The sequence below is a fragment of the Vulpes vulpes genome, chromosome 1, assembly GCF_048418805.1.
Source record: "Vulpes vulpes isolate BD-2025 chromosome 1, VulVul3, whole genome shotgun sequence".
Classification (NCBI taxonomy): Eukaryota; Metazoa; Chordata; class Mammalia; order Carnivora; family Canidae; genus Vulpes; species Vulpes vulpes.
This window is the reverse complement of record NC_132780.1, coordinates 100,009,048-100,081,136: the sequence shown is the minus strand read 5'-3', so window position 1 is coordinate 100,081,136 and position 72,089 is coordinate 100,009,048.

The following is a 72,089-nucleotide window of genomic DNA, read 5'->3' as shown; positions in this document are numbered from 1 at the left end:
ATATATAAACCTATGACATTCCTTAGCTTAGAACATTTCTGATTGTTTAGTTTGAAAGTAAAATGAAGCAACATTTAGCATTCCAAGTGTACTTTCTACACTATATGGGCCTTCTGAAATCTATTCCTTGATATATGGATAATATACCGATATGATGTTTTTCCCTGGCTATACATTAGACTTATCTTGAGATTCATGGCAGGCCAGTTAAATCAGAATTATCTGAGGAGGGACACCTGGGTGGCTCCGCATAGAGCATCTACCTTTGGATCAGGGTGTGATCCTGGAGCCCCAGGATCAAGTCCCGCATGGGGCTCCCCGCAGGGAACCGGCTTCTGCCTCTGCCTGTGTCTCTGCCTCTCTCTGTGTCTCTCATGAATAAATAAATAAAATCTAAAACAATAAAATAAAAATTAAAAAAAATTATAAAAAATTATAAAAAAATAATTATCTGAGGAAAATTTTAGGCATAATATCTTCAAAGGTACCTGTGATGATTCTGATGAGAGCTATCACCATCCATGGATCTCTAGTTCATCAAGACAAACTTAACACACATTGTTAATATCATTTCCTTCTGAAATACCAATAACATTACAAAGTTGAAGGCAGCAGAGGAGATGGCAGCAAAGAACATTCGAAGTTTTGATATAGATAAGCAAGTAGTAACTTACTTAGCAGTCAGAAAAAAATGAAATTTAAGGCAGAAATGAGACGATGCAGCAGGCTAAGCCTTGTTTGAATTGTAGAAAGCCTATGACTTCTGCTAACTAAATTAGAGGTTCAGATGGAGCAAAATATAAGGATCAATTGAGAGTTTATTGGAACATGGGCTTCAGTTTTTCATGAAAATCTTTTATATTTAAAAATACTAGCACTTCAACATACTTAAAGTCTACAAGAAGTCACAGTTAAAGTTATAGACAATTTACAAAACCATTTACTTTAGGAAAAAACACAGTTAATGATTATAAATTATGAAGACTTTCTGCTCTTCACAATTCTATCATATAGGCATTTTTAACGTGAACATGAATTATTTTTGTAATTAAACTAATAATCTAAGAAGATTTAATCTTGTTAATGATTATCATTTTGAAACTAAGATTCTATTTTCTCTACTGAAATTTCAGGAATTATACTCTTAAAGTTTTTTTCTCTTCTACCAGATTATAATATAAAGATACATGTCATTATTTATTAATATAGTGAACATTTCTTACTTTTTTATGACTACCAAACATATGAGACTATGTCATGACATGCTATCCAGAATCCCCTTGCTATGTGCTAAATGTTTGCATTTGCCCAAAATTCATATATTGAACCCTCATCTCCAATATGATGGTATTTGGAAGTAAGACCTTGGTGAGTTAATCAGGATTAAATTAGGTCATGAGAATGAAGTCCCCATGATGGGATTAATGCCCTTAACAAAGTGAAGGAAATATAAGATACCTCTCTTTTTGTGTGCTCATATGAAGACACAACCAGGAGAAGGGCCTTCACCAAGAACCCAACCATGCTGGCATTCTCATCTCAGACCCCCAGCCTCCAGAGCTGTGAGGAAGAAGTGTTATTGTTTAAACTGCCCAGTCTAGGATATTTACTACCGTAGCTCTAACTCAGTAAGACATCCCTTTAATGAAAGGCTTGCGCCAGTTGGTAAAGGTGCTGCTGGCATATACCTTTTCCTGTTAGCCCCCTCAGGGATGACTTCAACTGCAGAAAGTTACATTGACCAAATCCACATCCCTTTTAGGGAGGTTACATCCTAGACTGATTGATGTGGGGTTATAAAAGCCTAGATATCTCAACTTACCTTTTGACAACTATGAAGAGCCAATGTACTCCTGGAACTCCTTGTGTAGTTTTGGGCTTACACCAGAGTTTCACTTTTCCATCTGCCAAATCATACTTTCTTTCCTTCTTTTCTATAGCAATTGATCCTAGGGACACTCCTGACCATTAACTCCAAGTATAGAATCCTATCTCAAAAGCCTTTTAAAAAGTGAAATGTGTTTTCCAGAATCTTTAGCTGCTGACTTATCATTCCTTTATTTAGGCCATCACAAATCAACATTTTATGGATCATTGGAACCCAATCAAAAAAAATTATCATTCATTGAATTTGTGTTTCTCAAAGTTAGTTAAAATTCCAAAGCAATAATATTTTGGTCATATGCTCTGTGGCTTAGATCTTAGCAAACTGTAAACTAATGGGTAATGAGTCTTCATTGAGATGAAGTTGGGAGACACACTATAAAACTCAAGATTCCTGAATTTAAGATGAAAAGGATGTCATTAATATAATGTCCCTTCTTCTCCTCTAGCTTTTCAGAAGCCAGGAAAGATGGAACTCATATAGCTCAAAAAATATTCCAGAGAGAACCTTTTATATTATATACTCAAAATTATATATCCTCAAAATTATATCAAATTTTTGTGAAATAAAAAGTTTTTACGCAGTGAAGAAAACAATAAAACAAAGAAGCAACCTACTGAATAGGAGAAGATATTTGCAAATGATATATCCAATAAGAAGCTAATATCCAAATATGCAAAGAACATACACAACTCAACATAATCATCATCATTCTTAGGTTAAAAAATGGGCAGAGGAACTGAATAGACATTATTCCAAAGAAGACATACAGATAACCAAGACACACATGAAGAGATACTCAGCATCACTAATCATCAGGGAAATGCAAATCAAAGCCCATGAAATATTGTCTTACAACTGTCAGAATGGCCGGAATTAAAAAGATAAGAAATGAGTGTTGGTGAAGATTTAGAGGAAAAGGAAGCCTATGCACTATTTCTGGGAATGTTAATTGGTTCAGCCACTATGGAAAATAGTATGGAGTTTCCTCAAAACATTAAAAAAAGAACCACCATATGATCCAGTAATCATACTGCTAGGTATTTATCCAAAGAAAATGAAAACACTAATTCAAAAATATATACATCCAATGTTCATTGCAGCATTATTTACACGAGACAAAATGGAGAAGCAACTTAAGTGTCCACTGATAAATGAATGAATAAAGAAGAGATGGTACACACACACACACACACACACACACACTCTGGAATATTAGTTGGCCATAAAAAGGAAAGTTGGCCATTTGCTACAGACCTAGGAGGCATTATGATAAGTGAAATGTCAGAAGGAGAAAGACAAATTCCGTATGATTTCACTTATATATGGAATCTTAAAAAAAGAAAACAGACAAAAAGAACAAACAAATAAAACAGATCCATAAATATAGAGAGGACAAAATGATGGTTGCCAGATGAAGTGGGGTGATAAGCATAATGGATAAAGGGAAGTGGAGATTCAGGCTTCCAATTATGGAATGAATAAGTCATGGGGACAGAAGGTAGCCTAGGGAATGTTGTCAATGGTACTGTTATAGCTTTACATCAGATAGATGGGGCTACGTATGTGGTGAGCATCACTTAATGTAGGGAGTTGTCAAACGGTGTATGGTAAATCTGAATCTGATGTAACATTGGGGGTCAATGATACTTCAATAAAAAATAATAGATTAAAAAACAATTCTTTCAAACTTTTGAAAAAGTTTTTTGGCTTGAAAGAATGGATGAGTTATCAAAGTGACACAATTGGTGTTAAACTTTTCTGTTTTAATGTACTCAATTACTGGGTGTTTAGCAGAGGGAGAGGAAGAAGCAGACTCCCTGCTGAGCAGAGAGTCCCCATAGGGCTTTCATCCCAGGGCCTGGCACCATGACCTAAGCTGAAGGCAGATGTTCAACCAATTGAGCCACCCAGACTTCCTCACATTTTTTCTTTATAGGTGACAAGATGGCCTTAATGTTCCCCTCAGTATGACTTAAATTTTGGATAGGGTTTTTCTTGACTCTAGGGCCCTGTCCTTCCTTTTCCTAGAGCAATTATATTAGAAAATGTGCAATCATATCTTTTTCATCCTCTCTCAAAACCTCTCTTGCTGGTTTTATAACCCAGGAATTATCTTTCTCAAGGACCTTAGATATTAAAAAATAGGGCCCCTATCCCCAGTCTCTGTGGGAAGATAGGAGACTAATTCAATGGGTACCAATTTAAAAGTACAGTTGGTCAAATGATAGAAAAACATTTCCAAGATCAAGAAAAATTCAATGTTCTCAAGGCATCCCATTGACTAACCTCAGAAGCAGAAGTAGGCAAAGAGAACTCATAGGTAAGGCTGGTCTGAGACATTTGAAAGGAAAAAGAAAAGGAAGAAAAGATTATTTATGGAAAAGATTGTATATGGAAAGCTAAAGTCACTAAGAATTCCTAATATTTTCAAACACTGCTAAGAGTATCCCAAGGAAAATGTGGTCTTGGAGCATGTATGTATAGTAGATGCAAAGTTTATAAGGACACACTTTCAACTGTCAATTTCCACACACTTTAAGAATATAGAATTGACTGTCATATCATATTTTCCACCACGTTATTGCTGCAGGAAGCAAATTTTATAGCTTCTTTAAAGTTGATCTTTTTGCCAAAGTTGCTGAATTCTAAGATTAGTCACAGTGATTGGTTGAACTATTGGATTTTCATGTACACAATCACATTATTGGTAAATAATTGTAGGCTCCATCCCATTTGAATCTTTGTAAGTCTTATTTCTTTTTAAAGGATCTGGTTTTCTAGGACAATTTTAAAGAAGCAGATAATCTGTGGTACAGTGGTAATCAGGGAAGCAATAATCTATTACAGGAAATCAGGTGGAGATAAGAATGCCAATAAAAACTTTTCCCTAAAGAATCTTTTGTCTTTTCTGGCTGTTCTCTCTATATATGCCTAGAGGCTTCTGTCTATCAAGGTTTTTCTCTTTTCCTTAGTCTTTTAGGTCTGTATACTCTTCCCTCACATTATATCTCCAGAGTTAGATAGGGAAAAATGTCAACAGCCTATAATAGTTTATCATCTAACCCCTTATTAAGATATACTATAAAATTATGTTAAAATAATATAATAAAGATATTTCACTCTCACTTTAAGTTGTCACTTCTGTCCTTGTCACCAAAAGGTGGGCAAGCTGAAAATCAAGCACTTTTCTTAAACCAAACCAAGCAGTCAGTCTTAGCAAAATATGAAGAAAGAAGGCAGAGCCAGAGAAATACAGCAACTAAGTTTGCTTATCTAGAAGAGAAGGCAATGGAATCATAATCTTATAAAAACACTTAAACAGAAATTTTGAAGACCTGCTGGAGGCTGAATGTGGACTAAGATAAGAACAAGAAATCCCTGGTGGGTTTCATTCTTGAGAGCATCCCTACACTTTCATGGAGTTTCCTTCAAAATCCTTCTCCATATGAAAACTGGATAAAGATTATGGCAAGGTTGGGGAGGGGAGAAGTAATTGCTGTGAAACATGTGCAAAGCTTTCTCCATAAAAACATTCCTTAAAGCAAAGATTTTTGCCTGACTGAAATTCTAAACATTATGTTAGCTGGAAGAAAGGAATCCCTCCCCACCCTAAACCCTTCTAGCCCATGTATGTTATCCAGGTAAAAGTGAGGAGAAAGTCAATAGAAATCAAGACCTCAAGGAAATAGATTGGGGATGCTGAATCTAAGAAGGGAATATGGACAACAGGAAAAATAAAATGACATATTCCTTAAGATTGAATAGCAACATTTGGGAAAGTCAAACAACCAAACACAAGTCCATAGAAACCTAATAGGAAGATTACAGTACATGCCCCTCTCATGCATTATCACCACACCAGAATAATATTTATGCTATCGTAAGAGTATAATAAAAGATTTTAGCAAAAAAGATTCAAAAAATAGACTTTCTGAAATACAGAACAAAGGGAAATCTCAAAGTCAAGGGTGCAGACAATCGACAATCAAAAAAAGAATTGAAGCCCAGATCCCAAACATATTAACATAAAACCTCATATTAAAATCCATTTAATGGGGCTGCCCCGGTGGCACAGCGGTTTAGTGCCGCCTGCAGCCCAGGTTATGATCCTGGAGACCCGGATCGAGTCCCACATCGGGCTCCCTGCATGGAGCCTGCTTCTCCCTCTGTCTGTGTCTCTGCCTCTCTCTTTCTCTCTCTCTCTGAATAAATAAATAAAAAATCTTAAAAAAAAATAAAACCCATTTAAATTCCTTGCAATAAAAAATTAAATTACATAGCAAGAGAGAAAATAGAAGAATGTAAAATGTTCAAGTGAAATAAACAATGTAGCAATAAAAGGGAAACCAAATAAAAAATATAAAAATACCCACAAAACATTTATAAATGTGGATATTAATTTACCGACAGCAATGATAACTTAAATGATCCAAACACATCATAACAAACACACCAATTAAACAGAGATGGTTCTTGTTGAATAATGAAATATCCTAAAGTGTTTTATTTTAAAAAACACTTTAAATTTACAGACTTAAATAGGTTCAAAGTAAAGGGAAGAAGATATAGCATGCTAACATTAATAGATAACCAGGGATAATATACCTAAAGACATCAGTCCTAAAAATGTTTGAATGTAACAACAGGTCATCAAAATACTCAAGACAAAAAGTCATAATTAAAAGGAGAAATAGACAAGCCCACTAGTATAATCAAGTAGGCAGAAATTTAATAAGCGTATTGATGACCTATATGGCACCACAAATTACTGACATAATTGACATTTATAGAATACTCCATTCAAAAGCAGCAAAACACACATTCTATTAAAGTTCACATGCAACATCCATCAAGACAGAACACATTTTGTGCCACAGGACACACCATACCTACTTAAAAGAGTAAAAATCTCAGGATATAATAGCATTAAAGTACAAATCAATAACACAAAGAAATTTTACCAAATATCTTGAAATTAAGCAATACACTTCCAAATAATTCATGAACCAAAAAGGAAATTTCAATAGAGTTTGGAAGCTATTTCAAACTATATGAAAATGCATATTATTAATATAATATGATAATGTATAAATATAATATGATATTAATATAGTATGATAATTAATATAATATGATAATGAACAAAAACATATTGAGAGGGAAATTTATAGCATTAAATGTATAGTCATGAAAAAAGAAAGTTATAAAAGCAAGAACCTACATTTTTAAAAGTAGACAAAGACCAAAAAACAAATTTAAATCAAATAGAATGGAGATGAGCAGAAATCCATTAAATTAAGAAAAACAATACAGAAAAATAAATGAAACCAAATATGGTTTAATAGGCTAATAACTGATAAACCTCTAACCAGGTTAACTAAGGCGGGGGTGGGGGGGAAGGAGACACAAATCAATCTCAGAATAAGTGGGAAGTTTGAGTTCAAGATGGTGATATAGGAAGATCCTGACCTTACCCCCTCCCTTGGACACAACAAATCTATGGTAACATATTGAATAATTTCCTTTGAAAAAGTCCTGAAGACTAGATGAGCAGTACCTCCACAAGGAAGGACCAGAGTCACAACAACATGGGACGGAACTACAGACATGCTCTTTTCAACAATCTCATGGGAAGGATCTAAAAAATATGAAACTTCTCTGAGAGGGACTCCCCAAATTAGGCATCCCCCTGGGGTCTGGGACCAGGGAGATAAACTCCCCAAAACATTAGGCTTTGAAAACCAATAAGGTACATCCAGAAGAACCACAGAATTGTGGGGCTCTTAAAGGGATCAAGCACAGTCTCACTCACCCTGGGAGCTAGCACAAAAGCAGTAGTTTGAAAAGAGTCGAGACCATATGTGGAAAAGAACCACTGACTAATCTCAAAGTAACTGCCCAAGAGACAGAAATCTGTTGGGACTCTCCCTGGGGACAGAAGTTCTAGCAGGTGACATTTTTGCAGTCTCACTCGACTTTGTAAGCACTGGCACTAGCAGATGACATTCTGTACCTCACTCTAACTTACTAGCACCTCTGGGTACATCTTATGTCTTGTGCCGAAGGTACACCACAGCCAGCCAGGTGACTGCATCCCCACTCCAGGCACAGACACACCACAGCCAAGTGAGCACCCACTCCATTGTGCCCTGGTTGCCACCCTACCACATCGCCTACACATGGGACACTCTCGAGTACCTGACTCTGGAGACCAGGCAAGATTGCGCTGTTAGCCCCTGGGACATCCTCTTACATGTCCACTACTTCAAGCAGAGGTAAGGGTTTCACCTCATACATAGAAACAAACACCAAGGATTAGTCAAAATGAGGAGGCACAGGAATGTGTTCCAAACAAAACCCCAGAAAAAGACCTTAATAAAATGGAAATAAGTGATCTACCTGGCAGAGAATTCAAAGTGATGGTCATAAAGATGCTTATCAACCTTGAGAGAAGAATGAAAGAACACAGGGAAAATGTTATCAAAGAGAGAGAAAATAAAATACCAGACAGTAGTCACAGAGCTGACAAATACAATAGTGGAACTAAAAGAGGCAGAATGGATCAGTGAGATGGAGGACAAAGCAATGAACTTCACCCAAGTACAGCAGCAAAAGGAAAAGGAATTTATTTTTGTATATACTTTTAAATATTTTATTTATTTGAGAGAGAGAGAGAGAGGGAGAAAGAGAGAGATAGCATGAGCAGCAGGGGGAGAGGGAGAGAGAAAATCTCAAGCAACTCCACACTGAACTTGGAGCCCAATGTGAGGTTCCATCCCAGCACCCTGAGGTCATGACCTGAGCTGAAACCTAGAGTCAGATGCTTAACTAGTTGTATCACCTCAACAATCCAGAAGTAGAAGGTATTTAAAAAGGGAAGATATCTTAAGGGATCTATGGGCCAGCATCACACAGAAAAACATCCACATTACAGGAATACCAGAAGGAAGAGAGACAGCAGCAGAAAATATATTTGAATAAATAATGGCTAAAAAAAATGTCTAAATCTGGGGAAGGATAAAGAATTATGAAATATGACAGAAATATGATAAGAGTAAGTGCTGTTGGAAAAATGGCACCAATAGACTTGGTTACTGCAGGTTTGCCACAAACCTTTAATTTTTTATGAAACACATTATCTGCAAGGAGCACTAAAGTGAAGTGCCATAAACTGAAGTGTGCTTGTAGATAAACTTGTAGAAACATACAATCTTCTAAAACTGAATCCTACAGAAACAAAATATCCAAACAGACCAATTACTAGTAAGGAGATTGAATCAGTAAATAAACTCCCAACAAACAAGTCTGGGACCAGACAGTATCACTTGTGAATTCTATCAAACATTTGAAGATTTAATATCTATCCTACTCAAACTCTTCTAAAAATTTGAGTAGGAGGGAATGCTTCCAAACTCATTTTATGAGGTCAGCATCATCCGGATATCAAAACCAGAGAAGGATATTGCTCACAAAAAAGAAAATTACAAGCCAATATTGCTGATAAGCATAGATACAAAATATCCTCAAAAGATATTAGCACAATGATTTCAAGAATACATTAAAAAAAGATCATATACTATGATTAAGTGGGATTTATTCAGGTGATTCAAAGAGTGTTCAATGTCTGCAAATCAGCTATATATACCACATTAACAAAATAAAAGCTAAAAATCATATGATCACTTTAATAGATGCAGAAAAGCTTTTGTTAAAATTCGACATCTTTTCACAATAAAAACCCTCAACAAAGTGGTTATAGAGCAAACATACCTTATTAATAAAGGCCATTTATGATAAGCCTGTAGCTAATATCATACTCAAAAGTGAAAGGCTAGAAGCTTTTCCTCTAAGATCAGGAACAAGACAAGGACACAAAAATATACAGTGGGTGGGTCGGGGGGAAGGCAGGCTCCTTAATAAATGGTGCTGGGAAAACTGACAGCTACATGCAAAAGGATAAAAATGGACCGCTATCCTATACCACAAGCACTAACTAAAAATGGATTAAAGACATGAATATAAGCCTGAAACCAGGGATCCCTGGGTGGCTCATGGGGATCCCTGGGTGGCTCAGCAGTTTGGCTCCTGCCTTCAGCCTGGGTTGTGATCCTGGAGACCTGGGATCGAGTCCCACATCAGGCTCCCTGCATGGAGCCTGCTTGTCCCTCTGCCTGTGTCTCTGCCTCTCTCTTTGTGTCTCTCATGAACAAACAAATAAAATCTTTAAAAAAAAAAAAAAAAGACCTGAAACCATAAAACATCTAGAAGGAAGTCTGGGCAATAAGCTCTTTAACTTGAGTTTTAGCAATGTTTTCATTTTTCCAAAGGCAAGGGCACCAGAAGCAAAAATGAACAAATGTGACTACATCACTAAATAGGTTCTGCACAGCAAGGGCAATCATCAATAAGATGAATAAGCCACCTACCAAATAGGAGGAGATATTTGCAAATCATATCTGATAAGGGGTTACTATACAAGATACATAAAGAATTTATACAACTCAAAAAAAAAAAAAAAAAAGAATTTATACAACTCAACAACAAACCAACCAGCCTGATTAAAAAATAAGCAGATAATCTGAATAATTTTTCCCAAAAGGACAGAGATGGCCAACAGTCACCTAAAAAATATTTAGCATCATTAATTATGGCAATGCAAATCAAAACCACAATGACATCACCTTGTACCGGTCAGAATTGCTATGATCAAAAAGACAAGAAATAAGTGTTGTTGAGAATGTAGAGAAAAGAAAACCCTAATGCAGTCTTGCAGGAATGTAAGTTGGTAAAACCACCATGGCAAACATATGGAGGTTCCTAAAAAAAATAAAAATACAACTACTATATGATTTAGTAATTCCACCTCCAGGGTCTATCCCCTCCCTCCCTCCAAAAAAACTAATTTAAAACCATGTATGGGGATCCCTGGGTGGCGCAGTGGTTTAGCGTCTGCCTTTGGCCCGGGGCGCGATCCTGGAGACCCGGGATCAAATCCCATGTCGGGCTCCCGGTGCATGGAGCCTGCTTCTCCCTCTGCCTGTGTCTCTGCCTCTCTCTCTCTCTCTCTCTCTCTCTGTGTGTGTGACTATCATAAATAAATAAAAATTAAAAAAAAATAAAACCATGTATGTAATCCCTGTATTTATTGCACTGTTATTTGCAATAGTCAAAATACAGAAACAATCTTAAGTGTAGACTGATGTCTGAATGAATAAAAAAAAAAGATTTATTTAGTGTGCATGTGTATACAAAGAAGATGTCTATGTGTGTATATATGTCTGTGTATACAAACTTCAAGTTATAAAATAGTCATGTGGATATAATGTACAGTGTGAGGAATATGGTCAATAATATTGTATTAACTTTGATGACAATGGGTCACCAGAGTTATTGATCAGTTCACAATGTATACAAATGTCAAAACACAATGTTGTACACATGAAACTAACAGAATATTATATTTCGATTATACTTCAATTAAAAAATGGAGCCATTCCTATTAGTTCAATGCGCATTAAAAGAAAGACATATAAATGTTATGAGCAACTCTAGGCCCATAAGTCTGATAGCATACATGAGATTTTTCAATTTCTTAAAGAATACAAACTATTAAATGCTATATTAAGAGAAATAACCTGAATAGATCTTTATTAAATATGCTCAGAAATTTAAACCCTTCCTCCCTTCAAAAAAAGTTCTGGACTCAAAGTTTTACAGGTGAAATCTACCAAACACTTAACAGACAAAAGCCTTTTTATCCAGAAAGTAGAAGAGAATACTTTCTAACTCATTTTACAAGATCAGACTTAGAATAGAACCATAGGAAGATGTAAGAAGAAAGGGAAACTATAATCCAACATTCCTCATGAACATTGACATGCTAACAAAATATTAGCAAATCAGACCCAAAAACATATAAAAATTATAATAGATCAAAACCAAGTTGCATTTTTTTCCACAAATGCAAGACTCATTCAACATTTGTGAAGCAATCATTGTAAATTATTTTATCAGATTGAGTAACAAAAGCCATGTAATAATCTATGAAGGAAAAAAATCATGAAAAATCTCAAAAAGACCCACAACACAAGAGTAAAGGGAACTTCATTAAATAAGGGGAATATGCAAAGGAAAATAAAACAAAACAACTTATAGTTAACAGCGAGAAATGAAACACTTTTCCCCTAACAATTTGGAATAAGGCAAGGAAGTGCTCCCTCAACACTGCTTTTCAACATAATATTGGAAATCCTAGCTAAAATAGTAGGATAAAAAAATTATGGAATATGTACCACTAGGAAAGAAATATATAAACTATATAGATTGAAAGCTTGTCCATGCAGAAAAGAAAAAAATAAAGTTTTGGAACTAAGCAGTAAGTTGGCAAAGGTCAATGGTTACAAGGAAAATATATGAAAGTCAATTCTTCTTTAATACGCCAGCAATGAACAAGAATCGGAAATTTTGTAAAGTATCATTTAAAATAACATCAAAAAATGGTAGAAATAAAAAAAAAATCCTTAAGCAGAAAACTACAAAACACCAAAGGAAGAAATAAAGAAAGTTCTAAATAAATGGACATTATTTTTTTGTCCCTGTATTAGAAGACACAGCATTACTGAGATGTCGCTTCTCAACTTGGGCTATAGATTCAATGCAACCATAGTCAAACTCCCAGGGAGCTATTTTGTAGATATTGAAAAGTTGATTCAACAATTGATGGGGATACGCAAAGGCCTACAACTAGTCAACACAATATTTAAGAACAAGGTTGGAGGACACCCAACACCCACTTTCAAGGCTTATTATCAAGCTGCAATGCCCGGGACAGCATAATACTGGTGAAAGAACATACAGAGATCAAATGGGACAGAATAGAGGACACAGAAACAGACCCAGCCCGATGCAGTCAGCTGAACTTTGACATAAGAGCACAGGTAACTGGATGGAGAAAAAAATAGCCTTTTCAAAAACGCAGGCTGATACAATTAGACACCCGTATGCAAAAGAAAAAGAGAACATAGAAATAGACCTTCTACCGTGTACAGAAATTATCCCAATTATATCAAAGTCTTAAATTTGAAAGGTAGAAATACAAAACATCTAGAATAAAACCTATGGAAAAAAACTAGATGACCTTGGGTCGGGTGATATTTTTAGATATAACAAAAAAAGCTTCATCCATGGAGAAGAAAAAAACCCACAAATTTGATTTATTAATATTACAAAATTGTTCTACAAAATTTACTGTTTAGAATATGGACAAGTCACAGGGTTGGGGGAAATTATTTGCAATTTTTTGTTATCTGAGAAAGAATTTGAAACCAAATACACAAAGAACTGAAGATTCAATAAAAGCATCCAAAAGTTCAATTCTATCTTCAGAATATCTGAACAGACACCACACCAAAGAAGATATCTGGGTGGCGTTTGACCATACAAAGCCATGCTCTTATTAGTCATTAGGGGACTACGTATTGAAACAAGATATATTATCCATGAGACATTGAGTTCTTAAAATTGTAGGTGAAAAGTAGTTTCCCACAAAGACTACGTCTCCTGCAATTTCATAAAAATATTTAGAAAAATAAAACTGGGGCGAGGGTAAAGATCATCTTATGGTAAATTATACCTCAATAAAGATGTTTAAAAGTAGTTTTTCTGCAGAGGGAAAATAAGTAACTTTGTACTGAAGGAATTATCAGGCACCACCTTAATTAAGTGATGGAACTGATGATCATCAATAATATATTAAGTGAACCTGAATCAAGGAACATTCTATAAAATAACTGGCCTGTGGTTTCCTAAAGTGTCACTAACCACTGAAAACAACCGGTTACAGATGGAAGGAAAATAAGGAGACACGACAACTGAACACCGGGATCCTCGAGACTCGGCGGCCTTCAAGAGCACATGCTGGCCACGGCCAGGGCTCATTCCCTGGGTTTGATCATTCTATTATAAAAAAAAATTAAAGAAAAGGGATCCCTGGGTGGCGCAGCTGTTTGGCGCCTGCCTTTGCCCCAGGGCGCGATCCTGGAGACCCGGGATCGAATCCCACGTCGGGCCCCCGGTGCATGGAGCCTGCTTCTCCCTCTGCCTGTGTCTCTGCCTCTCTCTGCCTCTCTCTCTCTCTCTGTGTGACTATCATAAATAAATAAAAATTAAAAAAAATTAAAGAAAAATATACTTATTTGTAGGAAATCCATACTCCAGTATTCACGGGAGGTAGGACACGGTGGAAGAAACCATTCCAGAGGAGATGGTGCTATTTCCGCAGCATTAACACAAGTTTAAAAATATCTAGGAGTAAGAAGAATACGACCGTTTTAGTAGAAACATTAACCAGGAATCAACAAATCTCTGTATTATTTAAGATTCTAATAGGTTTCACGCCTGTTCTCAAGGTTGTGGTTGTCCGTGAGAACCTCAGGCCCGAGCTGCCAAGTATGTGATGAGCCCTCACCGGGGTGCCCTTGAGGGGGTGTGGGGGCTCGTGCTCCCCAGGGCCACCAGCTGCGCCCTGAGCATTGCCCCCTCGGCAGGGCAGGCCCTACTCCCCGCTGTGCCTTCATGCCTGCGTCCTGGATCTGCTCCCGGGGGGAGGGGGTAGGGGGGGAGAAAGGGGGTGGAAGGGGGGAGAGGGGGGGAGAAGGAGGGGAGGGGAGGGGGGGAGGAGAAGAGGGGAAGAGGGAAGAAGAGGGAGAAGGGAAAAGGGGGAAGGGAAAAAGGGGGAGAAGGGGGGGAAGGGGGCCCAGGCTCCTACGAGCAGCCGGGCCGCTGCTGGGAGCCTGTGGTCGGGCAGCGGACCTGTGGGGCCGGCGCAGGCGCGCGCGGGTCAGGCTCGCAGGGCGGGAAGCCGTTTGTTTTGCAGATGGCGCAGGGCGGGGCGGCGGCGGGGCACCCCCCGCCCCCACGGCCCCCAGTGCACAGGGCTTGCACGACCGCCGCCCTCCCGACGCGGGCCGCACACCTGCGGGCGCCACGTGCGGGCGCCACCTGCTGGCGCCACCTGCGGGCCCCACGTGCGGGCGCCATGTGCGGGCCCCACCTGCGGGTACCACGTGCGGGCACCACGTGCGGGCACTACATGCGGGCCCCACCGGCGGGCACCACGTGCGGGCCCCACCGGCGGGCACCACGTGCGGGCACCACGTGCGGGCCCCACCTGCGGGCCCCACCTGCGGGCACCACGTGCGGGCGCCAGCCAGGGGCACGGCCTGCCGTCCTGCGGCCTGCGGGGTTCCGGGCGCCCGGGTCGCCCCCTTGCAGCCCCCCCCCCCCCCCGCGGGCCCCGGGAGACCGGCGGGCTCGACCTGGACGGGCGACGTGAGCGACGCAGGGACAGACAGGATTATTGTCGCTACTTCGAGCTGTTAGTGACCTCGGGGTGTGTCACCGTCCCCGAAGACCTGAGCCGCGGGCAGCTGCCTCCTGGACGTGTGTCAGCCCGCACTAACGGGCTCTAACATTTTGCTTCTAAGTATTGGAAAACCAACCGGTGCGGGATTGGGAACAGCGTGGTGTCTCGACGCCAACATCAAATTCGCTTCCTTGGTTTTTCGTTTTGTGTTGGAGGAGGCTCACTCGGCCACTCCACCTCGATGCCTCTGCTTGACAGTGGCGGACACTGTTCTGTCCAACACGAAATCTGTGCGTTTACAGCGGGTGCTCATCCGCGCCTGCAGGCTCTAGGGAGCTCCGAAAGGTAGGACTTTTTTGTCTTCCTAGTCATGTTACAGATTAAAGCATAAGCAAAGACTGTATGAATTCATACTTCAGCCAATTTTTTTAAAAATGTGGAAATAGGGGATCCCTGGGTGGCTCAGCGGTTTGGCGCCTGCCTTTAGCCCAGGGCGCGATCCTGGAGTCTCGGGATCGAGTCCCACGTCGGGCTCCTGGCGTGGAGCCTGCTTCTCCCTCCTCCTGTGTCTCTGCCTCTCTCTCTCTTTGTCTATAAAATATAAAGTAAATTTCTGTAAATATAAGAAATTTTTGACATTTGTTCACAATCACACTGAGAAATATCAACATACCTCTTTTTTTACTCTAAATGCTAACAAAAATAATAAAATTGTTGCAAAGAAAGCAAAAGGGAGGACTTACAACAAATGAAAGCCGAAATTAAGTAATGGATAACATTAGAAACACAGACCTGATTAATAAAGACAAAAGCGAGATTTTAAAATTATGATAAAATACACATATCAGGGGGATGCCTGGGCGGCTCACCAGTTGAGCATCTGCCTTCGGCTCAGGGCATGATCCCAGGGTCCCAGGATCGAGTCCCACATCGGGCTCCCGGCGTGGAGCCTGCTTCTCCCTCTGCCTGGGTCTCTCTCTCTCTCTATCATAAATAAAGAAATAAATATAAATAAATAAATAAATAAATAAATAAATAAATAAATAAATAAATAAACTTTAAAAAAATATAGATATAATTCAAATAGAACATTATATTACTGCCGGGTGTACAACATAATGATTCGATATTTGTATATTTTGTGAAAGGATCAAAATAAGTCTGGTTAAAATCCACCACTGTACATAATTTTAATTTTTTTTTCCTTGTCATGAAAACTTTTAAGGTTTACTCCCTTAGAAACTTTCAAATATCCAATACAGTACTATTCACTGTACCCCTCTGCTGTACATTACACCCCACTGACTTATTTACTTTACAGCCAGGAATTTGCACTTTTTAACCCCCTTCTCCCATTCTCTACCCCTGACCCCACAATCACAAATCTGTTCTCTGTATTGATGAGTTTGAGGTTTTTTGTTTCTACTTTTAAATAAAGTCTTGCCATTTGAGACAACAGGGACTGACCTGAGGGCATTACGCTAAGTAAAATAAGACAGAGAAAGACAAATACCATATGATCTCAGTTATATGTGGAATCTAAAGACATTTAAATGTAATGTCCCCAGCTTTATTCTTTTTCAAGATTGCTATGCTATTCAAGGTCTCTTATGATTCCATGCAAATTCTAGGATTATTTGTATTAATTTGTGAAAACGCCATTAGATTTTTGTATAGGAATTGCATTGAATCTATACATTGCTCTGGGTACTATGAACATTTTAATAGTATTAATTCTTCTAATCCGCAAGCACAAAATATCTATCCATTGAATTGTGTCTTCTTCAATTTCTTACATCAATGACATAGTTCTCAGTGTGCAGGTCATTCACCTTCTTAGTTAAATTTAGTTCTAGGTATTTTATTTTTTTCTCGTGCAGTTGTAAATGGGGTTGTCATCTTAATTTCTCTTTCTAATACCTCATTATTAGTGTATCAAAACACAATAAACTTGTGTATATTGATTTTGTATCCTGCAACTTTACTGAATTTATTAGTTTTAACAGGTTTTTGATAGAATCTTTAGAGATTTCTGTGTATATTATCATGCCATCTGACATAGTGACAATTTTTTTTTCTATCATGTTCCTTTTAATTTAGTTTCCTTGCCTAATTGGTCTACCTGAGACTTCCAATATAATGTTGAGTAAAAGTAGCAAGAGTGGGCATCCTCATCGTATTCCTGATCTTAAAGGAAAAGCTTCCAGGTTCTCACTGTTGAGTAGGATACTAGCTGCAGGCTTGTTGTACATGGCCTTTAGTAAACACCGCCTAGCTTGTCGCTTTTTATGATATACATAGAATATATACTTAATTGTCCAGTTCAACAAACTTCATACACTCTGACAAGTTTGTATCTGAATTATATTTTTTCTTTTTGATTTATGATGTTATGTAAGCAATTTAACTTGTTCAAATATCCCTAGATATTCACTTTACTAAGGCCATTGCTATTAGATTTAAGAATCCTTTGCAGGGGGAGGTGCGCTAAAAAAAATCCTTTTTAAAAGAATTACTTTATATATAACATAATTCGTCACTTGTAAAGTATGTAATTATACAAAGGAATAACTCAAAATATATTTATTAACCCATATAATACAGTCCTCAACCTTGTATTTTACTTGGAATTATTAAAAAATTTTCAAGATTATTACTCTGCTTATTAGAAATGGTTTATTGAAATTCTTTTTTTTTTAAAGATTTATTTATTTATGATAGACAGAGAAAGAGAGAGAGGCAGAGACACAGGAGGAGGGAGAGGCAGGCTCCATGCCGGGAGCCCAACGTGGGACTTGATCCCGGGACCCCAGGATCGCACTCCGGGCCAAAGGCAGGCGCTAAACCGCTGAGCCACCCAGGGATCCCCGGTTTATTGAAATTCTTAATATTTTCATCAATATCAAACAATAGTTTGATGTTGAACCACAGAATAGAAAATTTTTATGTGATGTCTCAAACAAATTTGGAAATGATAGTGAAGTCCAGAAGTCATACATGATGGCATGGCTCAAGTGGCACAGAATATGGACTCAGGAAAAATGAACTGAATTCCATTACTATCTGGCTTATGGTCCTGGCTAACAGTGTATCACCCCATTTGGTGTTAGTCACCATATTCTTTAGGTGAGAGTTTTGAAGTGACATCTAAAATCTCTTTCAGTTGTAGTGATCTCATATATATATATATATATATATATGTATATATATACATATATATATATATATATCACACTCTTTGTGATCGTTTCTAAAACTAAAGTTCTGTAAGTCAATCAGAGAAAGATAAATACCATATGATTTCACTCATACATAGAATTTAAGAAATAAAACAAATGAATAGACAGAAAAGGAGAGAAACAGACTCTTAACCACAGAGAATATACTGATGGTTACCAAAGGGGAGGTGGATAGGGGGATGAGTTAAATAGGTGATGGGGATTAAGGAGGACACTTGTGATGAGCACTGGGTGTTGTATGGAAGTGCTGAATCACTATATCGTACACTTCAAACTATTATTACACTGTATGTTAACTGGAATTTAAATAAAAACCTAAAAAAAAGTCCTGTGCTAATTATACCTCATTTCAAATAAAAATCTCGAGAAAAAAAAGTTTGAATTTGGATATTTATTATTTTAATGACACTTAAAATTTATTTTAAAACACATCATTGTTATACCTCTCATATGATATGTAATTATGATATGCCATCAAGGTATCATCAAGCAAATTATAGCCAAATATCATAGGTCACCATATAGAACTATTGTTTGATAAAAGTGCCTTAAGATGATTCCTTTTATCAGTTATGTTTATAGAGTTCAGTTTTTCTCCAGTATGTACACCAAGTTACTACCTGAATACAAAAGTCCTCTAAAGGTTGAACTAACATTTTATGTGTGAAATAATAATTCTTTAATTCAGACATGGTTCATTTGTTACATCTTTAGGAAAGATTTCTGCTAACTGCTAATTTCCACAAGTGACTAGATGCTGTGCTCTGGTGGTGGGGGGTGTCATTTAATATTTCAACAATGGAACCATTGTGTGAATAAAGTTGATGGTGTCTAATGTACCTTGAAATGTGCCCTAAAGTAGATTTCTATTAGTAGAGTCAGGGACTTGAAAGAAAATAGATCTTAGTTTCAAGTAAATTAGAAATTCCATACCACCTCAATTCATTAGTGAAAAAAAAAAAAACATGTTGACTCTTAGGATGAATAATACACAAATATCCAATGTGAAGCAAAATGGATTTTAATAGCCTCGGGTTGGTGGTATGTTAATTATTGCACTAGTGACTCTCTGGATGAATAAGACCCTCTCATGGCATATGATAACAGAAATGTATAATAAAACTGAATTAGCTCAAAGTCAAAATGATGTTCCTAACTCTTCAGAAGTATTGGGGGAAATAGTTAAGCTATGTTTTCATTGTAAAATTCCAAAATTAAGCCTGCCAGGAAAGTGAGATGCCTAGATCAGAATGACCATAATCAATTATCTATTTGAAAATTTTTCACCAAAGGCAACTCACTAGTCATGATGGAAGTTTAATTTTTCAGAATATCCACCTTTAAGTGATTAGTTAATAGTGATGAAGGCATGTGCAATTGCCACCACTAACTCCTTTTTGGCTAAGTGAATCCTAGTTCTAAGATGTATCTAGAATCCAAGGACATCTTATCATGTCTACTTGTTCCTACTCTATGTAAGCACCTATCTTTTCTCATGAAGCTACTCTCCTCTTTCACGTTGATTAATGGGCTATATCCTAATGTGCTGTTCTTCTAGTTTCATCCACGTGTCTCCCACATACTAATTTCCATTCATCATAGAACCTAGAGTTATCTTTAAAAACATATCAGATCCTGTCACTCTGTTTGAAACCCTGCAGGTTTTCTATTCTATTAAGAAGGAAAAGTCACACTGGGCATAGAGCCTGCTAAAGATTGTCTCTGTCCCTCCCTCCTTCCTCTCGCTGTCTCCCTCTCTAAGGAAAAAAAAAAAAAAAAAAAAAAAAAAACAGAAAAAGAAAAGAAAAATATAAAAAGAGAGAGAAAAGTCAAAACCTTTTTCTGGCTTCTGAAGATGACTTGATCTGACCTTGTTACCTCTCTGATTGCTTTTCTCCCACTCTGCCCTCCTCACTCTTCTCCAGTGTATAATTTATTTGTTATTCCTCACATGTACCAGGCAATATCTCAAACCAAGTTTTTTTTTTTCTTTTCTCTGTGCCCAGAACACTTTTTTCCAGATGTTTATATGGCTAACTCCCTAAAAAACTTCATGTTTTTCTTTGATGAGACTTACACTGACTAACCTATTTTATACAGTAAAGTGCTAACCTGGAGTATAATTCCACTTCTATCCTTTATTTTTGGTGACCTTACCTCTTATCCCATCTAACATGCTCCATGGTACCCCTACTTATTTTGCATATTGTTTATTGTCTGCCTCTCTACTCTAGAAAAGGGATAATTGCAATGGCGTAGCGGTAAAATGGCTCTTAGAAAAAAATAAGGCCTGCTGTGAATTGTTTGCATGATTTTCATAGTGTAAATATTCCCACCATGGCCAATTGGAGTCAATGACTGCCTCACAAACATCCTAAATAATTAATAAGATGTTCTCATAAACTAGGATCTGCCAACTCCAGTCCACTGCTGGTTATCTGTGGTTTTCATCCACAGATATATCCCAAGTCATTATTGCTAGAATCACATCAAGTGGCAGATTTATTTATAAGTTTATAAAGCAGTTCAGTACATTATATTCATTTTTGTCTGTATATAATATTTTTAAGATTTCATTTATTTATGAGAGAGAGAAAGAGAAAGAGAGAGACAGGAAGAGGGAGAAGCAGGCTCCATGCAGGGAGCCGGACGAGGGACTCGATCCCGGGTCTCCAGGATCACGCCCTGGGCTGAAGGCGGCGCTAAACCACTGAGCCACCGGGCTGCCCTTTGTCTGTATTTTAAAACTGAGTCTAACACCAACCAGAAATAAATCAGTAATTTATGTCCATTTATATCACATTGAGATTATTCATCACTAATTAAATATTTTGATGAGAATAGAAAAGTAATAGTGAAAAATATTTTAGTTCTTAAATTGTTAAGTACTTTCACATTTCTTAATTTTATACATGATCAATACTATACATTATATTTTCCGTATGGGAAGCATCTACAGCCATGCTTTACAAGCTCCTGCATTATTTTGCAAACTTCAATAAAGATAAAGCCTTATTTTCAAATTATCACTCATTAATGTCACTTCATTTTTCTTTATTTTTAAATTTTAAATTTTTTTTTTAAGTAGGCTCTACCGCACCCATGGAGTCCAACAGAGGGCTTGAATTCCTGACCCTCAGATCAAGACCTGAGCTAAGATCAAGAGATAGATGCTTAACTGACTGAGCCAGCAGAGTACCCCCATTTTCCTTTTATAAAGGTTTAATAACATAAATAGTTACCATCATGTATATCTATCATAATTTTTAAATCAATGATTAAATCTCATTTCATTTTCTTGGTCTACATGGTGAAATTAGCTTTTGTTATTGTTTCTAACTTACCGTGGGATTTGGTTTCTTGAAATGACCAGTTTTTACACAGATTAAAAGTAGGCAAAGTTTGCACATAGATATAAACTTATAAATGTATTGATATGTAAAATTGAGAAATGGGATGCCTATTATTATCTAAAATAAGATTAACTAATGTTTTCTCTCCGAAAAAAAAAATATCCCACAATGACATATGAAAGTCAGAAAGAAAAACCCAATATTTTAGAGAAAATTGTGTATTTCACATTTTAAAAGTTAACTTAAAATTGAAAATAACTTTAGTTTTATATACAAGTATTTAAAATTTGAAAATTAAAAGAATCTTAAAATACCAAAGACATCCTAAGGTGTGTCACTAATGGGATAGAAAGCTTAAGACGAAAAAAATTAATCAGGATGATTTTCAGACATATAAATACAGAAAAATTACAAACAATTGCTGGGATCGTGAAAGAAATTAAGTGATTTTTCAGATGTGGAGTAAAATTACATTCTCAAGTGACATTGCAATGCTGGAAAAAAATTCTTCCTTGTTTACTTATTTAAATCACTTGACAGAACCTTGAAAATTACTTGAATTATGCCCTGTTTCTATAACAGATTAGGAATTTCTATATGTATTTATGACCTGGAAGCTACTTAAGAATTAACTAAATTTGTCATTTACAATAAGAACTATAAGAAAGGCTTGAATTATGCCAAAACCAAATTTCTGGTTGTTGGCAGACAATACTACATTATTCCATTAAGCAGATCAACATATGTAGAAGATTGGCAGGACAATGAGCACCTGCATTTTCCTGGAAGGCACAAAAGTGTTGTTTTTTTTTTCAATCTAATATGTTTTCGAATAACCAAGAGATTCTTAATATGAGTTAACTATCAGATATGATTGCATTTGGTTACACACAATAGAAAACCGGCCTATATATTTTATTTCTAGTTTTCCTCTTGTTTTCACATTCCTTAAAATTATACGGTGCACTCCTATAATTTTGTGATATATTTTAATGCCCAAGGGATACATAGTTCCTCAAATTTAATAATCCATTGTTTTTAAATTTTCTGAAAAATAAGGTAGTTATTAACAATATTGGGTTTTATTAGAGATAAACTTTAGAAACTTCCTCAGATTTTACCAAACATAAAACTCTTTCAGAGCTTGAGATTTTATTAACAATTAAAATTGACCTTGTTAATACTCAGTATTGTTGGGAAAATATCTATTCATAGTTAGATTAATAAATTCCTGTTGCTCTGTTATGCAAAGCATACTCATATTTGAAGACATTATTTTGTTTTTTACTTCATTTTAATATATCTAGTATGTCTTTCCTAATCATCTGTCATATAGACCTCTCACTATATGTAATTTTCAGCTTTTTTCATAGATGGCTTCCTATCCCACTAGAATTTACCCAAAGGTGCCCAAAGTGATTTCATGTACACCATATATCCTAAATGTTATATTACCCTAATCTCACAGACCAAATTTTATGGATTTCTGGATTTCTGGAAAGCCTTTAGGTAATCTGTAAAATGATTGACTATGAGTGTTCTTTGTGGCCCTGAGAACAGTCTACACGTACATATATAATAATATAATAGACAAAAAGTGACATAAATATGGAAACATTTAATTAGCATAAATTTCTGTAGACTATATGTGATAATATTAAGAAACAGTAATGTGTAAGCTATTCAAATGCATTATCTCATCTTTCTCACAATTTGTCTATTTTAATAATTTCAGGAGTCCTGTAATTTTTAACTAACTCAAGAATTAAATTGTCAAGGAAAAAAATAATTAAATGGCCGAAGAATCAAAAGATAGTAATAACTTCATTAATCTAAAATATAAAAATTATGATATAATATGGTGAGACACTTAGTTTAACTGCCCAATATTTAAAACTAGAGCTTACCAGGGGCATCTAGATGGTTCAGTTGGATAAGCATCTGATTCTTGATCTCAGTTCAGGTCTTCATCTTAGGATCATGAGTTCAAGCCCCATGTTGGGCTCCATGCTGGGTGTGGAGCCTACTTAAAAAAACAAACAAAACAGTGCAGTTAAGATTTTTTAAAGATGTAATAATCTCTTGGGAAATGTTTTACAGGATTGACGTTGTGGCTAATTTGTGGATTATGAAATCAATTTAATGGTCTTAAAACATAGGACAGAAAATATGAGAATGAAATGTCAGTAGTAAGGTCTACTTACTTATTAAACTTTATTTTAGTTGTGTTTGTGTCACCAAGAAAGCACATTTTTTTCTTTGTGTCGCAGCCAAACACTTTGAGTATCACTGCTCTCATGCATAGATCTGGGAGTGAATTGGCTTGGTCATTGAATCAGAGCTTTTTCAACTATACTACATTTTTTATTGTGTGTGTATATTTATAGACTCACTAAAAATCTGTAAGAATTCTGATTAATTCATAGGTCCTTTAATAGGTAATACTGATGATTTTTTTATTGCTACACTAATAGAGTTAAATATTTTTTATTGTATTTTCAATTTGTACTACTTCCTTACTAAGAAAGCTGTGCCTATATTTGTACGCTTATGGCCATTTGTGTTTCCTCTCTTGTGAAATATGTTTGCTTACATATATTTACAAAAAACATTATGAAACTGTTTTTCTTTGTTTCTATTTTATTTTTCCATCTTTTCAAAAAAAATTTTTAGTGTTCTTTAAATAGGCATGCTTAGGTAGCTTAGATAGCTTTTACTATATTATATATGCTATAAACCTCTACTCTGAAGGTTAGATTTTTACTTTCTTCATAATGCCACATGACAAACATATGTAAGTAATTATAGTTGAATTTATAAAAATCTCCACTTATAGTCAGTGCATTTTTCATATTTTTAAAGAAATATTTGTATCATATATCATATATCCATAAACACAGATATATATTCAAAATAGTTTAACTTTTTTCCCTTTGCCTCTGGATTTATTTTTCCATGTGGTTTGGTTTAAGCCTCATGTCTCACTATATTTTCCAAAAACTTTAAAAATCATTAAATGAAGAATTTGTCTTTTTCCAGGTTGTAAGTCAAGCTCTGCCAGTAATTACTTTCTATGTATGGATCTCTTTGGTAGTTTAATATATGATCCTGCTTTTAATCATTTGCCATATCATCTTTTCCTTTGCTACACTCGTAATTATTGTAGTGATATATCAAGTATTAATATCTGGTGCTGGTACTTAACCTGATGAATTTTTTTTAAGTTCTATTTAGTTTTATTGTTTTTAATTATTCATTTCTTTTAACTTTCTTGTACCCAAATTAGATGGCTTCTATGGTATCAATTTATATCAAGTATTTTATTTTGCCTTAGTCAAATGTGTGGAATATTTCCAATATTTTGGTCTTTTTCTGACACAACAGAAAGAATAGTTATCCTAAAATCATTTCCTTGAAATTCTTAGAAATTCAATGATCCCATTAGAAAACTGTATGGTAACAGATGATGCTACACTTATGGTAAACATAGCATAATCTATAGAGTTGTTGAATTACTATATTGTGCGCCTGAAACTAATGTAATATTACCTGTCAACTCTACTAAGAAAATCTTATAACTTCTGAATAAAGAAAAAGAAAACTTTCTTTAAATGCCAACTTGTTCTATTCTAAGCACTTAATCTAAAGTTAAGTTAATTGATTTTTGTGATCTTTAGTTTCCTCATACAAGTTTGATTAATATAGATTTTAATGCCATTTGGTCGTTGGTATTTAAAATTAGCTAATACATGCCTGATGCCCAGTCTGCTCTATTAGCACCATTAGTCATGATTCGGATTAACAACTTCACTGTCTACGTTCAATTTCACCCAGCTCCAAATTTCCTTAGCTTTTGTAAAGACTGTTTTCCAATTTTAATTTTAATTAAAATTATTTTTATTTAAATTTTAAAAAATTAGCATACAGCACAATATTGGTTTTTGGAGTAGAATTTAGTGATTCATTGCTTTCATACAACACCCAGTGCTCATCATAACAAGTGCCCTACTTAACACCCATCACCCATCCAGCTCATCCCCCTCCTACTTTCCTCCATTAACCCTCAATTTGTTCTCTATCGTTAAAAGTCTCATATGGTTTGTTTCCCTCCCTCCTTTTCTTCCTTTCCCCCTTCCCATATTCTCATCTGCTCTTTCTTAAATTCCACATATGAGTGAAATTATGTTATTTGTCTTTCTCTGACTGACTTATTTCACTTAGCATAATATATTCTAGCTCCATCCATGTCATTGTAAATGGCAAGGCTTAATTCTTTGTGATGGCTGAGTAATAGTCCATTTTATTTATATATATATATATATATATATATATATATATATATATCTCACATCTTCTTTATTCATTCATCTGTTGATGGACATTGTGAAGATATAAGATAGGAAACAGCACAACGTGTATAGCAATAGCATGAATAGAATAGGAAAGTCCTAACTTCCAAGCACAAATTCTCCTGACTCAGTTATTCTGTATTGCTTGCAAGGTCACTGCATGTGACACTGAGGTGTGAAATAACTTCAAATCAGAAAAGCAGTCATCACTGTAGTTGACTTCAACTTTTCTCTCAGGAGTATGTAACTAGCCAGACATGCAACACTTTAGAGTATGTCCTAGCTTTCATCCTCCAGTACAGCTGTAACTTAGTAATACCAACTAGTTATAACCTATCTGGGAGATGTAGGTGTCTGGTCCGATGTATAAATCTTGGCCAGATTATCGGCCATGTTGGACCTAGTATAGGTAAATTCGTAATAATTTCTTGAATTATTGTTTCAAAGAGAAAGCAGAGAATCAATTTCTTATACATTATCTCCTTGAAAGATAGGGAACAGAACCAGTTATTAATCATTATCCTCCCACATTCAATTGCTAGCTGAGTGTTTACATACAGAAATCTTAATAATATTATCATTAATAATGTAAATTTAGTAGTTTTATGTATTTTCTGTTTGATATGTAAAGTTGAAATAAAAACAATATCATATTTTTATCATAAAGCAACTGAGAAATTGTATTCCTAGCAGTATGGTGGAAAGAGATCTTCCGAAGATGACTCTAATATGAATAGCTCCTGGATAAACTGAAATAAACATTATTTTATTGCATTGCTAGATTCACAGTAGAGATCAAAGCCCTTCATAAAGGAAGAAAGGAAGGAAAGAAGGAAAGGATGGAGGGAACAAAGAGAAAAAAAGGGAAGAAAGAAGAAAGGGGAAGAGAAAAAAGAGTAGAGGCACCACGAATAATGAAACTCTTGAAACAAATGTTTTCAGTTCTGTGGGATCAAGAGATTGACACTTTGAAAACATCACAAGTAAGAGAAACTAAATTTGAATTTTCTAAAGTAAGTCTAGCACTGAGAAAAGAACCAGATTTCTCTCAACGCATTAGCACAGTTTGGTCCCTACTTAAATGATATTTTAAATCCTTCCTATTTGGGGTTAAGATTTCCCAGTTTAGACCCTCAGAATATTCAGAGATTAAATTCAACAAAATAAAACAAGCAAAAAGGCCAGCATGAGTGAGAGTCAGAAAAAAATACAGAAAATATTTAGATTGCTAAGGATTTTAGATATCTGAAATTTTAATTTACAATATTGAATACGTATGTTAAATATGTTTGAAGAAATATAAGTAATGGAGTAACAATATGTAATTAAAAATAATAAGGATGATTCAAATCCAAACATAATACCTCTAGAAATGAATGACAAAATCGTGGAAAACAAAAACTAGCTGATAAGATTAAAATAAGACTATTAAATAACCGATGAGAGAATCAGGTATCTGCAATGAACCACAGAGAAATAAAGAGATTAAAAATATTATGGTGAGATCAAAAGATATAGAAGAGAAATGAGAAGGTCTGCATCATACCAAAGAAATGAAGGTCAAAATCTAAAACTTTCATAAGAATAGAGGTATTCTTAATATTTTGTGTCTATGGAATTAGAGATTTTCTTGAGATATAAAAAGCTAACATGTAAAAATTTCTTGTATTCAAGGGATATCAAAAAGGAAGTGAAAATACAGACTATAAAATGGGAGAAAAAACATATGAGAAGATAAGTCAATGCGGTAATGTAAGATGATAATCTGGCACCCTGGCAAATGTGTTTTCTTTTTCGTTAAAGCACTGATAAATACAAAATTCAGGGTATTTGCTATGTCTGTGTAACAGAGGGCTAGGAAGTTGGAGGAACTCACGTGTACAGTCATAGGCACTGGCCGAGGTCGGTATTTGAGTCCAGTGGTACAAGTTTAGCTATTTCTATGCTTTACAACTTTCACCTTTATTCCATCTCACCAAATAAAAAGCTCACTATAAAATTTGAAAGACTGGAAGAATATTTTATTTAAATATTCAAAATCCAAGCTATGTTTACAAGTACATGGATTTAATTTACTGCAGTGCGAATGTTAAAGTTGCATCAGCACATGTTTTAACAATGTAAATGTTTTGATATATTATATATGGATATATTAAATAAGTACTGTTTATAAAAATATCCTATTCTAATTCAAAGTTGCCCAAACAAATCACATTTGTTTTTGCTCTGTTAAAATATATTAATAATTCTATATTCTTTATCTGAGTTTTTTTTGAGTGCAAGAGAAATTGTTCCTAGAAACAAAGAAAGATGATTCTTAGAAATATCCCAGAAAACAGCAGTTAGAAAATTTAATATACGGATTCAGGTAATAATCAAAATTTTCACAGTAATATTATTTGCTATTAGAAAAATATCAAGTTTTCTTTAAGCCTATGTAAAATGCCTCTTTACTCCCTTCAAACCAGGAGCCAAAGAACTTATTTTTGCCACATTGCTATTCCAAAATTGCCTAGGAATTAAAAAAAAATGTATTTCCCTAAACTAGACAAAACCTCTAATTTATAAAATAATGTTAAGGAATATATAAAAGGACACCTAAAGGAATAAAATGAGGCTTATTATAAAACTAATTAAAGTAAAATAATAATTATAGTAAGTAATGATCTTAACAAACAACTTCTAGTTATAAAAATAATTATTTTAATGTACCCAAAGAAGAAAAAAAAAGCAAATGTGTGGTCATTTTGAGATCATCAGACATTGATAGATAAATTGTCATTGTTTCTAAATGGGAAGAAACTTTATTTCAAACTCACAGAGGTAGTCCTGGTTCTCTCTGCTTCTATATCAGGTCAACTAGTAGTATATATACATACATATGTGAGATACTTATTAAAGCACTTCAGTGGGAGCTTTCTGGAAGTCCTTATTATGTCTCTTATGTCTAGAACATAGTGTAACATAACAAAGGCCTTCATTTTTTTTAAAAAAAAGCATATTTAATATATTCTTTCATTAAAATAGGCATCTGGAAGAAAAGAATTTTCACTCGCCAAGAAAAAAATATTCTAAGTTCAATTCATGTACTTTAAAAGGTATTAACTGAATATATGTTTATATACCAATATATGTACATATATATATTTATACATACAGATACATACTTTACTATCTGAAAATGGTAATACACCATTTTATTTTTTTAAAAAGGGCAAATTCTACAGTGGAAAAGAAAAAAGAATAAATGAATTGGTAAAGCACCAGCTACTGCATAGCTATTCTCTGCTCCTTTCTCATGCTGAGTCCTTTTCATTTGCTGAACAAATAGCCAATTGCTGGTGGAGTGAGTAGAACTATTCAGCTGTGCCAGCTACTACCACCTGCTGTAACTAATTAAGTGTGATTATAAGGTAGTGAAGAGGTGGCAACATTATCATAACCACCTGAAATTCTTGGTTTGAGAGCTTGCCCAGAATCCCAGGGCATTCCACCAACAAAGACAAATTGTTCAATTCCTACAGAAGGTCTCTGAAGTCATTTATTTAGACCAATGGTGTTGTTTTTTTGTTTGTTTGCTTGTTTGTTTTTTTGGCTACTGATAATATCAGGTAAATTAGTGAATCAATATATTTAATCCGATATCAGATCATTCAAATCAGCATGGAAGTCAAATCAACAGCTATAATCCAGCCAGTTAGATTTCATTTCTTCCCATAAAAAATATATTTCATTTATCTAGAAAGAACATATGCCATTTAAAGTAGAAATTAGTCTCCCAAGATTATTTGTATTACGAGATTTATCCAAAATTTTTGATGTCTCGCAAAACAGTTCTAAATGAGTAAGGGTATTTTTGATAAACCTCAGTCGTTACAAAGAAAGTTGTTAACCTATCTAAATGTAAAGCAGAGCCTATTGAAACCAATTCAGTTACTTTTCAACATTACCTGATGTGACTTATTGGCACTGAAAATAGAGTCCTCAGGAATATAAAATGGAAATACTCCAGAAATGGCAATTAGGCTTGCAGTCTTCCAGTCAATTCTCTCTCCCTCTGTGTGTGGAACTGTGATTAATATTTGTAATGTTTGACTGTGGGATTGCCGAGACAACATTCAAGAATATTAATGGATACAAATATAAGCACATCAAGGAAATCATTTTACAATGATTTAGGCAAAAAAAAATACCTACCAAAATATTTAAAAAGTGGAAGCAAAGAGTTCTTTTAAACCTAAATTGCTCAGGTAATTGCCTTATGGGCCATTATTCATAATGAGAAGGCTATGTCCTTTTTAAACAAATCATTTGGCAGTTTTTTTTAATCTATTCCAGATCCAAGTTTTTTATCAGATATATGACCTGCAAATATGTTTTTCCATTTTGCTTTCCATTTTGTGGTTATTTTTTTAGAGTGTCTTTTACTTTTTTTAGATATTATTATTATTATTATTATTATTATTATTATTATGTTAGATGGAAAGGGAGGGGGAGAGAGGAAGAGGAGGGAAAGAATCTCCATGCTGGGCATGGAGTCTGACACTGGCTCAATCTCAGGGCCCTGAGATCATGACTTGAGCTGAAATCAAGAATTGGAGGCTTAACCTAGGTGTCCCTTTACAGTGTCTTTTAAAGAGTAGAAGGTTTTAATCTTGATGAAGTATAAATTGTTCTTTTAAGCATCATGTCTTATGCATCATATCTAAAGAAATATTTTCCAAATCCAAAGTGATAGATTACTTCTAAAACTGTTATAGTTTTAAGTTTTACTTTAGGTCTGTGATCTGTTTTAAGTTAAATTTATATATGGTATGAAGTATGTATCAAGGTGGTTATTTGTTGTTGTTGTTGTTGTTGTTGTTTTTTGCAAATGGATACCTGATCTTTTCAATACTATTTATTAAAAAAAAACTATACTTTCCTCACTTAAGTTGCTCTACATGTTTGTCATAAATCAGTTATCTATATACTTTTGGGTATACTTCTGGATTCTCTTCTTTTCAGCCATCAATTATCTATCTTACTGACAATTCCATAATAAAATGATTACTGTAGCCTTAGAATAGTCTTAAGATAGTGTTAAGTCAAAAAAAAAAAAAGATAGTGTTAAGTCCTTCAGTTTTATTTTTTCTCAAAGTTTTGGCTCATATAGCTTCTCCAGAAGACACCTAGAATTAGTTTTACCACTTTTACATACTTGTGTAGATATTTGAATTGGGATTTTGTTGAATCTGTAGATCAACAATTGTAGAGAGAACTGATATGCAAACTATATGTGGTCTTCTGATCCATGAACATTATACAGCTCTTCATTAATTTAGAACTTTTTTAATTTCTCATAGCTACATTTATTTTTAGTATAAAGGAACTGCACATTTTGTCATATTTATTACTATTTTATTTTTCAATACTATTGCAATAGATATTATTTTATTAATTTCAATACCTTATTGTTTTTTTACAACTAAAAAGATCAACTTTTCATCCTACACACTAAAGTCACTAATTAGTTCTGGTAGGTGTTTGTTTATTTTTTCATTTCTCATTAGATTTTCTACATGAAATATCATGTTATCTTTGAATAAGACATGTTTATCCCTTTTTCCCCAAACTGAATAACTTCTATTTTTTTCTTATTATTTGGAAAGAGCTTTCACTATAATGTTGAATGAATATTAATTGCTCTTGTTCCTGATCATAGGTGGAAATCAACCAGGCTTTCATCAGTAAGTGTGAGGTTAACTGTAGCTTTACCATATATGACAAAGTTCCATTTTACTCTTAATTTGCTGAGACTTTTCATCAAGAATCATTGTTAGATTATATAAAATGTTTTTCTGCATCTATTGAGAAGATTATGAATATTTTCTCTTTTTTAGGTTCTTAAAGGTTAATTATACTGGTTTATTCTTAAATATTAAACTAACCTTTAAAATTTGCTTGAGTGATTTTTTAAATTATTATACCTATTTCCATGAGAGATACTGGTCTGTAATAAAATTTTCTTCTACTTTTCCTGCCTGACTTTTACATCAGGACTATGCCGGCTTCATATAGCAATTAGAGAAATATTCTCTCCTTTCCAACTTTCTGCAAGAATTTTTAATAGATTGGATATATTTTCTCCCTAATTGTTTGCATAATTTACCAGGGAAGCCGTCTGAATCTAGAGATTTCCTTGGAGGAAGGTTTTCTCTAATAAATATACAACTATTTTATTACAAATTAATAAGTACAAAGCAGGCACTGCATTAGAAATTGAGCAAAATTCTTGAATACGCACTTCATAAAATGTAATACAAGAAATAGCAAAGTTACAGAGGCAATACACAATCAGGGTAAAGCAAATTAAATCTACATTGAAATTCTAAATGATACGTGTGACATACAAAATGTAAGTGAGGATGGAGGCTATGTGGAAGGAATTTCCACTCACTCTATTTGTTAGTGTAAATTTATAAAGTCACTTTTAAAAGTTTTTTGGTAATGTACACTAATGTTGAGCATATACTTCTTATGTGATTCAGCAATTTCAAACTTCACACCCAACAGATTTGTGTAACTCTGTGTCAAAAGACATACACAAGAAAGTTAAGAGCATCTTTTGCAATAGCCAAAACAATAGAAACAAAAATAAATTAGTCAATTGAGATAAATTAAAGTCAATAAGCAGCAATAAAAATAAATGAACCACTCAACTTACAATATTATGGATGAATCTCAAAGACATCAATTAAAAGAAATTAGATATAAAACACATATGATTTCTTGTATATAAGCATTTTTTTTAACTCTAAGTTATATTATTCAAAGAGTCATTTACAGCCATACCACCCTGAACGCGCCCGATCTCATCTGATCAAGTAGTAGGTTTTCTTTTTATTTTTTCGCTTTTTTTTTAAAGGATTTTGTTTATTTATTCATGAGAGACCCAGAGAGAGAGGCAGAGACACAGGCAGAGGGAGAAGCAGGCTCCATGCAGGGAGCGTGACGTGGGACTCGATCCCAGGACCCCGGGATCACGCCCTGGGCCGCAGGCAGACGCTCAACCGCTGAGCCACCCCAGCACCCAGTAGTAGATTTCCTTTTCAGTTTTCAATGCAATGTTATTGCATAACAGGGTAGTATGTCTGTGGGAAGGAGGGACAGGATAATGATTGGAAGGAGAAGGAGGGAGCCTGTGGTTGTTGGTTATATCAATCTTTTCTTGGTTTCCTATGTTGTGCTTTGCAGTAAGAACAAGAGATTTTTTTTTCCTGACATACAGCCATGCAATCTGAAAGAAAACTATTTTTCAAAATGTTTATTAATTACTGAGTAGTTACAATGTGAAGTTAATTCTGAGTAAGAGCATTTATTTCAGTGAGAATCAGTGAATTATAATTTATTAACATAGCTCCCTAATTTTCAAGATAGACCTTAGATTCTTATTGGCTCTGGTTAAAGCTAAGAACATTTTCAGGAGACAAAGAAAGCAATGAAAGAAAATCAAAGATACACTTGACCTCTGTTATATTTTATTTACAATCTACCTAAAAAAAAAAAAACACACACAACTTGATGTCAAAAAAACCCCGAAATTGAAAAATACCAAACCTGAGCTTTGTAATTGGAGCCCAAAGTTGGCAAAATAAGCAATTGGATGGAAACAGGAATGATGGATGATGGATGCAAACATGCTCAGAACAAAGTATTTTTTATATGCGAATTTAGAAGTAAGGATTGGAAGCCTATGCTAATCATATTTTAAAAAATCACAATTTATTTTATGTAGAATTCCACAAACTTGAGTTATTAAGAAGGATAAAAAGAAATGTCTACTACATAATATTAGTTTATGGATAATTGGTATCATATTCTATAACACATATAATATATCCTACTATATAGTATGCACCATTAGAAACATAAAAATATTATGGAAATGAATTTTTAAAAGCAAATGCATATTCAGGTATGTGAGACCACAAATAACTGACTTTATAGAAAGATAATCACACCATAATGACTCTACTTTTAAAGGAAGACGATGCTTAATAATAATTCCTCATCACTATAGGACATCCTACAATTCTTCTCTGACTTATTATTAGAATAAAGTAATTAATTTAATGAGCAAGAAGTCATATTTCGCTGATACTTACATAAAAATGGAAATCTAGGGACACCTGGGTGGCTCAGTGGTTGAGCATCTGCCTTTGGCTTAGGGCGTGACCCTGGGGTCCGGGGATCAAGTCCCACATCGGGCTCCCCACAGGGAGCCTGCTTCTCCCTCGGCTTGTGTCTCTGCCTCTTTCTGTGTTTCTCATGAATAAATAAATAATAAAATGTTTTAAAAAATTAAAAAAAGGAAATCTATGTAGCTGAACATCACATATGATTGTATAAATGTTATGCTGTTTGATACTGCACAACTATATAGGAACATAAATGAGATAAAGGTGTATTATAAAGTTTTGAAATTTAAATAATTTTAACTGGGAATTTAAATTCTTCATGCAAGAAAGAAACAGACATTTGTGAAATTATTCCCCATTAGCTCTTTGTTGATAGCTTCAGTATGTGTTTTTTTTTTTTTGCTCATCTGAAATCTCATACAGTTCAAGTCTCTTTGAACATACCAATAGCAAGAACATACCCATTTAACTAACTAACTAACTAAATAAATAAATTAATAAATAAATGAATTTCAAGTACCACTTAACATTTTATTTATTTATTTATTTATTTGATCATAAGCAATTTATAAAACAAAACCCATTAAAATAAAAAAAAAATGTGTGCTGCTTTTCAATACACATTGTAATGCCATCTGATTCACAGTTTTCAGAAAGTAGTGAATACCTTAAGACAAAGTCATGCCAGTGAAGAAACGCTTATGCTACACTTGTACTTTGCAAAGCATAGAGTCTTAATTACTTAGCACAGAAGCGGGAAAACTGAAAACTGTGAGCATTTGGTGGTGATTAGAAAATTTCCCTGCAAATTTCCGAAAATAATTTGTCTTTAAGGTAATCAATGGTAGATCTAAAGCTTCAAAATGTCTCTAAGGGATAGAAAATAATGAGAAAATAATGTCCATATCTTATTGATAGGAAGCCTGCACTTATGAGGAAAAGGCCATATGCTCCAATGAAATGCATAGGAATAAGGTGTGTCTGACTGTAATTAGGTAAAAGTCATTTGGAGAAATAAGCAAGGAACTGGTCCAGAGTATAGACAATTGAAAGAAAAGGGGGGCCTGGCCCAGCAATGCCAGGTGAAATAAAAAGAATACTATTGTTGAGTTATTTTTTTACTCTTTTCACATTAGTTCCTGCTACTCTGAATTATCCTAGCTCACTCAAGTCTTCTAATTATGTTCACAGGAGGAAAGAAGCTAATATGCTAATTTATGATGGTGTGACACTTTCCAAAAGTCCAACAGGGTCATAGTGTACAGAAAATTAAAACGAAATTTCCTTTGCCCCATGTTAAAATTCTTGTTCATATGATCTGACATTAAGAAATGAAAGTAAAACCTTTTGGGAAGTGAAATTAATTACACATTCCTTCCTAAGCTTTTCCTGTCAGATAGCTTCCTATTATCATGTGTGTTATTAGTTTTTAGGCATTTTATAAGAAATTTGCCATTGCTATTTCTTCTAGTAAAATGGCTTCTGGGTGCCATGTTTAACTCATAAACACTCCAGACTTTCACTTTTGGTTCTTTGGGGATAGCTTATAACAAAATCATTTCCCTACTGAAAACAAGTACAGCTGGATAAAATAGTTGAAAATATTTTTGAAGGCATCAGAGATCTTATGTGACAGAAGGTGAGAGATCATGATCCTCGAAGAAAGGAACATTCACGGAGATAAATTCAAACATCGTACATGCAAGTGTCTCCCTTGGGTAATATGGCAATTCTTTGGGGGAATATAGAGAAAAACACACTGTTTTTCTTTCACTCTTACTAGGCGTGTGTGTGTGTGTGTGTGTGTGTGTGTGTGTGTGTGTTTTCCCACACTGAGCACTTCTGCAACACCTTGTGGGTGTCCTAAATTCAGCTCAGTTCTGACACTAACCAAACTTAGTTCAGACCCAAGAGGTAAAGGCTCAGCCCCATAAGACGGCTATCTCCACTTCAGATCCAGTTCCAAATAACGAGTCTCTAGGTTACCTACAAATTCTATCCCACTTGGTTACTAGTCAGGGGTTCCCACAGTCTCCTCCTCAGCTCTATAATTTGCTGGAGTGGCTCATAGACCAAGGAGATCAGTTGCCTTACTATTGCCAATTTATTATAAAGGATATGATTTAAAAAAATAGAGGTGAAAAAAGAGATGAAGAGATACATGGGTGAGTTGGGAAAGGTCCCAAACACAGGAGTTTCTGTCTTTGTGGATTTGGGGTGCATTATGGCCCTAGAAGCTCTCTGAACACCATACTTTAGATTTTTATGGTGGCTTCACCATGTAGGGATGATGAATTATTAATTCATTTTCTTAGCCCCTCCGCCTCTCTGGAGGAGGGGTAAGGCTGAAAGTTACAAGCTAGTAACATCAATTGATGCCTCATTAAAACAAAAGATATTCCCATCACCCAAGAAATTCCAGGGGTTTTAGGAGGTCCATGTCAGGAACCTAGGTCAAAGACCAGATAGTCGCAGAAACCAAGAACAGGGCAGCCCTGGTGGCTCAGCGGTTTAGCGCCGCCTTCAGCCCAGGGCGTGATCCTGGAGACCCGGGATCAAGGCCCACGTCGGGCTCCCTGCATGGAGCATGCTTCTCCCTCTGCCTGTGTCTCTGCCTCTCTCTGTCTCTGTGTCTTTCATGAATAAATAAACAAAATCTTTAAAAAAAGGAAACAAAGATTATATATATACATACATACACACATATATATATTCTTATTATTATATCATGTGCATAAAGCGTACTTGGAGGCAGATAGGTCTTGTAGGGTCAAGATCCTAGTAAACGGGAGGAACAGACAACTAAGTCCAATCCCGTGCATTGATTTTTTTCACAAATATTTGTGATTCCTAAGCTGCTCACGATGAAAGCCTAAGAAGATGAACAGAAAGTGGCAGAAAGCCTGTGTGGAGCTTTTGCTATTCTTATAGTGTGGGAGACTAAAATGGATGAGTGAAAAAGTGGCCCTAGTAAAACTCACAGGCTCTCTGATGGGACTTCTCAAGATCTACACCCAGAGACTAAGCTAAAATCAGAGGGAGAACAAGCATTATCATGGTTGACACCTTGACTCAAGTCATCTTAGTTCCTGAATCAATCGAGATCTCTTCCTACTGTAGCTGCCTGGCAGAGAACAGGATGAGAAAGGAAAACACAGCAATCAGTCAGAGCCTCTATGATCATTGTAGAATATCTGGCATTCAATGAAAAAACTGCTAGGTATACTGAGAACAAGAACCAGGAAAAAGTAAGACAACAGGAATAGACCCATGGGAGGATCCAAGTGTTGGAGACTGTCACTAAACAGTCACTAAACACTGACTTTAAAATTTCTAAATGGCAGTGGCATCTTTCATTTATTTTTAGCTTACACATAAAATTTTACAGAAGTGAGCATACTATATATTAGAAACCAGGAAAATAGACCTATACATTTGGAAGTAAAAAAGAGAAGGTATAAAAGGCAACAGTGGATCTCATCCCTCCATTTTACGATCTTCTCCCAAGGTACTCTCATCATCAGCTTGCTTCCCCTCACAACAAATATGCCTGCACATGGAGGGGACATGATAGAAGTCAGCCCTTGGGAAGTACAGCAAATCTTTGTAGGGCCTGAATCTTGAATAGCTTGGCTTGTTTGATCAGGGGTCAGACTGGCACTCAGAGAATTAGCTTGGCATATGGGGCAAAGCAATGACTGCAGCTTATATTAAGAATTAGCTGTCATGTGGGACACCTGCACCCCAATGTTCACAGCAGCAACGTCCACAACAGCCAAACTGTAGAAGGAGCCTCGGTGTCCATCGACAGATGATGGATAAAGAAGCCACGGTCTATATACACAATGGGATATTACTCAGCCATCAGAAAGGACAAATACCCACCATGTGCTTCGACGGAGGGTATTATGCTGAGTGAAATAAGTCAGTTGAAGAAAGACAATTATCAAAAGGTTTCACTCATACATGGAATATAAGAAATAGTGAAAGGTATTATAAGGGAAAGGAGGGGAACTGAGTGGGGAAAAATTAGAGACGGAGACGAACCATGAAGAACCTCTAACTCTGGGAAACAAAGGGTTGTGGAAGGGGAGGTGGATAGGGATTTGGGGTGACTGGGCGATGGACATTGAGGAGGGAATTTCATGGAATGAGCACTGGGTGTGATACTCTATGTTGGCAAATTGAATTTAAATAAAAAAAAAAAAAGAATTGGCCATCATGATTCTTGCCCTCACACTTAGCTTCTTTGTGTCAGAAAATGTGTTGTTTGTATAGATTCCCATGGCTTTTAAATTATGAGTTGGCTTTTCCTGATAACATATTATTTATTTTGAAAACTCCATCAGATAATTACTATTGTCCTAGGTGGTCTCTCTTAGTAGGGAGGCAAGTAAGTCACAGCACATATTTTATTTATTTATTTTATCCATCCTTTCCAGTATCAGAATATAAAACTCATGAGGCAAACATTTTCATCTGATCCCTGTTTCTGTTTCCTATTATCTGGTACACACTCTGTGAGGCACAGAGTATTTGTTAGACATATACTGTAAATGAATCCCATTAATTAATCATTTATCCTTTTTATTGGCCTGTATATCATGCTGACCCCAATGCAAGCTTGTCTTTGTTATTTGAAGCATTAAAAAAACAAATAACAACACTGAAACTATTTACTATGTGGAGACTTACATATCAATCTATTTTTCCCCAATTTAATAGTAGACAAATATAAATATATTAGCCAAAAAAGCCCAAATACTCAAGTTGACACTTTACCTACCTTCATGACTTAATAATCATCTATAAGACATTAAGAAATATAACCATGAAGGCCAAGCTCCTAACTTAAGGACTACTTTTAAAACTTATAATTAGGTATGTTATTAATATCATAAAAAGACTTCATAAAAGCAACAAAGTCAATTTTTGCTCTTCATTGCCAATAAAACTCAAAATGTCTTTTCATAGGCAGATTTCACATTGGTGGTGTGTTCATGAGTTATCAACTTATTTTCTAGTTAGAATTTTATGTAATGTCCAAAATATTTTAAGGTACTAATAGATACGATCATCCCCATTTTATAAATTAAAAAATTAAGCAGAAATGTTAATGCTATTCTAATGTCAGATAGATGATGCTAAAGTTCAGATATGGAGATAGTGTAGCTTTGTCATAGTTTGATTTAATCATATACAATACACTATTTCATAGTTTCAGTTTCTCAACAAAAGGAATATAGTTTCCTAGAGTTTTGGGATATGCTATATATGTAGAAACCTCTTCCAATACTCAAATATTTCTTTCCATGACTATGAATTTCCTGAAATTTCATGGCAAAGTTAAATGATAACATTCTGCATTTGTATGTGACCAAGTGGTGAAACTTCTGAATTAGATTACATCATTTTGTAAAGATGTTCAGAAACTTCAAAGTGAGTAGATTACTATGGCAAAAATTTAAGCACTATTTCTGATCTTCATTTGTTCCAGAATATTCCTTTCTATTGCATTGTGAAAAAAAGCCCTGTAGTATGGATCGTATTTTCCCATTAGAAAACTTTTAATAATTAGAGATGTGATTCTAGACTTAGGTAGGTGTGATAGTGTTGTAAAATAAATTATAGCACCTAAAATTTTTTTAATAATAAACCACAGTAAAATTATATTCCAGACCTTAAAATATGTACCATCTGGTATTCAATGTATATCCAATAAATGTTGAATATGATGAAATGCAGCTGCACTATATACTCAAAAATGATTCAGTATATTAAATTGCAACTCTATGTTTCATCACAAATTTTACCTAAAACAGATTTTATCTATAATAACCATTAACATATAATTAATTGCATGCAGTTGCATTTTAATTTTTAAGTATTTATTAAGTAAAACATACTAAAATATAGTGATTTTGTGCAATGTTTGATGAGCTTTGATAAACATATATAATCATGTAAACATATATAATCACCTTTCTTAAAACATACAATATTTTAATTGGCCCAAATATTTTTGTCAGTTCCCTAACTATCCTCAACCCCAGGTAAATATGGATTTGCTTTTTGTCACTATAGATGAATTTTGCTTCTTCTGAAATTTCATATAAATGAAATCAAACAGATAGATCCTTCTGGGTCTGGCACCTTTCCTTTATTAAGTTTTGTAAGAAATTCCCAAACTGTTTTCCGAAGTGGTCGTGCTACTTTACATTCTCACCAACAGTGTATAAGGATTCCAAATTCTCCACATTGTCCTAAAGGTTTGGTATTATCAATCTCTCTGATTTTAGACGTAATGGGGAGTGTGTTGCTATAATTCATTGTATTCTAATTTCTTTTTTTATTTCTCTGAAGACTAGAATATAGAGTAACTATTTAAGTGCTTGTTGGCAATTTTTAAGATCATCGTTTGTAAATTGTCCAAAACTTTCACCAATTAAAAGATGTGGATTGTTTTCTTATTATAGAATTGTAAATGTTTTGTATATTCTGGGTATTAGTTCTATGTCAGATATGCACGTATGTCAGATACACATGTATACATGTACGTGTGTGTGTATGTATTTGCTGTTTTCTTTTAGTTTGTGACTTGCTTGGAGTCCAATTTATCATTTTTCTAATTTTTATAATCACTTTTATTTTACAATTAGTGCGTTTTTGGTTCTATCTAAAACTTATTTGCAATCTCAATATCATAATGGAGCAGACCTATGATTTGTTTTCCTCTAATTTGTTTTGTGGTTTTAGCCTCTGTGTTAAAGTCTAATATCCATTTCAAGTTAATTTTTGGTTTATATTACTTAATTACACCGGCATTCTGTTTCCTAGAGTGTTTTCTTTATATGTCTTTAATTTAAAATGGGTGTTCAGATTTGAACATCCGCATCTGCTTGCTTTTTCTAATAGTAAATTTAACCTGTAGCATACAGAAAGATACAGTGTCATTCTAATGACGAGAGCACAGGATAATTCACAACTCTGCATATGATATATGTTTATCACACATGAAAATACTGGTGATGAAGACCTAAGTGATGAACACAATTTTTTTGTTGTTGCAAATAAATATCACTATAAAATTGAATATGGGATGTTTCCTGTATTCTCTTTTTGATATATTTACAATAGCAGATGACTTTTTTTTAAAGGTTTTATTTTATTTTTTTACTTTATTTGAGAGAAAGTGTGCACACAATGGGTGAGGGATGAGCAGAGGGAGAGGCAGATGCCCTGCTGAGCACAGAGTCCAACTCAGGGCTCCATCCCAGATCCATCATGACCTGAGCCGGAGGCAGATGCTCAACCCACTGAGCCACCCAGGTGCCCCAACAGCAGATGCTTTTAATCGCTATGACTAGCGTCAGGCCAAATTGGCCTGACAAACAAGTGACAAATCATGTGAAAACTATTATTCTTCAGCTTTCTTTGTGATTGAGCAGCAGTGCTTAGATACTATGTCCTTTGGGGGTACTCAGCTTTACCAGAGAAACCCTGAATGCAATTGTAAGCTATTAGTAGAGATTTTTTATTTTTAATTTTTTTTAAACTTATTTATGATAGTCACACAGAGAGAGAGAGAGGCAGAGACATAGGCAGAGGGAGAAGCAGGCTCCATGCACCGGGAGCCTGACGTGGGATTCGATTCCAGGTCTCCAGGATCGCGCCCTGGGCCAAAGGCAGGCGCTAAACCGATGCGCCACCCAGGGATCCCTAGTAGAGATTTTTTTAAAGTAAATTTTAACTTGCCATTACAGAATGCTGACCATGTGCCACTCCCATGGATCCACAGACTCTAATCAGGCTTTTATAAATTAATTAAATTAATTAAATAAATAAATTAATATTCTAAATTAATTAATTAAAAATAAATACGCTTTTATGAATAAATAAATAGATAGCTAAATAAATAAATAAAAATGAAAACTTTGGTGGATTGTCTGACAATAAGACAATTACTGAGAAAAGAAGAATCTGTGCTGCTGAACATCCACTCAGAGAGAGAAAGACTTTAACTTAAGCGAGGAAGATGTATTTTCAAAATCTCCAACTATGAAATCCATTGCAAAATACCTTTTCTACGTAGCATTTCAATCTAATAATACATCAATCTGATAGTATCACTAATTCATAACTCTCTGGAGCTTGGAACATATTGGAAGTCTTCTCTGATCAATGCTAAGAATACCGCTGTTTACTTAAAAGCCACACAAACTAATCTCCCCTTGCTCACCACTTTGATATCTTCCAAATATGTGATCTGTCTGTATTCATCAGCGACATGTTATAAAATTCTAACCTCAAGTACTGTGGACATTACACACATTCTTTAAAAGTAACTAAGGCAATACATATATTGAGAGGGAAACAACATGTAATTTGCATTATCTAGTCTGATTTTATATGCAGAAGAGGGAAACAGTGAAGGTCTTGTCAATTATGTGTCTGACCTGGTATCTATTGTGTAATGAGATAATTTAAGTTAAAAATAATTGCACAGTTTTCCTGAATACACCAACCATATTAATCATTTATATAACCATCCTTCTGCTTTATCTATGGTTTAAAGCTAGAGCCAAGGTTTTTATTTGCTAAATCTAAAGGTCTAACATTGCCTTTACAATCTTAGTCTTCTGGAAGATTAAAGTTCTTTCCTATAGATCTTGCAGTTAAGCAAATATCAGTCTGGATGATTTATATTTTGCAGTAATTTATTTCTTTCTGTTCATTTGCATACTTCACCCATATTTCTTTTCTTATATTTTATGGTCTTAATTTGCATAAGAAATAAGATTTAAGACATTTTCCTGTTCTGTCTATTTATTACTAAATCAAAATGTAATGTTCTACTAATATTTCAATTTGGAAATTTGAAGTACAGCCTAGTGTATATGATGGAAAGGAATTAAAATCATCATTAATTATCAGAATTAAAGTTTATAAAGTCATTACAACCCCTAAACCTAATAACATTTTTCATTTATTGAATACCTACACCATGCCTGAAACTTTGCTAATTGTTTCACACATATTATCTCATTTAATATTTACAAAAGCTCCTCATGGTAGGCATTTTCACCATTTTATAGGTAAATTTCAAATGGTTTCAAACAGTTAAATTGTCCAAGGTTACAGATAGTTTACAATTCAAAACCCTATTAATAAAATGTTTTGTTAAAGATTATATTACACTAAACTATATTAATTCCACAACTAAAGAGAAATATATCTCTGCATAACTTTAATTTTTTAAAGTACAAAACATGAATATTGACATTATTCCCTACAAGTAAATAAGGATAAATTCATCCTTCCTTTTTATTTTTGTGTTGGAATTGGGAATTTTTCACTGAAAAACAAAAAGTAGAATTTTACTCAAAGAAAAGTATTAAACTACATGACAACAGTAAATAATAAAAATAGATTCTTGATGCAAAAATACAAAGTGTATCATCTCTGACAACTGTATTCCTAGTATTTAAGAGGAAAAACCAGGTTTGCCTTCAAAGGAAGGAACTCTGCCTGGATTTTACAGGCCCTCGACAATTGTTTGCATAGTCAACTAGCTTAGTTTTCCAGAGGAGGCTAAACAAAAACAGAGGACGATGTTTATCTCATCATGAAGTATAAGAGAAGGAAACCCATGTGTACCAATCTGTTCACCCGGTGATACTGGATTTCAAGCTGCAGTGTCGTTCATATTAGGTTTGTTATACGACACATTTCTAAATTTTCTAGCAATGTTAGTTAATCCCTAACACAGAGTAGTTGTGCTGAGGAGTACAAATGCTGAAAAAAACTTACACAGGGTAGGTTGATCTTAGAGAGAACCATCAACAGGCGTGAAACACTTCTCATGCGACCTTACCCCAGGGTTTATAGCAGTTAGCAAACCAGGATGTGGAAGACAGCTCTGGTGATACCTTGGCCTCCAATAACAGTGACAAAAAGCAGTTACAGAGCAGCTTCTTTCCCTAGGTTGTGAGCTAATACAAAAAGACAATAAGACTAACGGGATAAAAAAAAATAGCATAATAAAATTTCTCAACAAAGTTAAAACAGCAAAAAAAAAAATTACTTGTATGAGAAGAGAAAAAATAACAGCACATCATAAAAGGACTTAGGTATTTTTTTCCTGAAAATATTAAACTGATTTGTTGTCTACTTTCACGTGGAGTCATAGGGTTATCACCCTTTTTTTTAGGCCTTAAAATTAAATTATGGACATTATTACAACATAAGTCAGAATACAAGCTTTAAGTAAATAGATTCCCATACAATTATAGTTACCACAGATCCTTCTAGAGACTAGTTCCATGTATGTGACAATTAAATCGCTAGAGAATAAAGCAATTTAAAAAAAGTCCTTAAAAAAATCTGTTGGTATAAACATATTACACATTCAAATGGAATTGTATGTTATTTGTCTTCTCCAAACGTAGTTCAAAGAAACTTGCTGTCAACATACTCTTCTTGGATTTCAATATTAAGTTGAAGTTCAGTTTAATCATTTTTATTATATCTATTTATTATGTTAAATCCTTTGATTAATAAAGACTTATGTAACCTTTATCAAGGCTGTATTTATTCAGTTTTCTCAGACTTTAGCTCTTCTCCCCTCACGTTCTTTGCATTTTGCCCGGATCAGATAACCTATTGCCCCTCAAATCAGAGACATTATCTTCTAGATTTGAACCTCTGCCTCGAATGGCCTAGGTATTTACATCGTAAATTTTCAAAACTTCATATATTCCAAATGTCTCAAATTCTCACAAACAGGCTGTGAACACCCTGCCCAGGTGAGCAGGTGAACCGGGGTGATAGGATTGGTCCCTGCCGCATGTTCCCCTTCTTTCCCTTCCTCCCTGGGACCTACTGACACTCAAACACACCCATGACATCCCTTTGTACCTTCTGCTTATATATCCCACTCCGGGCTCCCTGACAAGAAAGGCACTGCCCATTACTTCTCATGTTTACTCTTTTTCCTCCCCGGGCTCCCCACCCAATCATTTCATTCATTCCACTAGAGCTCTTGCAGTGTGGCTCCAACTCCTCTAGATCCTTATTTTTTTTTCCAACTTTTCTAGATCTTACACCCCAGTACTCCATCATTTATACTTTAATCTCTTCCTCAGGGAATCCGTCATTCTTGACCAATATATTAATACTTTCACCTCCAAAAAGTGATAATATTTATTTATTTATTTATTTATTTATTTATTTATTTATTTCAAATGAGCATGAGCAGGGAAGAGAGGCAAAGGGAGAGAGAATCTCAAGTAGGTTCCACCCCCAGCATGGAGCCCCACACAGGGCTCAATCTCACAACCCTGAGATCACGACCTGAGCCAACATCAAGAGCCAAGATCTTAACTGACTGAGCCACCCAGGTGCCCCAATAGTAATTTTACAAAATTTATAATAAAGACCTGTAAAAAACAGACTCAGAGGGGAGCTTGGTGGAATGATGGGTAAAAAAGGTGAAGGGGATTAGGAGTACATTCAAGAGCACTGAGCAACATGTAGAATTGTTGAACCATTATATGGTACACCTGAAACTAATATAATGCTGCATGGCAATGCTAATAGAATTTAAAAAATAAGTAATAAAAAATAGTGACTTTTTCTTTTCTATGATTAGTACTCATCACATGTGGGAGGAAATATTAGAGCTTTAAGATATGCTCTTAGATTAAAGATGCCAGTGGTGACCTACATTTTCATATCCATCTCTCTTGAAACTGCATTAAAATTTTAGAAAAGGACTTTATAAGAAAAGTTAAAATGAATAATGAAAACAGAAACTACATTTTGGAAGTGATTAAAAACATTTGAAATTTTTCAGACCCATCCAAATTGAAATTTCAGTCAGAAGCAAACTGATTCTTAGAATCCCAGAAAGGTACAGGAATTAGGTTCTTCACTGAAAGGTGGGTGTGGGACTGAAAAAGCAGAACAGAGTATTCTGTAGCTTTCTGCTGTGTGATAATTCCCATCTCTTAGTCCTGCCAAATACTGTGCATGTCATTTACGGAGAAGCTGGAACTGTGAGCATGAACTCCAGGAATGAAGCTTGCTCTGGGTGGAAGGAATTTCATTAAAGGGCGTGAGATTCAGTGAGAGGCTATGCACTGAACACCGACTGTCCTGGTAGCTTAACCCTCCAAGCTCTGCCAAAGTGGCCACGAGGTATCTGTCAGTCAGAATTCAACTGGAGAAGCTATTCATTCAGTATATATGAACAATTCAATCAATTTTCCCCTTCGAATACACTGCCCATCTGTTGACACCTCATCTCTTGCTGAGGGGCTCACTCGGAATGGTCCTATCAGTGGGTTTCATGTTTTTAGTCCAGGTTGGGTTGAACTAATGGGCATCCAGGTAGCAGGTCGGAGGGAGAAAAGAGAGTGAGGCTGAGGTTCCCACCTCCTCAGCTCCCTCCTTACAGAATCACTCTTCTATGGTGGCTCCATGGTTTACCTCCAGCCCTCTTTCTGACACTCCCTCCCCTCCTAGATTTTGGCCAAAGATCGTGAGATCTTGCCTATTTTGCCTTTTTGTCCCCAGGTTAATGTAGCATCCTGATCGGTTTCACTGATACTGTTTTTTTCTACTGTAACTAGTAACTGAGCTGAATACTAAATTATTTTTATGATTGTTAAAAAAAATAGGAGTATTTAAAGCTCCAACTTTGTCTCTAAGGACATCCCAACGCATTAATTGTAGGTTTTAGCATTCAGTATTAGTGATTTTCTGTCATCTAAAATTTTCAGTTTTATTTTTTCTTCTTTCTAAGAGCTCTTTATGCCTGTTTTGTAAAAAAATAAACCAAAACAAAAGTTTTTTTTAATTGAGTGTAGAAATCCATATATAGATATAATCTCCTCTCATTGGCATTAAAGAGTACAATGTATTAAGTGTTCTTTGGAAGAATGTCATTCAAGATTTCATTTGGCCTTCTATGATCAATTTATATTCCACAGATACTTAAAAACTAGAGATATGTTTTCTTTGAAGCATGGAAGCATTTTAGAGAAAAAGAACACGGAGATAAAGAATGGATAGACAATAAAAGAATGGCAGGGACAGAGAAAGGCAGAGAGAGAGAAAATAGATGGATAAAGGTACTGATAGAGAGGAAATAAACGTGTATGGACACAAAGTCTGATAGATTCAAAGGTAGACTGTGTGTGTGTGTGTGTGTGTGTGTGTGTGTGTGTGTGAGAGAGAGAGAGAGAGAGAGAGAGAGAGAGAGAGAGAAAGTTTGAGATTTATTGATCATTGTGTCAAGTAGCCTAGACTCCAATTTCAGATCCTCACTTGGATACATACCAGCTGTGCTAACCACTTAACTGCATTAAGTTTCACTTTGTAAACCTATAATATTAACTATTTCATATCAGTCACTATGATGTAATCCATGCCAGAACAGGGCCTAGCACTGAATATGAATTAAAAGGATGTTTTCTGAAACTATGCTTTACTCTGATACTTGGGGTCATGCATTTTTTTTTTAACATATTGGATCCCTCAAGAACTACAGGTAGTATTTTGAACTTAATAATTATAGGTTTCCTAGGACTGCCGTATCATAGCTTGAAATGACAGAACTTTATTCTCTCTCAGTTCTCTAAAACCAAGATCTCGGTAGAGCGATACTCACTGCAGTTCTCTAGGGATGGTTCCTTCCTCGTCTCTTCCAGCTTGTGGTAGCTCCGGGCCTTCCTTTGTTTGGGAGAGAATAACTCTAATCAGTGCCCCGTCTGCACGTGGACATCTTCATTCTCTGTGTCTTGTGTCTGTTTCTTCTCATAAAGACATCAGCCAATATGAGAACCCACCTTAATACATCATGACCTCAACTTAGCTTGATTAGGTCTACAAAGATTCTGTTTCCAAACGGCATCATATTCACAGGCTTTGGGGGTAAGTTGTTTAGCCTATCTTTCTTGGAGATGAAATTGGACCTATAACAGTAATCTACATTATTTTTTATTTCTAACATAAAGATTGTTTTACGCTTATAAAGATTTATATTAGAAATATAAATATAGGGACGCTTGGGTGGCTCAGTGGTTGAGGGACTGCCTTCAATCAGGATATGATCCTGGAGTCCTGGGATTGAGTCCCACATCAGGCTCCCTGCAGGGAGCCTGCTTCTCCCTCTGCCTGTGTCTCTGCCTCTCTTTGTGTGTCTTTCATGAATAAATAAATAAAATCTTAAAAAAAAAAGAAATTAAATTTAAATTAAATATAAATATAAATCTTTATATTTCTAATATTAATATTTATATTTAGTTGCTGTATGAATTTTAGTATATCAGTCATATATAACATGATCAAATGCTTGTATTAACTTTGAACTACTTCTCATATTCCACACCCAAGCAAAGTACCTGCAAAAAAAATGCACAATTCCAAAATACACAAGATGACCTGCATTATTTTATAGTACCAGAAAGTAAGATAGTGCTAAAACAAATGAAACAAAAATACTTCAATGATGGAAATTTCGAAAGGATTCAGGGGCCAACTTAATGAGCTCCCTATACCCAAAGCTAAAATAATTTGAGTAAGAAAGGAAAACTATTATTGGATTGTAATGCAAAAAAGAAAATAAATATTCATGAGTAGAGTGCCTACTGATGGAAATAAAAGATTGGATAAATAAATGGGAAGAAGAGGCATCTCTTTTAGGGAAACACTGAGGAAACGAGTAAAAACCCTGGGTAATAATAATGTATCATTATTTGTTCATTAATGGTGACAAACCTGACCTCCGCTCTGTGAGCAATGGGGAAAGTTGGCATGGGGCATACAGAGGCTGTCTGGATTATACTGACAGTCATTTTGTCAATCTAAAACTATGCTAAAATAAAAATCACTCATATAAAAATCACTCCTAAAAAAGCCTAAAGTAAAGCCATGCTAAAGATCTGAATAGTAACAAAATCAAATTGCAAACTATAGACAAAAATTATTTCTAGTCAGAAGAACAGAAGTATTAATCTGGACCACAGAGAAAAAGGAGGATATTTAAACTGGCCACCTTTTGACCATATTTTACCTACTAAAACATCTGGCGTAGTCACGGTTGATACAAACATTCACCAAATAGTTCTAAGAAAAGCTATGTTCAAACTTATTCGTTGAATGTTGTATCAAAAATCTAGTTTCAGTATCTTGGTTCTGGTTTTATTTCTTATTGCTCTTTATTACTTATCCATGTGTAAGTAAGCTACACACTTTAGGGAGAAGTGTGGTAACTCCTCAGTTCTTGTGAGAAGGCTGCCATCAGAAATAGGTTTAAATTTCAGTTTTATTTCTAGTCCAAAGAAAAGTCAGGAAATACATGGGTCCTGCTCCTCTCTTCCTCTCATTTATTCTTTTTTTTTCTATTTTTTTTTCTACTTCCAGGGGAAGAAAACTCTCTAAGCACACACTCAATTAGAGTAGCGATAGGTGTACATTCCAGGGAGTGTTAGCACTAGCATTTTAAATTGTTGCACTTATTCTGAATTTTTGTTGCTGCTGTTGTTGCTGTTGTTGAAGCAACAGGGGGCTAATTTCAAGGTGCTCTTCTCCGAATGGGCTGTCCCATCCACATGATGCTCTCCATTAACAAGAAAAATAGGCTGGAGGGCAGGGATGCAGGAGGAAAGCAAAATCACTTGCCAAAAATGTTTTCAAAAATAAACACCGAGTCAAAATTAGATGGCCGTGCAGGTTTTTGCAGTTGCAAAATTAGGTCAAGACATGAGGGCAACACGAATGCCTCTCGTTCTTCTTGTTTTAAATTAAACACGCGCAAAATTTACGCTCATCCTAGACTTACAACAGCTGGGAGGGACAGTGCTTACTGTCAACCTCTACAGCTAACGACTTCATCAAGGTTCTCGCTGAGCATTTGCGACTCCTTTTTAATTCTGATGTAACAGGCCTTTTCATTTTTAGTGTCTATGATCGTCCCTTTATAAAATTTTTATTTTAGGGCGTTTCAAGGAGATCCTGTGTGATTTTCTAGAGGCAAAGGGCTTGATAAGGACTCCAGTATAAAAGAGTTGAATTGTCTAATTTGGAACAGATGAAGGCTTTAGCCATTTGGAACATTTGTGCAACAATTTGCCAGGACACATTTCAACTCACTTTCAAGCAGTGATCAACACATAACTAATCGAGTGGTGCTGTGAAGTTGAAAATTCCGATGAACACTCTATTGGCTTTTTTTTTTTGAGGTTGTAACTTTTAAATCAACCACAGGAGAGGGCAGGGAGCATAAAGATTACTGTTGAAAAAGTGTAAAAACACTGCATGTGTTGCCCATAGCATTTTTTGGTCTCTTTTTTCTAAAATAGTATTGATCCCCTCAATGTAATGTCCATGCAAAGTGATGTATTGTTTGATATATTATGCATGATATAAAGGAATTTTTTTATATCAAGGACCAATTTAACATATCTGATGTTGCAAATTTAATATGCATACATTTGTCCTTACCTGTATAAGATCACACTAATTTTAGGGTAACATATATGAAAGTGGAAAAGAGAATTCATTACTTAAATATGTGTTTACACTGCACTGACAGTCTTCATCAGTGATTCAGTTTAAATTATCTATCTTATAGAATTACAATATCTTACTATTGCCTGAATTTCACAAATAATTAAGTTTTGTTTTTTTTTTTTTTTTTTTTGAGACGCCCTAGCCCTTATCAACCAATCCTGCCTTGGACCGATCATCACGGTAGAATAAAAATTCATGAGTGATTTGTGCATATAAATATTATGACAACAAAGAAAAAAATGCCCTTTCATGAAATTGCCAATAATGGTGAACGATTGGGAACTCATGCAGGAGTTGGATTTTAGACCAGTACTCCAAGTCATAAGACTGATTTAGTTACCACACTGTGCGGTCATAGAAAACCCAGTTATCGCACCTGTTATGTTGCTTATGACTACGAATCTGGCAGCATTTTACATGGAGAAGGTCCTGGGAACCTTAGGCTAGGATCACTCTGTGCTCTGGGATCCTGGAGCGGTGAAAGAAGCTAGCTGAGGGAGCCCTCAGGGTTTTGAAAACAACCCGTTTATGTGGGACTTTGGAGTGAATATTTATATATTTTTTAATCAGGTAAGGGAGGTCATTTTACAAAAGAAGCATAAAAATGAACCTTTAGCTTTTGTCTCTCTGTGCATGAGTTAAATCCCATGATGTGTGGCTTGGCTTCTGTGCACCTGTGAAAAAGCCCAAGGGGAGCCTCCCCGTCTAATTCACTGCTGCCCCCAGTGATCCCCTGGCCAGGGTGTGCCTGCCAGTGTTCTTGCAACCCAGCAGGTCCGGGTGTATGCACTTACGGGACACAGAAATATAAGTCATTTCCTGAACATCTCAGACTGTGCTTCTTTTTTGGTACTATTGTTTATCTGAAAAGTGCAGCTTATGACGTTTAACTTGTATGATTGTCAGAAAGACTAGACATAGTAATAGAGGAGCGGCTTTTAGGATTGTTAGAGATCAAAACTGTATCTTAAAATTGATGTAATATGTCAATTAGGCTATATACATAATTTCGAGTTATTAGTTTCATCAGATGATAATAATCTCACATTACCTATGTAGTATCTCAAAATATTACCTAGTCATCACTCTAAACTCTTCCTATCATCTTACTATCTTGAAATTAGCTGTTGGCTAAACTTTATAAAACAGACCTCTCCAAGAGATATTTTGCTTTTCCCCCTCCTATCCTTAATGAGTTACTTCTGTGTAGTGATATTGTCTGCATGGTTCCCCTGCTCATTAACAAGTGGAATATTGAAAGTATAAATTGTTTTCTGATTTTACAAATAAACTTTGAATTTTGTCCGGATGACATAGTATGTTATGTTAAGACCTTATCAATTTATAAATGGATTTAATTAACCAAAATATTTCGGGCCATGCCTTTTATAAAAGGCCCTTCATAAGAATCAGTGAATTCATTTTCTTAAATCATTACATAAAGTGGGCAAACAATGTTTTCCATAGTTTATATATTTTGTGAGTCTCTTTGTCATTTGTTATACTGCTTTTAGTTTGTAATAAGTCAAACATGCATTAAAATAGTCATTTAAAAACAAATTTTCAAAAAAAAAAACAATTTTCAAATAGGAACTTTCTGGGGCACCTCGGTAGCTCAGTTGGTTGAGCGTCAACTCTTGGTTTTAGCTCAGGTCATGATCTCAGGGTTGTGGAATGGAGCCCCACATCAGGCTCCACACTCAGTGCAGTCTGCTTGAGATTTTCTCCCTTTCCTCTGCCCCTTCCCCCACTCTCTCTCTCTCTAAAATAAAGTAAATAAAATCTTTAAAATATATATATGAACTTCTTTTCACATGGCTGCAAAGCTCTAGCTATCTTTGCACTGAGATTGTTAATGATGAATACATATGATTACACTTAACTATAAATTTTTATATTGTTATGAATTAATATGTGAAAATGGGCAAAGTTATAGATAAAGTGATATAACTTTCTTTTATCCAACACTCTTAATAAAGTGTGAACAAAAACAGCTTGTAAGGCTTCCGTGATGTGACAATCGTCCCCAAACATGACAACCCATGGTGGTTTCTCACAGTTGTTTTTAGCAGTTATCCTTTTGCAAAACTGACTTGCAAGCAGGTTCTCATATATAAGTGATGTTAAAAAAAATCATTGTGGTTTTTCTCTCTCTCAACATATGTTAGAGTTGAGTGACAAAGGCATTTTTCCGAATGGTAAATTAAACGACTTTTTTTCTTTTTCAAACATTTGGGTACCACTCACCCATAGCGTATTGTGGACAAAAAATGCTGTTCACTAAATTACCTTTTATAAGTTTATTTTCCCCACTAGGCTGACATAGAACAAGTGCTTATTATTTAGGATTACCCAAGGACTGAGCTATTATTTTATTGCTTTTTGAAATCTTACTTTCTCTATTTTTTTCAATCTAATTGCTTTAGTTTTAGACTCTAGCCTTCAAAACACCCATATGATTTAGTAAAGTTTAACACTTACCTCATTTTGTAAAGGAGAGGTATGCCATTTGGGAAGCCAAAATCTGAATAATCAATACCCTATAACTTCAAACTGAGGGTTACTTGCTTCTTAGGACTTTATCTTATTCATTGACGCATGAGGTAAAATCTCAGAAAATGATTATAGTTTGGAACTCTAAGCATTCAGAGCAAGGAAAAAATGCACAAAAAGCATTTAAGTATTTTTAGAAATAATGACCCAGTGGAATCAGGATATAGTGATTGGAATTAACTTTGAGGATTTAACTGAAGGTTTACTGGATAATAAACTTCCATCATCTCTTTTAATTATTACATCACCAGTGATGTACTTGCATGTTTATTTTGCAAATAAACTAGAAATACCCCGAATTTAGATAAGTTGCTCGAGGTGACACAACCTACAGTAGGATTTTTAAAACCCAGTCTCACTGATTTCAGAGAATAACGTGGCAGTGATGCATGTTTCCTTTTCTACATTGACAAACAGTCCTCCTATTTTTTTTAAAAAAAGATGAAGACTTAGATCTTCTCCATACATAAATGTGTTGCACTTGATTAAAAAATTGAACAAAATATATACCTCCATGTTTTCATATATACTATATATGAGTTTATAATACACATGTGAACATTTAAAGGATACAAATACACAAATATATTAACTAGACACAAAGTCTGAACGTAAAGCAGTAGTTTCCATCCCCACAGACAGAAGAGCCACAGGTCGCTCCCCTGTGATGAGCAAGTCTTTCATCAGAATTACGCAAGGTAAGAACATCAGGGAATGGAAAGAACTGTCCTCTGCTCATTCCTCTTGTTTCTGACGTGCATTAGCAGAGTGCTGACCTCTGAAGGTTATGCTTTCCATTTTCCTAGTATCTCCCAGAAGGCTAAGAACAAGTATATCTGTATCTGTGTGTTGTTTGCAAACCATCTCCAGGGGAAGCACTGGAAACTGCCCAGAATATCCACCATGTGAAAAAACTGCTAAAGTCCTCACTCGGCTACCACCAACCTTGGTATGCCTACGGCCCCAAAGACACCCAGACGTATACTGTAAGCTAGGTTACGTGTTGATTGGTTCAATTCTTTTTTATTTTGGAGCATTCTTTAATTTATATATAATAGTTAAGAGCACAGGCTCTGGAGACAAACTCCTGTGTTAGACTCCAGGCTCAGTCTGGCTAGCCGTGTGGGATCACGATGTTGACGTGGCCTTGCTATAGGTCAGCATTCACACTGGTAAAACGGGGATGGCTCACACTATCATTGTAAGATATAAGGAGTTCATATGCAAAAACATTCAAACTAGTCCAGTGAAATTAAGTCCAAAGGTGCTAGAATGGTGACAGCATGTAAGTAGAGTGTAATGACTCCTAATAAACAGAACACACCCGTGCCTACTATGGAGTTTAAGAAATTAATCAGAACCAATATCTTAGGACACTCCTAAGTGTCCTAAATGCTCTTGTCCCAAATCCTATCCTCTTCCTTTCTTCCAAGTGCTAATAATTACTCTATCATTTTCTTGCTTTTCTTTATATTTTTTTACCATGCACATATGCACCCATAAATATATATATATACATATAAACAATATATTGTTTAATTAATCACATTCTCAAAATTTTTTACATGGCCTCATATAGAGAAGTTCAATTGGACTGGGAAATATCTATGCTTATATCCAGGAGCCCCTGCATGTCTAACTTTGACTTGTACCACCAAAGAGGGAAGTAAGCTAACTGGTTAATGATTTATGTTTGCTTAAAGTCTCAAACTCCCCTGACAGCATGTAGGCCATTGATGGCTATATTAGTCTGGGTTCTCTAAAGAAACAGAATCAATAGGAGGTTATAGATAAATGTGAATGATCTAAACACACCAATCAAAATACAGAGATTGTCAGAATGGATTTTAAAAAGAACATAACGATTCGCTTTCTATCAGAAACCCATTTTAAATACAGACTCTGATAGATTCAGGGTAAAGAATAGGACATGTTCAACAATACATAGAGCTGGAGTAGCTATATTCATTTCAGAGAAAGCAGATTTCAGAATAAGGGAGATTATCAGGTATAAAGGGGGGCACAAATAATCAATTCTCAAATAAGACACAGCAACACTAAATTTGTATAAACCTAACAATGGAGTGTCACATTATGATATTGGAACTAAATTTTCTCAGAAATATCAGCTTTGATATATATTAAATGTGACTCAAATAGGATGAATGAAATGGAAGCTAACACTTGAGATCATACATGATTTCTCCAGAATTTATTAACTTGAAAACTCAAAAAATACACTATTCATATTATGAATAAAGCTAGGTACAGTCTTCATCTATGTAAGTCACTTGCATCTAAATCACCAGCTGACTTTGTTAAAAACAACATGGTTGTTCATAATCTCCTGTCTAGATTCTGCAGCTATATTACATTTATTAGAAGGACAAAGTTAAAGTTATATAGATAATCGTAGATGCATCCTTATTGTTATACTTAGGAAGAAGGCATTTGAGGTAATTGCTTTTTTTTTTTACCTTGTTTCTGTCTTTAGGATAATTTTATTGAATATTTCAATCAAAAAAGAGAAAGAATAAATTCTTATTCTGTATTGTCCTAGAGCAATGACAATCAATTGGTGAACAGTTTGCCTAATGAGGCAGTTACAACACTCAGAAGATGCCCTGAAATCAAGGTTATTTGGGCTTTTCAATAGTATTTCAGTCTCTCTTCTTCATGCACTAGAGGATGGGGCCATAGAGCATTCAACAATTTAACACACTCCCCTTCTGTTCCTCAATTAAAAAAAAAAAAAAATATATATATATATATATAAATGGTCTTTTAGGATTTAAGGTGCAGTAACATTTCCATAACTTAAGAAGGGGGGGGGAGGGAAGAAAGCAAGCTCTATCTACTTTAAAATCCAATATCTTTGCATCCACTTCTATATTGGCAGTGGTACTTTATTATTCAAAGTAAATGCTAAACATGTGTTTCATCAACAAGTCTCTTATTTAGACTTCTCTTACTGGCAATGATCATCATATGATATGCATCCTTGATAGTGATTATGGAACAAAGTGTTTCTACGTATTATCTCTAGAGTCTGTTAGAAAACACACCTAGTTAGACTCCTTTCAATTAGGTCTATATTGGGAGCTTATTCTGATGTGCACTGGAAAACAATATAAAATTTCTGTTTCTATCCAATAAAAACATATGTAAAAGAATTCAGGGTGTTTGAAATACCAAGGTTTATGCAGATTATAGAAACACAAAGTGGCTGATGTGTAGTAGTTGCTAAATAAGTGTAACCAGATATTATATTTACAGCAGAAAATGATGGCAATAATGAGAAGATTCCAAAGGTCAATCAGTATAGAAATAGAATTATCATGCGGCGTGTGTAAAAACCCAGGCAAGGAAACGGACTAAAAGGTCATAATATTTCAAGACAAGAGCAAATAGAGGAATTAGTTCTGCTTTCATTTTTCTCTAAAATTCTAGATTAGAATTAAGAAGGCTAACTGAAATATCCAGATCTGTCTGTCCAGAGCAAAAGTCATCTCTGTTTAAATGTACCCTTCCTAATAACAGTGGAGCTATCAGTTTAGATAAATAAACTTAGGACATCATAACCACTCCTTTTTCTCTGCCCAACGATTACTCAGGCTCACTTTCCAATCTTAGTAAACTGTCCCTCCTGTGCACAACCCACTCACCTACTTCAGAGAAAAAAACCTTTGCCCTCCATTTCTATTCTTGATACTTTGCTGATAGGAGGTGCTCAGAAACATTGGTTTAGGGCTAAAATAAAGGGGAAAAAAAATGAAGTCTTCTTGGTTTATACCTTTGAGTCTTATCCAACTTTCTATTTACCAGACTTGTTATATGCAGCCTGTGCTATTAATACAGCCTCCTGGCCAATCTGCTCTGTATCTGCAACAGGGGAAGTCCTCAGGTGCTTTGTGTCCTTCTTCTCCTCCTCCTTTTCTTCTTCCTCCTCCTCTTTCTTCATCGGTGAAACTCCATAGTCTCACAAATGACATCTGAATTCCTTGCTTAATCAAGTTCTTATCTGTTTTGTTGCAAAATACATGTCAGCCCTATCAATAACCACGCTAATGTGTAATTAATGTTTTTTGCCCAAAATAGATTACTGGCTCTCCCGTACCTCCCACATTCCTCGCACATACTTTTGCTCAAAGTGTGTCCAGTGTTTACTATGCCATCTTTTTGCCCATCAACAACTTATTCTTAGTTCTAGATCCATGTGAAATTCCAGTTCCTTCACTAACTTACCCTTCAAGATTGCTCCCACAACAACACAAACACAGTGAAGAGAGCAAAAATGTGACACCCTCCTCTTCTGGAACAAGGTATGTATGTGTGATTATATCCCACCTGACATTACAGCTATTCATCAACTCATTTTTATCCTAAATTATTTCTATTTCTTTGTACTCCCTGTATAGTTTCATAGATTATTCGTGGAAGTAAGCACTGAGTAACTTTTTACGTGGGTAATTGGCTTCTAAGTCAGCATTTATCTCAACCAAGGATGTTAGAAAGATTACTCGGATAAGTTGTAGATAATAAATTAAGTAAACAAAAGTGAAAAGAAACAACAAAATGCGCTGCTGACCAAGTATGTGAGTTCATCAAAAAGATCTCCCAAACATGGGCCTCGACCAGATTTCTCTTGGCAAGGATATTTTTAAGCTGAATTCATAACATCATATAATTCTTCTATTGAGTAATTGAAAACATCAAAGCATGTTCATCATCTGTATAATAGAGGGAAAACCCGGTACAAATATTCATGCAGTGTACATTCCGCCAATAAACCATCATATTTGTAGTTCAGGTTTCTGTGTAAATGATTCCATTTAATACTCAGCTGAGCACCAAGTAAACAAAAAAGGTATTATGCAGCATTAAATTAAGATAGCAACTGATGGAAGTCAGTTTGTAAGGTTATTCTCCATGAGGAACAATAATACAATTTCTTAGAATATAACCTATCCAATTACTACCTTACTGAAATGATTAAAAATAAACAAATTACCTAAGCAAAGGTCAAAACCCTATTATGATTGCTGGGAAGTTTAAACATTTTATCACAGTCATTAGGCAAAATTATATATATGTTTAGAATTAAATGCTAATATATGTCCAATGATTATATATTACCTACAATGTGCAATCATAGCAAAATATCACTTGAAATCAAATATTATTTTAAAATGAAGGTTACTGGGATCCCTGGGTGGCGCAGCGGTTTGGCGCCTGCCTTTGGCCCAGGGCGCGATCCTGGAGACCCGGGATCGAATCCCACATCGGGCTCCTGGTGCATGGAGCCTGCTTCTCCCTCTGCCTGTGTCTCTGCCTCTCTCTCTCTCTCTGTGACTATCATAAATAAATAAAATTAAAAAAAAATAAATAAATAAAATAAAATGAAGGTTACTATGTGCATTACTTTTTAATATACACATTACCTTTTACACTTGTAAAGCTTTTACTGCTAACATTAAAACTGTCATTTATCTGAAAATATTAGAGTCTGATCATTTATAATCTTCTCCAAGAAAAGATAGTACAATTCTTGGTTTTCATTCTCAGGAAGATGATCAGCTTTTGGAAAAAATAAAGATGTTTGAGAAATGCATTATTACGGAAGGAAATACCAAGAAGTAAGTCTTTGGGCTGAAGACTCCTGGAAGAGAAGAAACACACATACAGATGGACAAACAGAGACAAGCATGGTTGTGGGCACACGCGCACACGCACAGGCACATAACTTAAAATCACTCGTTCCTAAATTCCACGTTAGGGACACAGTAGAAAATCATTTTTCTTATCATAGCAGAACATGACTTTGCCTCGCCACATATCCTGAGTGAATCTTAGGCATATATTACTTTTCAGCCATATGAGGTATGAGACACGACTTTCTGTGCCCCAAATCCCATCTGTCCTCCCTTATTCTTCTTGTCCCTGACCATCTTAACACAAGATCCGTCATTACTTTTCTTGATTCAAGTAACCTCTTTGTTTTCAGTGTCTCTTCTATAAAATGTGTCATCTCCCTGTTTCTGAGTGACCTTTTTAGAGGAGTAACTTTTTCTTTTTCTTTTTTTTCCCCAGAAGACATGAATCTGATTATGTTACTTCTCTGCTAAAAACCCTCTAACAACTTCCTATCATTTTCAGAGTAATGTCTACATTTTTAGCTTGGTATTCATTCATAGGCAGGTAGATCGATAGATAGATAGACAGACGTACATATACATACACATATTGTGAGATGTAGAATTTCCCATGCCTTCTCTTCAGCCTTCCTACTCTCACCTGGTATTAGTCACCTGGAGCTTCACTATCAGTCTGCCTCCCCTCACGCCACCCAAGGGCAGCAACCCCTCTTCGAACATGCTGTTCTCTTGCCTATAATACTTATACTAATTCTTATTATTCTTCAAATCGCTGTTCAGCCATTTTCTTCAAGAAGTTTAACTTAATTCCTCAAATGAGTTAGTTGCACCTCCTAACCTTTGCTTATTCAGTAAGAAGAGGAAGGGAGAAAAGGAGGGAAAGGGAGAAATAAAGGAGGGGAGCTGCTGCAATCAGGAGGGCATTCCAACCATGAGATGTGCTGAATGGTTAGCCTGTCAAGGGCTCTTCTTTATAGGGGTAGACAAAGCTAGAAAGAACCGGGTATGAGGTAGGTGAGTGAATGAGGGGGGAATGATGTCACAGATCAGGGAATATTGTTTTTGTTTTGTTTTGTTTTTAAGATTTTATTTATTTATTTGGCAGAGAGAGTGAGCACAAACAGGGAAAGCAGCAGAGGAAGAGGGAGAAGCAGGCTCCCCACTGAGCAGGGAGCCCGACATGGGATCATGACCTGAGTCTAAAGCAGACTCTGAACTGACTGAGCCACCCAGGAGCCCCCAGAGAATGTTTTGGTCTGAGCTCAGCCCATTCCCCTGAGGGCCTGTTAAAGTGACTATTGGCTTCAGGTAAGGATGGGTTAAAGCCCAGGGTCCTAGAAGAAACATAACTAAAATTTGGTTAACAAGCACTTTGTTCTGATTGATCAGTGAAAACAAAACAGTTCAGCTAATTATTGATGAGACAAAGAGGGAAAATTAGGAGGATCTGTGTTTCACTTCATCATAAGTAATGAAGGGGGCATCTGCAAGTCTTATCTAAATCATGCAGTAAGATCCTTGCAGGGACATAAAGGGAAATGAGTTTCTTCATTGTCCACTTTCAAAGACCACAGGGCTCAAGTGAAATTGAGTTTTGTCACATCTTACAATTCAACATGTTTAAGACTCTTGAGTTTTAAAATTGACAGTACTATATCCTTCCTACTAATTACTTTATTTCCAAACTCAGGATCATTATCACTTGGCTGGTCGATCCAGAAATCTATGATTACTCTTTGAGGCATCGTCCTGCAGATGACTGCTCTACCTCTACGTACTATCTATTCTCCCACTTAAATACAGTTCAAATTTGTGAATATTTTTGTATCTCAATAGCCATCTTCTCATTCTAGGCTATTATCATTTCATGCTCTCCCTCATTCCATCACAGATTATCTTTTCAAAATGCAACCTCAGACACTACCGTGTTGAAATCTTCCTTCAGATACTGGCCAATTTTGTGTGTGTGTGTGTGTGTGTGTGTGTGTGTGTGTGTGTGTGTGTGAGAGAGAGAGAGAGAGAGAGAGAGAAGGGGCAGAAAACCTTAAGCAGGCTCCATGTCCTGTACAGAGCCTGATGCAGGGCTCACTTTCATAACCCTGAGATTATGACCTGAGCAGAAATCAAGAGAGAGATGCTTAACTGAATGAACCACCCAGTCGCACCACTGTCCAAAATCTGTAAAGTGACTGCATAAAATCTGGCCTCTTTACCTTCACGTCCTCTTCATTTCACTGTCTACATCAATCCCCTATATAATTCTAACATATTGACAAGATTTACAGGTACCTATGACCTGGATTTTTTCTACCTTCTCCATTTCTTGTCCCTACCTATCCCATCAGTAACCAGTGAGTTACCTATGGTGGACTTGTCTCTGCCCCAGGCTTTTGTACGTTGATTTGCCTTTTCTCCGTATATTTAACACATAATATTCTCTATCTGCAAACACAAAGCATTTCTATTTTCTCTGTCCCTGAATATCTTCCATCTGTTCCAATCTTCCTCTGTTTTTGAGAAGATAAATTGTGTCTGTGTTTCACAGTATTGGGTACATAGTACGTAGTACAGACTGAAAAATGCATTGGATGGAGAAAAAGATAGAATAAAAACTGTGCCTTGGGGCCCCTGGTGGCTCAGTCAGTTAAGCCTCCGGCCATTGATTTCAGCTCAGATCAGGATCTCAGTGTTGTGAGATTGAGCCCCACATCGGGCTCCATGCTGGGCATCGTACACTTGAGATTCTCTCTCTTCCCCTGATCCTCCCCCCATTCATGTGTGCTTTCTCATAAGTAAAAATTTTAAAAAGTTGTGTTTTATCAAATATGCAAAAATATATCAATAGTTATCTGGTTAGCTTCAAATATTTATCCATGGCAGTGCTCATTGGAAAATATTTATTTTGAAATACAAACTAATTATTTCATAAATGGAAAAAGAGATAAGTTAGCTGGATTCTCTCGATTCCCTACATGTAGTTATTTAATTTAGTGAACTGCACTTTAAAAAATTGAAAACAATATGGTTTGTGAACATACAAGATTTAGTTGCATAACAATTTAAAATTGCTTCTGTGGATTGAACTGAATGTCTAATCACACATCATAGCTTTCAGCAAAATAAACAAATAAAATACAGACAGCTAAAACTAAGGCAAAACCAAAAATTTATCCCCGTTTTCTACCATTGTCATTGTTTTGGTGGCAATTATTTAGCTGATGGTAAATAGTTTCTATCGTATATCAACAGTCTTCCTTTTCCTTTAAACTTTTACTCAAATGAGAGATTAGAAGTCTTTAGGGAAATAATCTATGCACATAAAAGGCATATAATGTTTAAAAATCTATAAGAAAATAATGTATATAAGTACGTATATGTGAATATCTGATTATACCTAAACATTCTTCAAAATAAATGAGTCACTTGAAATCCTATTTAGGTAATGATATTTTTACATAGTTTTATTACCTTTTAATACATATATTACCATTCCATCTCCCAAATTGTAAATAAGATGGAATTTTTTTTATTGAAGTCTATTCCAAGTAAAGAAATAAATTCACAAATTCTTTCACATTAAGAATAAAGTTGTTTCTCATTAGGTGTAAATGTTTCCCCCAAAAAAAACATGCTAAACAAAAGTAACCTGAACAAATACTGTAAGAATACATGGATGATTGTAAATGAAGGAATCACTGCTAACCAGAAAATAATTTCATTATATTGGTTTCACTTTTATCTGACTATTGCGTCTATGAGCCTAATTAAACATAGATATTTTATTTTTTTTTAATTTTTTTTATTTATTTATGATAGTCACACAGAGAGAGAGAGAGAGAGGCAGAGATACAGGCAGAGGGAGAAGCAGGCTCCATGCACCGGGAGCCTGACGTGGGATTCGATCCCGGGTCTCCAGGATCGCGCCCTGGGCCAAAGGCAGGCGCCAAACCGCTGCGCCACCCAGGGATCCCAACATAGATATTTTAAATGGAAGATAATAAGAGTTTCAATTAAAAGTTTTAGCAGTAATTACATAGGATTTTATGCATTTTTTTTCACTGGGGAATTAATTTTTCCCACAGAAAATAGGAGTTTGTTAAAAATGTACATACGTGGAAAAAAATAAAAATAAAATAAAATAAATAAAATAAAATAAAATATAAAATGTACATACATGGGTGGGTATTAGTTTTCCAGTTTGTAATTTTATGTCTTAAAGTCCTCATTGATACTTTTTTGTATCCTGATTAATCTCTTAGAATCCCAGTTCTTGGAGTCCTTGTGGGAAGCATACAAATCTCTGGTTAAAAGAATAAATTTCTAGTTTTCTAGAAATAGAAATTTTGGTTAAAGATTACAGCACAATTAAAACACAATTTAAATAAAAATATCAAGAAATTTTAATGGTGTTTGTAAATTGAAATCACTTTATCTCAGTTTTTCCTTAGTTTATCATAAGCCTTGCAGGATATCTTTTCAAATATCAAAAGAAAAGATGCATATTATTAGCTTGGGACTAAATGTACAACCGGTTCAAGTCTATTGTGCTGGCCAGTAAAAAAAATATTTCATGGCAAAATGGGAGTTAAATTTTTGACAGCTTCTGATATTAGTGCCCAGCCTTAAATCCTTTGTACATTGTCTGTAAGAACTTGAAAAAATAGATTTGTTTAAATAAGTCTTGCTTCTGCCTCATTCTATTTGAAATTGTGGCTGAGTTGGTAGATGTTATAATGGGTTTTCACTAAACAGATAATAACTTTTATAACAGTAAATTTTACTAAATTATTCAGAGAGATCAAGCTGAATATGTTATATTTCATCTTTATTTTTTCTTCCCCCAGGTAATTATTTAGTTTCTTTCTTTTTGAAATATCTTTGCAAAGTCAGTGCTAATAGAGAGCAAGCATTATCTATCCCAAGATTCTCATAAAAATTTTGAAAGTTTCTGTTTGTTTTACACATCTATAAGCTTTTCTTATTCTGTATTTATTGTGGTCTTCTTTGCTCCATTAAAAAGTTACCTGCGTTTTTATGCCTGGAAATTTCTTAGTTCCCACTACTGGGTTCCTGGTTTGAATTTGGGGGGTTGCCAATGAAGAAAGAAACTCATAATTGATATTTGTTCCCCTTCAGGGAACTAATCTAAGAAGCTTAAATTTGAGCTCACCTCTAGGAAAAAATGAGTTCACTTCTATCTTTCTTAACCTTTAATCCAAAGAAAATCACAGTGGCTAATAACAAAGTCCTATTTCAATTGTCGATCCTTGGTCTTTCATTTTATTTTACTCATAATTGCTTACATTATTCTCCATTGTATGTCGTTTTAAATAGTCTCACAGCAGGGTAAAGTGATTTTTTTTTAAAGTTTTAATTTAGTTCTAGACCAGAGGAAACCATCAAAGTGGTAAATTTTTAAAATAGTTTGAGCCTGTTATGTTCTTAATATTATTATGCTCAATAGTGATAACTATTATTTGTTCGACAATAAAAATTTTGAAACTTTCTGTTTTGGCTCTATCCTGTGAAGAGTTTGAAAGTTGCCACAGCATGCTTACAATAAGAAAAAGCTGGACAAACAAAAAATCAATGACTTTTTTCGACCCATCTTAGTTTGCACAGCAAATTGCTACCCTGAAATCTAAAGAAACAAACAAACCTAGGGTCATAGCTGAGACCAGCTTCCCTGGAACAGAACCTGTTGAAATCATAAACTGGTAGGAATTCTTAAATGGTAGTTCTTGAGCTTATGTCTGAGTGTGGACTTCAGTGAAAGTGAGGAAAGCCCTGGGGTCCGATTTCATAGGAGCATCTACACACTTGCATGATTTTCCTGCAGGAATAGTACCAGATTCACATGGCAGAGAGCTGAGAAAGTTCCCACCATGGCTCTGGAGGGTGGGGGGAAGGATATCCATTGTGAAATGTGTTCAGAGGATTCCATACAGCCAAGTACTACTACTTTTCCAGAAGAAAGATTTTACCAAAACTTTATCCAACCCAGGGAAAGAAAACTTCTCCTTTGGAAGGTCTCCAGCCTTCCCATCTCTACAAAGAGTGAGCGGAACAAAGAACATGTTTGAAGGTCGCAGCCCAGGTACTTATGCCCATGAAAGACTGAGATTTAATCAGGATTACAGATTGCTTCCTATCCTTCACACCTCACCCCCAGCCACCAAGGCTCTAGTATAATCATAATGGGTTATAATTAAGCAAGTTTAACCATACGTCTCTGTTGAAAGAAGAGTTCTTAAATAAAGTCGAAGACAATAGAGGAGGCAAAACAAGACCAGCAGAGGTGTTGCAGGCATCTGACATGTGTAGCTACAAAACAACACACAAGCAGAATAACATAAAACCACACACTCAAGTTTATACAAAAATTATAAGGCATGAAAAAAAATTATAAGGCATGAGAAAGAGTAAGAACATTCAGTCTGAACAAACAAAGCAAGCATAGGAAACAGATTCAGATATAGTACAGATGTTGGGATTACCAGACAGGGAATTTAATAAACTATGATTGATATATTATGGGCTCTAATGAAAAAAAGCAGAAAACATATAACAGATGGATAATGTAAGTAGAGAGATGTAAACTACAAGAAGTATCAGAGGAAATAACAGAAATCAAAAGCACTGTGACAAAAAAGAAGAATGCTTTTGATGGGCTGGCTCATCAGCAGACTTGATGGAAACAAAAGGAAATTAGCGAACTTGAAGTTAGGTCACCAGAGACTTCCCAAAATAAAGGAGCCAAGAACAAAATCGATTTTTTAAAACACAGAATTTTTGAGAACTGTGTGACGATTTCAAAAGGTATAACATTCAAAATCAAGAATTATAAAAGCAAAAAAATCTAAATTGGCCATATTGTATGCAAACTAAAGGACACCAAGACCAACATAAAATCTTGAAAGAAGATAGAGAACTAAAATCTACTGTATGTGTGGAACAACAACAACAAAACACATTACAGTGGAATTCTCAACAGAACCAAACAAGCAAAAAGAATATAGAGTGCAGTATTTAAAGTGTTGAAAGAAAAAAATCCAAAAACCTCACAAGTTCTATATCCAGTTAAATTATACTTTAAAAGTGAAGGAAAAATAAACACTTGCTCAGATAAACAAACAAAAACCCAGGGATTTCATTGCCCGTAGACATACCCTGCCAAAGAACCTTATTAAGGTTCCTTTCCTTAGGGAAAGGAAAAAAGATATTGGTCAGAAGCTCCGATCCACACAAAGAAAGGAAGCACATCAGAAAATTAGAGGACAAGCCACATACTGGGAGAAAATATTTGCAAAGGTCAGAGCTGATAAAGGACTATTACTCAAATTATATAAAAAATTTCACAGTAAAAAAGCAACCTCATTAAAAAAAAAAATGGGCCAAAGATCTTAACAGACACCTCACCAAAGAAAATTTTTGATGGCAAATAAGCATAGGAAAAAATATTCCACATCCTATGTCACCAGGAAAATGCAAATTAAATCAGCAATGAGATACCACTATATACCAACGAAAATGGCCCAAATCCAGAACGCTAATGACACCAAAGGCTAATGGAGATACAGAGCGTGAGGAACTCTCATCCATTGCTCATGGGAACGCTGAATGGTCCATCAGTTTGGAAGACAATTTGGCAGCTTTTTTCTTTTTTTAAATAAAACTAAATGCATCTTAACATACAATCCAGCAGTTGGCTCCTAGATATTTACTCAAATGAATTGAAAATCTATATACACACAAAAATCTGGGCACACATGTTCATAACTACTTTATTCATAATTGCCAAAACCCAGAAGCAAAAAGATGTTCTTCAACCGGTGAATGAATAAACTGTAGTATAAACTGACAATGAAATATCTTTCATCTTTCAAAGTAAATGAGCTATGGGGGTGCCTGGGGATTTCAGTCAGTTAAGCATCCAACTCTTGGTTTCAGCTCAGGTCACAATCTCAGGGGTTGTGGGACTGAGTCCCGGGTCAGGCTCTCCACTCAGCAAGGAATCGGCCTGAGGATCCTCTCCCTCTGACTCTCCCTGACCCTGTGCTCTCTCTCTCACTCTCTCTCTCTCTCTCTAAAAATAAAGAAATAAATATTTTAAAACATGTTTTCAGATTAGTATGGAAAACACTATCAACTCCATTCTGTGGTTCCCATTCTAATTGACTTTAAAAATTTACATATATATATAACTTTATATATTAATATAAGTAATATATATATATATATATACACATATATATAAAGAAATGAACTACATACCATGAAAGACATGGAGAAACCTTAACTGCATATTACTAAGTGAAAGCAACTGATCTGAAAAACCAACATGCCATGCTTCCAACTACATAACATTTTGGAAAAGGCAAAACTGTGAAGACAGTGGGCAGATCAGTGGTTTCCAGGGGTTGGTAGTGAGAGGGATGATAGGTAGACCACAGAGGACTTTTAGGGCAATGAAACAAGGTTGAATGATACACTAATAGTGGATACATGTCATCTGGTATTTTTCCAAATTCATAGAATGTGCAAGAAACTACTATAAATATGGACTTTGGGTGATAATAACGTGTCTGTGCAGGTGCACCAGTTGTAATAAATGTACCACTCTGGTGTAGGAGTTGGTAATGGGGGAAGCTGTGCATGTGTGGGGGCGGAGGCTATAGGGGAAATCTCAGTGCCCTCTGGCTCACTGTTACCCTGAATTTAAAACTGCGATAAAAAAATAAAATCTATTAAAAATATGTATGAGGGGCTCCTGGGTTGCACAGTTGGTTAAGCATCTGAGTCTTGGTTTCGGCTCAGGTGGTGATCTCAGGGTCTTGAGATTGAGCCCTGCATCGGGCTCCCCCGATGTGCAGAGTCCAGTTGAGATTCCCTCTCCCTCTTCCCTTCCCACTTCTGCACTCGCTCTCTCTCTCTCTCTCTCAAATAAATAAATAAATATTTTTAAAAATATATGTATGAAACCATCTTACTGAATTGGATGAGGAAATTTGTGTGAGTCAAGTAACTTTGGAAATGAGAAAAATCTTTAAGAGTAAACCCAAAAGAAGATACGCATATGCATTATTCTACTTGATAATGTTGTTTCCCACCGGGGTATGGGTTAACAATTCTGAAGCTACCACGGATATATATATATTCTATAATTCAGCAGTTAAGTAAATGCATAGCAGATGGTGGGAGCAGGTTCATCATTGTTGGAGCAGGGATTTACAGGTAAGCAAGGGGAGAAGGCTAGAAAGATCTATGTGACCATGGATTAAAGTGGGAGACATTATGTCTGAGCTCTATCTAATATAGATGCAGATGGTTATGTCTAGAAATATTTATGGATGTATGTTGTATATTTATGTGTATGTTGTACACATAGGTTAGTACACACAAATGTATTTCTCGGCTGTGCAGCTGAGGTGGCTTAGAAGCAATAACACCCCAGGGCACAGATCCTGTTTCCTTATGTCATTCTCCAGTCTAAGGAATGGAGGTGCCTTGCAGAAAAGGCTGATTCTAGGACGAGGGCAGGAATAAAACACAACGTGAACCTGAGTCACCCTTGGGTACCAGGAAGTAAAGTGTTGAAAATAAGACAAAACAAACAAAAAATACATTACAGACGCAGGAGCCAAATGGAAAATGTTCCAATAGCCAAAGGTGGGAAAAATGTAAAAAGATATAAATAATACCAATGTTAGATTATCAACTGAAATATGAAATAAAGATATGGGAGGCCAGGCTGATATAAATCAGTGACTGCAGGAATAAATGAAGACTATAGGATATATCACACATAAAGAATTCAAAATAATTTGTGTAGATTCTACACCAGTAAGAGTGTAGAGCACAACAATCTGCTCCTTAAGAGTGGGCCACACCCAGTGACTTCCTTTCAAGAAGTGAAACAAAGAAAGAGGAAGAGCAGGCTGTGGTGGAGACGCCTGACACACGTTTCAGCCCCATGATCCAGGTCAAACCAATGGTGCAAAGTTGGTGATGGTGTGCACTCTTGTGTGACAAGATGAAGAGAGCACTTTACCTCTGTGGTTTGCCTCCCTAAGATCCATGACCCAGCCTAACAGGAAGGCAAACCAGCCAACCAACCAACCAATTCCACCTGAGAAAAATTTCACAAAATACTTGATCAATACTCCTTAAAACTGACAATCATCCACATAAGGAAATCTTAAGAAATTGTGACAGCCGAGAGGAATCCAGGCAGACACGACTATGAAATGTTATATGGCATTCTGATTAGGATCCTGGAATGGAAAGAAGGATATTAAGTGAAACTAAAAAAAAAAAAAAAAAAAAAAAAGCACCCTTTATTAATAATATACAATATTTGTTCAACAATTGTAACACATCATCTTTACTAATACAAGGTGTTAATAATGAAGGAAAACGGGTTCTAATTTATGAGATATCTCTGTTTTATTTCCATAAATTTTCTTAAGTCTAAAACTCTTTGAAAATAGAGGGGGAAAAAAAGGAATAAAGCCCTGAATAATATCGCTATAATCACACACTCACAAACACACACATATACACACAAAAGTAAGTTTTACAAGAAGAATAATTATTTCTATTTTTTCAGTTTCCATAAAATTTTATCAGTGCTTCTTGGCCTAAGTAGATCTACAATTAAATATGTATATATATATATTTGATATTTTAAGTGGAAATATAAATATATTTTGGTATAAAATTTATTAAGAACTAGGCAAAACAATCATAATTTGCTTTCAGAAATTAATTATTCCATCTTCAGTTTAATTAATAAATATTTATAGAACTATCATCCCTTCTCCTCACCCAAACTACAAGTCTGCAAACAGCTGCATAGGTATAATCTACTCCGGACCAGTTATGATTACATGATTAATAAACTCTGAGTGGCTCACCATTTGCAACCTGTGTTTCAAGCGTCCATCTCACAATCATGTAAATGTTTGATCGACGCCCATGTGGTTTTCTACTTGATGCTTATTAAATGTAAGATAAAAAACAGAACCCAGTCTTTCCCCAGATAGTCTCTACTTCATCTCCCCCATCTGATGTTATGAGTGTTCCAATTATTTGGGCCAACATTCTCTCTACCCCTTATCCAGGTTACCTGTAAATCTTATCCTTCCCAACTTCAAAATTTGTCCCAAATCTGACCACATCTCACCGCTATGCCTGCCCACTGATATCATCTATGACCATCTTTCACCTAACTGTTGATATACTTTTATTTCTTGCTCCACTTTGCCCCACCAGCCAAGCTGTTCTCACAAAGGTTGGAATGATATTTTAAATAGTCATGTCGCTCCCCTGCTTTGAACTTTAAGTTCCTTGACACATATTGAGAATAAAATCCGACTCTTTACGGTAGACTTCAAAATGCTATGCATGAATGATCACTTCGTTCTCTTTCTGAAAACTTCTCCAAGAGTGCTTCCTTCTCCCACTCCTTGCCAGGACCAGCACAAGGATGTGAGAGCTTGACTTCCCCCCTGGCCTCTGGAGGGAGCACCCATTTCCCCCGCCTGTGGGCTTCATGCTCACTCATTCAACTCTGGTTTCTGTTTTTTATTTTATTTTTTTTACTTCTGAAGTAGACCTGCCTTGGCTAACCCTCGGTGTAAAATAGCCCATCATACCTCTATCAAACTCTGAAATCATGCTTTATGTTTCTCATGGAACTTGTCACACAACAAAATTATATTTTTATTCTCAGTTTTAAATGCAGGGCTCTGGAATGTCAGCTTGGTGACAGCATGGCTGTCTCTCTTCACTTTCCCTCTTCCCGCCTTCCTTTCTCCCCTCCCTTCTTTCTTTCCTTACTTTTTTTTTTTTTTTTGTCTCTCTGTTTCCCCTCTTCCCTCTTTGCCTGCCTTCTAGCAATTCTTTGCATCAATCTACAGCACCAGGAACATCACAGACAAGTGCATATCCTTACTTATGCACATCATACAAAGAAACCCATAACACGGGAATTGTTGTAAGTGAAGCAGAAATTAGTTCTAAGATTTTACATGAAAGAAGTAACCTAATGATGAAATAGCTTTAAAAATATATTCTTATAGTTAGCTCAACTCCTCAAACACTTCAGTCGCTCAGATTTTTTACACAAAATAATCAAAACTGACATGTCATTAGACATAATTTTGACAATGGTCTATTTACATAATAAAATGAATTTACTCACACACTAGTGTATATGGATAATCTGCCTATACAACAATAATAAACATCTGTTTTAGCCAGTTCTAACCTATAAGACTTATTTTTTTAAAAGTAAACTCAATGTCCAACATGGAGCTTGAACTCATGATGTGAGTGAGCTTAAATGTCGCAGGCTCTGCTAATTGAGCCATCCAGACAACCCAAATCACACTTTTATTAAGGAAGAAATGTGGCTAATTCATTTTTTAAAAGATTTTATTATAGCTGAGAGAAAGAGCACACAAATAGGGGGAGTAGGAGAGTGAGAAGCAGACTCCACCCAACAGGATGTGGGGACCCTGGGATCATGACACAAGCTAAAGGGAGATGCTACACCAACTGAGTCCCCCCAGGTATCCCCTGGCTAATCCATTTTAGAGAGCTCAAGAAGTAACTACTACAAGAAATCTCTAGCAGATTTATGTACCATTGAACTTCTGTAACTTGTTTTTTTATCTTTTGAAAAATAAATGCTCACTAAAGCGTGTTAATAGGAAAGAGATAATTGCTTATGGCATAAATTGTACACAATGTATTGGGAAGATAAATAATAGTTGCTGGCTTTGCAAAGCAAATAATCATAGTTATTGTATAGCCTTCAGAATCTAATTTTCATGGCTAATTATTCATTTCTTTTTAGTCTGACTGCAAAAAATAAAAAGCAAAACTATATATAAAACTAAAGAAAAACAGAAAAATAAAGAATAGTGTGA